General features: G+C 48.9%; 2 protein-coding genes and 1 pseudogene across 3 annotated transcripts; 2 read left to right on the forward strand and 1 right to left on the reverse strand.

Annotated features, from left to right (window-relative positions):
* Positions 1-18552: 18552 nt before the first annotated feature.
* SLC2A1 (solute carrier family 2 member 1) lies at positions 18553-47223 on the forward strand. 2 transcript variants are annotated; one of them, XM_061184373.1, is made up of 10 exons: positions 18560-18836; positions 30315-30410; positions 41805-41965; positions 42120-42360; positions 43020-43182; positions 43269-43456; positions 43716-43820; positions 44250-44351; positions 45554-45757; positions 46124-47223. In XM_061184373.1, exons 1-10 carry the CDS (start codon positions 18819-18821, stop codon positions 46322-46324), a joined length of 1479 nt encoding a protein of 492 aa, XP_061040356.1. In that variant the 5' UTR covers positions 18560-18818; the 3' UTR covers positions 46325-47223. The 2 variants fall into 2 exon arrangements, with proteins under 2 accessions (XP_061040357.1, XP_061040356.1); XM_061184374.1 differs by lacking the exons at positions 45554-45757; positions 46124-47223 and adding an exon at positions 44544-45547 and having other exon boundaries at positions 18553-18836.
* Positions 47224-52210: 4987 nt separating this feature from the next.
* Positions 52211-52642, forward strand: LOC133088666 (protein BEX3-like; annotated as a pseudogene).
* A 915-nt stretch (positions 52643-53557) lies between these two features.
* LOC133088667 (transcription initiation factor IIA subunit 2-like) lies at positions 53558-54335 on the reverse strand. Its single transcript, XM_061186690.1, has 3 exons — positions 54095-54335; positions 53924-54029; positions 53558-53598 (listed from the first exon to the last, which is right to left on the reverse strand). The coding sequence occupies exons 1-3, from the start codon at positions 54278-54280 to the stop codon at positions 53558-53560; spliced, it is 333 nt and encodes a 110-aa protein (XP_061042673.1). The 5' UTR covers positions 54281-54335.
* Positions 54336-70578: the final 16243 nt, after the last annotated feature.

Below are 70578 nucleotides of genomic sequence, written 5' to 3' on the forward strand. Positions count from 1 at the left end.
GCGGAGCAGCTGGGCCCGTGAGCCACAGTTGCTGAGCCTGCGCGTCTGGAGCCTGTGCTCCACAACGGGAGAGGCCGCGACAGTGAGAGGCCCGCGCACCGCGATGAAGAGTGGCCCCCGCTTGCCGCAACTAGAGAAAGCCCTCGCACAGAAACTAAGACCCAACACAGCCAAAAATATAAATAAATAAATAAATAAATAAATAAATAAATAAATAAATAAATAAATAAATAAATAAATAATTCCTATTTAAAAAAAAAAAAAAAAGTAAATGGATATGCTTCCCTGGTGGCACAGTGGTTAAGAATCCGCCTGCCAATGCAGGGGACACAGGTTCGAGCCCTGATCCGGGAAGATCCCACATGCCGCAGAGCAACTAAGCCCATGCGCCACAACTACTGAGCCTGTGCACTAGAGCCCGCGAGCCACAACTACTGAAGCCTGTGCACCTAGAGCCTGTGCTCCGCAACGAGAGGCCACAGCAATGAGAAGCCCGCGCACCGCAACGAAGAGTAGCCCCCGCTCGCCACAACTAGAGAAAGCCCGTGTGCAGCAACGAAAACCCAATGCAGCCAAAAATAAAAAATAAATAAATTTTTTTAAAAAGGTAAATGGATAGAGGAAGATATTCCATGCTCACCCTAATCAAAAGTAAGCTCGAGCAGCTATATTGATTTCAGACAGAGCTAACTTTAGAGCAAGGAAAGTTATCAGGGATAAAGAGGGGCATTACATTGTGATAAAGGAGTCAACTCTCCAAGAAAACATAATAATCTTTAATGTGTATGCACCTAACAACAGAGCATCAAAATACATGAGGCAAAAACTGATAGCACTGCGAAGAGGAATAGATGAATCCACTATTACAGCTGGAGATTTAACATCCCTCCATCAGAAATGGATGGATCCAGCAGGCAGAGAACCAGTAAGGGCACAGTTGAACTCAATAGCACCATCAATCAGCCGGATATAATTGACATCTATCAACTACTTCATCCAACAAGAGAAGAATACACAGAATACACATTCTTCCCAAACTCACGTGGAAAATTCACCAAGATAGACCACATCCTACCCCATAAAACATACCTTCACAAATTTAAAACGATAGAAGTCATACAAGATCTGCTCTCAGACCACAATGGGATTAAACTAGCAATCAGTAACAGAAAGCTGGGAGGGAAGTCCCAAATTACTTGGGGATTAAACAACACACTTCTAAATAACACATGGGTCAAACAAGAAATCTTAAGAGAAATTTAAAAATAGTTTGAAATAAATGAAAATACAACTTATCAATACATGTGCGCCATCACCATTATCCTCATTCTCTGGCTGCAGCCCTGCCCCAGTCGTAGCTGAGCTCACCGTGATTATCACGCATTGGATCACTCAGGTCCCAGCTCTCGGCTCTAGCTAGTTTACTGCATCTTGGTCTTCCCAATTGTCGTTGCTCTAAAAACTCGGCACACCTTGAGCTGGAGTCCACCTGTGTTATCACAGGTATAGAAGAAAGTTAATTAGGGACCTCCTTATTGCAAGCATTTCTACAGGCAGCTGATGTCGTAATCTAACAATGGAATGGGCCACCTGGTCAGAGAGTACGAGCTGTGTTTCAGTAGAGCTGGCCGGGCAGTCAGAACAGCTGCCAGCCACGCTGTTATAGAGGAGATGCCTGCACCGAATAAGGTGTGGACTCCAGGACCCTCTATGGTTCCTTCCAACTGCAAGATGTGGCAGATTCTAAAATTCTCCATGAGTCTCAGAATTTACAATCCTTAGGCTAGATTATTCCAAGATTCTTCTTCTAAGATTATTTGATTTTAAAGTTCTCTGAGTCTTGGGTTTCATAAGCGGTACTAAATGTGATGAGGTATACAAAAATTATTACCTAACACATGGCTCAGAAGTCCTTTTGGGAAGAGAAGGAACTATCTTTGTGGGGGAAATGATTTGATAAGGGTAGAGACCCCATAGAGAGCCTGGACTCCTGAGGAATGAACTGGAAGGGAGAGAGGGAGTGGGGTGGGGGGGAGAGGTAAGGTGGGGAAAGGGAGCACATGACCCATCGTACTCTCTAGATGCCAGTAGGCTGTGCTCCATAAGATGTGCTCCTTCTCTGGAGCATTCCAAAACCTCTGTAAAGTCTACTCTCAGGGATGCTTGGGAGGAGTGATTTTGTTTTTTATATGAAATCCAAATAAAAGTGTGAGTTTTATCACATTCAAGTCAGTGTGGTTCAGGACAAAGCCAGCATGGTTTGCTGGGGGAAGAGAGTACGGGGATTAGTGTGAACCCCCTGACATTTAGCAGGCTTCTCTGGAGAAAGTGGGGCCTCCCTGTGTGGTGGGGCAGGCATCTAGGGGTCAAACAGCATCTGGGGGACTCCATTCCTATCAAAGTCTATATGGATGGCTCTCTCTAGAGGCATATAGTGCGCGACCTGAGCAACTGAATGTGACAGTCTGGCCTGAGGCATTAGAGGAAATTTCACCTCCATCTGAAGGAACAGGGAGACCCACCCAGCTAATATTCAGGCTCTATGTTTTCTTTAGGTTCTATTCTTAAGGTTGTAAGATCCTAGGGTTCTATGACTCCAAGAATCTAAGAGTATAACACAGTTTTATAATTCTAAGGCAACAACCACTACCACCACAGCCAATGCTACTGTGTTACCACATGCCAGGCACTGTGCCAGGCACTTTACCTGTATTATCTCAGTTAATCCTCAAAATCTATGAGATACACATTATTCTCTCCATTTTGCAGATGTGGAAACTGAGGCACGGAGAGTTAAGTCATCAGTCCCAGATCACAAAGGCAGGACTGAAGCCAGGTATTCTGACCGTGGAGGCTCCTTACCTGTGCCCTCTACTGCTGGCATTCCTTCAAGCATCTTTGTCCCTCACAACCCTTTTGCCTATGAGCTGAGCGTTTTTCCAGCTCAGGCCCCAGAGATCTGGAAAACAGACCTGAGATCTGAGATGTGTTGAGTTGAGCTGGGTCCTGTTGAGTTGTGTTGTTATGTTACAATAGGTTGTGTTGTGTTTAGTGTGTTTGTCTGCCTCCATTATACTTTGCCAGGACAAAGACTGGATCTGATTCAGTCCAGGGACTGGTACACTGTGGGTGCTTAAATAAATGCCTAAAATACAAGTGACTAATTGGCCAAGCGGGCTCTAGGTAGTGAGCTCTTCCGGCCGTACACCCTGAGATCATCATCCTGTGATTGTATCCTGATGGGAGGCTGGCGAGGTGGGCACACTCCCAAAGGCACCTGAGCAGGTGAAGCCAAGCCAGAATTCATCCTCAAAGAACCTTGGAACCAGGGGTAGGCCAGATCCGTGAAGACTTCGGGTCCCTAGGCCAGGAGTAGATGGTAACTGGTATCAAGATGAGGAGTCTGAGGGGAGCCTTATGTGAGGGGGCCAGGCATGGGCAGGAAGACAGCCCCAGGTGCCCCCATAGTCCATCTTCACAGGTAGCCAGAGAAGGGAGGTGGTCCAGGAAATAAAGGTGCTGGAGCCAGGCATCCTCTGCTGCTTTGACTTGTAGCTTCTTCTCCCTTCAGGACCAGGGCACCATCTGACACCCAGCCTGGCTCATGGGAACCCTTCTCTAGGGCTGGACCTGGCCCTGACTCCTATGTGTGGACTGGGGTCCTGCTGTGGACCTCTTAAGTCTCTAGACACAACCCAGCTGCATCTGCTGACCTTGAGCCTGCTCAAGCCCAAAGCCCAGGAGCTCTTGGAGTTCCTGCCTGCCTCAGCCTCTCTTTGACCTCGAGCCCTGGCAATGCCCAGCTGCCCTGAGTGGGGCCAGCTCTGCAGCCCATCTGCCCCGTGCCCACCTCAGTTCTTCCACCCAGAGGTGCTCACGCCTGCTGAGCCACCTGCCCTTGCCTGGGCTGCTCCTCCCTGGACTATGTCCGGTCCTCTTCACTGGCTGCCCTGCCCGGCCTCTCCTTCTCCAGCCCATTCACCCAAATCAGCTTCCACACCACGTTCTGAGATGCACATCTGACCGTGTCCCTCCCCCGCTCACAATCTTCCAATGGCTCCCCATTGCCTATGGCAGAAAGTTCTAGTTCCTTAGTCCAGCATTCAAGGCCCTTCATGGATGGCCCCTCTGAGCTCTCCAGCCTCCATTTCCTCTGTCCCTTGACCCTTCCCGGTGCCGGAGTCATTGCAAACATCACTCCTCCTTTACACGTGCCGTTCTCACTGCTTGGCATGCTCTCCTCAAGTTCCTGCTCATTCGTCAAGGATCAGTCTTGCCTTCGTTCCTCCCGGGGTTTATAGCAGCCTGCGCACAGCTCCACAGTGGCCATAATCACCTTGTATCAGTATTAGAGCTCTTTGACTGTGTTTGTTTCCCTACCCGGTGGGAGTTCCACGTGAGGCCCGATTGTGCCTGCAGCTTCATCCTCACTGTCTGGCACGTGGTACCTATGTGCTGAACGAATGAGGGAAGAAATGAACGGATGGCAGTGAGTGACAGTGACATCTGCAGCACCCACACTGGTGACGGTGAGGGTGGGACTGGGGTGGGCAAGGGATGATGATGAAACAGAAGAACAGAACAAAAGCATGAAGCCACAAGGAGACGGCTCCAAGACGGAGGCAAGGAAGTTGCTGCAACACGGTTCTAACTCCATCTCTCTGCATGGGTCCATCCTGTACCGGAGCTGCGTGCTCTGAAATCCTGGGAATCCCTGTCATTTCCTCCTGTTTGTTATTTCTGCTGCCCCTGTGAGGAAATGCTCCGTGAGTTGCTCAGGCCTTACCCAAGGCTGTTGCCTTCTCTGTGGGCGGGGGGTGAGGTGAGGACTGCACAGATCACCCCCTCTCCCAACCACCAGGACCCTCCTGGCAGGGGGTATCCCAGGGATGGCCTGGGAGTTGGGTAGGCAAGGCCTGAGCCACCTGGGAGAGGAGACTGGGCCTGTGAGACGAGGGGAACCAGGAAGCCAAGGGGCCTGGAGGATGGACCACTGCTGCTGCTGTCTGAGCCCCCGGGTGGGTTTCCTGTCCCAGCTCTCTTGTGCTCAGCCACATTCCCAGTGCACTCCAGGCTAGCCAGCTGAGGGAGTCAGGACTGATGGAAGGTTCTCTAGGGGGGCACGGAGTGTCCACTTCATTCACCCTGTACCTCCATGACCCAGCACCATGCCTGGCAAATGGCAGGGTGGGGAACTCAAAAACAGTATTGAATGGATGGACAGATGGATGGACGGACAGATGGACAGATGGGCAGAGAGAAAGAAGGTTGTCCTTCCTGGAGCTAGAGGGCTATAGGGCAGTAGCATCTCTAGGGTCCATCCCTGGTGGCAAATGTGACCATCAGAGTGTGGACTTCCTTGGGGAGGGGTGGGAGGCTGGGGGTCAGAGTCAGGGGTATCTCACACCCCCTCCGCATCTTCTCAAGCTCTCTGCTCAAATCTGGTATTCCAATTGGGCCCCTCCCTGCATAAAGACACCCTGTCCCCATACGTGGGTGGGCATCAGAATCTCCTGGGGAGCTTTAAACAGTATAGAGTCCTGGGTCCCAGCTGAGGCCTGCTACTTAGAATATTGCCAGGTGGGACCATGGATTCTGTGTTTGTTTTTTGTTTCGTTTTGTTTGGCCACGCCACCTGGCTTGCGGGATCTTAGTTCCCCGACCAGGAATAGAACCCCGGGGCCCTCAGCAGTGAAAGCGCGGAGTCCTAACCACTGGACCGCCAGGGAATTCCCGGATTCTGTGCTTTTTAAATGTCTCAGGTGATTCTGCCATGTAGACAGTCATAGGAACTCCCCACCTACTGGACTGAGTTTAAACCCCCAGGCAAGGCGTTCTGCACCCAGCACCTACCCCCTCCCCCGGGCAGCCTCATGCCTTGCCCCTCACCCCAGACACGAAGCCTAATGAAAAGGCTCCACGTTCCCAGACATGCTCAGGCTCTCTCACCACCAAGCTTTCACTCAAGTTCATCTCTCTGCCTTTCCCCTCCTCCAGCTGAGAACTTCTACACGTCCTTTCTTCGAGTCCCAGAAAATGCCACTTCTCCCAGGAAGCCTTCCACACCTATCTTCCAGCCAGGCAGAACTTTCTTCTTCTTCCTGAGTCTCACAGCACCTCCTACCATCTACATCGTAGCACCTGTCACTCTGCCCCATAATTACAGTCGGCCCTCCAATCCACGGGCTCCACATCCATGGCTCAACCAATAGCAGATCAAAAATATTCCGGAAAAAAAATGGCAGAAAGTTCCAAAGAGCAAAATTTGAATTTGCCACATGCTAGCAACTATTTACATAGCATTTATATTGTGTTAGGTATTATAAGTAATCTAGAGATGATTTACAACATGTGGTAAGATGTGTGTAAGTCATATGCAAATACTATGCCATTTTATATAAGGGACTTGAGCATCCTCCGATTTTGGTATCCACAGGGGTCCAGGAACAAATCCCCTGTGGATACCAAGGGGCGATGTATCTAATAATGCCTCTGCCAGACAGTTTGCATCAGCAGCCTCGTTTAAGCCTCCCAGGAATCCTTTGAGGTAGATGATGATGATGATGATGATAGCAAAGATTGATTAGGTGAAAAGCTTGGAAGCCTACAAATGCTGCTAGACCCATAAACCTTCACAATAACTGGGTGAGGTAGGTACCATTATTATTAGGCCCATCTTACACATGAGGAAACTGAGGCCCAGAGAGGTGAATTCATTTGCTCTGGGTCACACTGATAAGTGGTAGAGCCAGGATCTAACTCAGGGAATGTTACAGCCCTTTTACAGATAAGGACACTGATACTCAGGGAAATATTTGCCCAAACACACCATTCTCATAAGCAGCACAATCATAATTTGCACCCAGGAGCCTTTGACCCAGAGCTCCACATTCCCACATGGCCCCAGTTTAAACCTTCTGCTAAGCAATCCCCAGACCATTCCCCATTCCTGGCCTGTTCCAGGCTCCCTTCCTCTTCCCACAACCCCCCAGAGATCTGTCCTCTCCTCTTCCCAGACTGGCCTGCCCTCTGATCTCACTTCTACCCAGCCTGCCCCACCTTGAGTTCCCTGGAAGGAACACCCAGCCCTTGCGGAGGTCACAACTCAGCTGGCAGGCAAAGGTCCAGCCCTGCTGGCAAGCTTTTCCCTGAAACTTCCCCATCCGCGTTCCAGACGGAGCAGGCTGAGGCGGTAGGGGGAGCAAGGCCCCTCCTCTCCCTGGGCCTCAGTTTCTCCATCTGTTGGGCAGACAATAGGAGGGCTGGAAGGAGGCTCTGGTGATCTTGGGGTAAAAGGCTTGGTAAACACTGGTGGTCCAGCCCTGACTGCCTCACTCCTGAGTCCTGGATAGGAGGGTGGCATCCCCTGTCAGCTTGGAATCCACCTCTGCCGCCCTGGCGGTTACCTGCCCTCCTAACGTCCCCGCGCCCCTGCTAAAGAACAGGATCACAACCAAAGCATATAAAGGGTACTTCACAGAGTAATAGCTCCATAAGTAAATAGCAGCAGTCATTAAATGAAGGGCCTTGCCTCTCTCTGTGGAGAGAGCAGACTAAAGCCGAAGTACAGCTGTGCAGTCAGGCACCTTTCTGGAGAACTCGATGGGAAACTTGGCTCTCCAAGGTCGGTCCCCAGCGCAGCCATCCCACCCACTAAGCATGACTCTAACCATCCAGAGGGTGACGGCAGGTTGTAACTGCAGCTGTTTTGGACACACGTTGCCGAACTCTTTCACATGCCCTTTTCTCCTCCAATCCTTTACAAAGCCTGTAAAAGGAGCTGGCGTGGGCTTTGGTTCCAGGCTGACCTGAGCTCATTTCCAGCTCTGCCACTTATTTGCTGCATGATCTTGGGAAAGTTATTTCTCTTCTCTGAGCCTCACTCTGCCTCGTCTGCAAAGTGGGCACGATACTCCCAACCTTTGAGGGTGCTGTGAGAGTTACAAGGATCAGGCACAGAGGAAATATGTAATAATCCTTATAGCTCTATTACCCCCATGTTCTAGATGAAGAAACTGAGGCTCAGAAAAGCTCTATTGTTTGTTCCACAGCTAGTAAGAAGCAGGGCTGACTCTGAGTCCAGGACCCCTGCTTCCACACAGGAAGGTGTCCCCCAGTTCATGAATTTGTGAGGCCAGGAGGTATGACTCTGGATGCTCAAGGCCAAGGACCGACCTCAGGGTCCTGCTTTATACGCCTCACCTTACAACCGTCATTAGTCATAGCTGGCCAGGTTCCAGACCTCAGCATCAGGCCCTCCAGAGTGGGTCAGAGTAGACAGGGTCAGAGTCAAGATGGACTTGGCGGGCATGGCAGGTGGGGCCGTGTGCCCTGTGCACACTGGAAGACCTGCAGACACAGGAAATGAAAGCAGCGGGCTTGTCCCAATCGATCCACACTGTGAGGACACAGTGACCTCATCTCCACAGCCAGGAGCTCGCTGTCAGCCCTGTGTTCCTTTTAACAGCCTGAGTCAGCAGGCAGAGACACACCGCAGAGCACTGCCTTCTCCCTGCTGATTTATTAGGGCGCTTTCCCAGAGAAAGATAAAAACTCTTCTTAAGCATCTGGCTCTGGGCAACTAACTTTTAATTTTCACCCTTTGAAGACAAAGATGAGATACCATTTCTCACCCATCCAACTGACAAAAACTAAAAAGATAAACCACACCCAGGATTGGCCAGAGGATTGTGAAAAGGGCAGGTCCCTTTACAGCCGGTAGAAATGCAACAAGTAAATACTATGTTTTTGAAGGGCGATTTGGCAAAGTTTTTAAAATTCCCGTCTCCTTTGACCCTGTAATCCCTCTCTTACAAGGATTTGTACCTAGTTTTTGGTACAAAGTTGATCTTCACGGTGTTGTATATAACTGCTCCCAAATGAAAGCCACCTAAATATTCGTCAGTAGGGGATTGGTTAAATCAATGATGGGCTATCAGTCAGCCATTAAAAATCAGGCTGGGAAGAATATTTACTCAAAGAGAAAATGCTCATTATAGATTAAGAGACAAAGCAAGTCATATCCAGAATGATTTGCATTGATATGAGCAGGTTTGATAAGTTTTTCCACACCTGGGCTTGTTCTTGAGAAATTCTCCCTCTTGGCCCCAGCCGCCACGCTGTAAGGAAAGACCAGGCTATCCTGCTGGAGACAGAGGAGGATGCAACACCATGTGTGGAGAATGGCCCCAGCCAAGTACCCCATCGAATGCAACTGCATAAATAACCTCAGCTGCATCACGGGGAACAGAACTGCCCAATCCCCCAAATCAAGAGAAATACATCATTGCTGTTTAAAGCCACTAAGTTTTGGAGTGGTTATTCGGCAGCACTAGATAGCTGAAACACCCCGTTTTTCAGTTCCTAGATTTTCAGAACGGATACAGACCATTAGAGCACATGTGTCTGAGCACCCAGCCCGCTGTGCAAACCTTGGAGGGAGAGCCTTGGGTGACCCCAATGGCTGAACCTCTACTGCTGGCCAGTCACTGTGCAGCTTTCACAAGCACCATCACGTACTAGATGCTTAATAAATATTTATTGAATAAGTGAATAAATGTCTTAGTTAACACACACTGCAGCCCTGTGTGGTAAAAGTCATCATTTTATTATTACTCAACTGACACTCATTCATTAGAGAAAAATCAGAAAAATGCAGGCATTACAAAGGAAGAAATGAAAAATTACCCCTAATTCTACTACCCGTAATTTCAATTAACATTTAGCATCTATGTATGGAAATTCAGTTACATTACATATGCATATTTACTTTTTAAAATGTGATAAACATACTGTTTTGTAACCCATTTTTTCAATTCAAAAATATCTTGACTCTCTTTCCATGTCAATGAACATATATCTCTGTCCCACATTTTTAACGCCTGCGTGTGTTTGCCTGTGTGCCTCCGTCGGGGAGTCACACACCCCTCCTCCACCCCACCCTCACAGCAGATATAAGCCCTGCCAGCCTTGTTCGTTTTCTATGACCCCACCACCTAACCACAGCCAATAGGACCCAGGACAAACATCTCACCCAAACTGGGCCAATCCGCTTCTCTCGTCTAGAAACTTGGAATCCAGACCAGGAGAGAGTCAAGTCAGCCTTGAAGTGGTCCCAGGTAAATTCTGGCATTGTGTGGTGGTTATAGTCTACCACGTGGAGTAGAACATGCCTGTCTGTGACGAGAAAGAGAAATAAAGCAAGAATGAGGGATGTAGACCATCCTGGTGGCACTCTACTAAGTCCCAAGCTTACTCAGCATCTGACTGCACCCCTGCCACTGTTTGCCGGACACCTCTGTTGCATTTAATGAAGTCTTCTTTATTGGCTGAAGTTGGCTTAAATATATTGACACTGGCAACCAAAAAATTCCTAGCAATGATTACTCTAAGGAAATAAGACAGATGGGACTCTCAGCCACAAGGCCAGGCCTCTGGGAACCAATCAAAAGAACACCCAAGATAGAAGACTAGTGCCCCAGCACCTTCTATAAGCCACTTTCCAATACTGGGTACACAGGCTGGAATGCCAGCTGCTTGAGGGGAGGGCTCTAGAGCCAAGCAGTCAGGGCCCTCCCTCGATGACACGGCCCCCGCCTTCCAGCCTCAGCAGCAAACGTCTGTTGGGCACCTGCCACATGCAGGGCACTGTGCGAGAGGCATAGATGCACACGATGTATAAAGTTCCATGTGTGACTTTAGGCAAGTCATACCCGCCTCTCCAGGCCTCAGTCTTCTCATCTGTAAATGTGTTGAAAAGCACAATTCTAACGTCTTTCCAGCTCTCACACCTACAAGTCTAAGCCAGGGTCCCAGCCCCAGCATGCCAGGAAGAGGGCATATATAACAAGCTCTAGAAGGGGCATTGGACTTTCCAAACACCTCCCTATCCACTGTCTCCTGTGAGCCTGCCAACAGCTCTGCAAGGCCGGACTCATTAGGCCAATCTTAGGGATGTGGAAATGGGAGAGGCAGAGAGGTTAAGCAACCTGCCTGAGGGTACACAGCTGTTGAATGGAAGAACTGAAACTTAAATCCAAGTCTGAGCCAACTGCCCACTGGGAGAAGGATCAAATTACCCTTGACATTGGTTATCACAGTTTTGTTGTTGTTGTTGTTATCACAGTTTAAAGACAAGGACAGTTTAAATGAGGCACCTAGAGTAGTCAAATTCAAAGAGACAGAAAGTAGAGTGGTGGCTGCCAGGGGCTGGGGACAGGGGGAGTGGAGAGTTATTGCTTAATGGGTAAGGACTTTCGGTTTGGAAAGATGAAAAAGTTCCAGAAATGGATGGTGGTGATGGTTGCACAACAGTGTGAATATATGTAATGCCACTGAACTACTATACACTTAAAAATGGTTAAAATGGTAAATTTCATGTTATGTGTATTTTATCCCAATTTTTTAAAATGAGGACGCTGAGGTCTAGCAGGATAAAGGTCTAGCACTTATTATGACAAGGCTTCTCAACCCAGAGCTAGAAAGGTCTTAGAAGTCACCTGTTGCAACCCCTTCATTACGAAACTGAAGAGACTGAGGCTTAGAAAGGGACAGTGACCTGCCTGAAGTCACCCAGCAAACCGGTAACCGCCCAGAGTGGAGTAGTCGGGGTCCAGGGATGTCCGCCTCCAGTGCTTTCCCTTTCTTAAGAGCTAAACTGCCGAGGGATTGGGGCACTAATTTCAAGCCTCAGTGAGGAAAGGAGGGCTTCTCCAGGCTTTCAGTGTCTCACTTTCCATCTTCTAAAGCGTGAGTCAGCTCCGGTATAATGCGGTGAGTCAGCCGGCTCCTCTGTGATGAATGTACATGTGACTGCCAGGTGGCATCCAGGTGGGGCTGGGAGTGGGGGAAGTGAGCACAGCCGGATGCTGGCTGGGCCATGGCCGCTCACTCAGGAGGTGAGGTTTGTGCTTTCTTTTGGCTCCAAATTGCTGCATGGTGGTATCTGGAGGTTAAGAGGTCCAGGTCTCACACCTTCCATTTGCTACCCAATTCCTCCTTTGGTGTGACCTCAAGCAAATGGCTTTAACCTTGGTGTGCCTCGGTCTCCTCACCTGTCCAATGGGCACATGAATAAATCTGGTCTTGACCTCCGCACAAGGTGTGGGGAGGACCCAAGGAATGCCACTGAGAAGGTGTTTTGCACAGTTAAAAAGTTGCACCAGCATAAATGGCATTGTTATTTCACTTCTTGGGAGAAATAAAGTTCTAAGAACAAAACAGAGCCCAGCCAGGCTATTTATTTGCTTTTCCCATCAGTCCTTGGACTTCTTAGGGTCTGAGAGCCTCTGGTCTCCTTGCTCTTCCCCAGGGCGCCAACCTTAATGGAGGGCGTACTGTGGACTAGGCCCAGGGACAAGCCACTGAACCCTCCCCAGAGCCCCACAAGGTCAAGATTATTCTGAGCCCCATTTTACAGAGAGAAAAGTGAGGCTCACAAAGAAGAAGCAACTCATCAAAGATGGCACCACCGGAAGGGTAGAGCTGGGCCCTAAAGCCAGACTTGCGGACTATTCCGGCACTGGTCCTCTCTGTGGGTTCAAGGAGGAAAGCTCCTGGCGTCTGCATCAGGTCCCCTGGGGTCTGCATCAGGTCCCCTCCTTCCAACAATACACGGAAATCAAAAGAGGTAGATCGCTGCCACCCTAAAGTAAATCAGGCTTTGAGAATGTGAAACACTGGAAAGAATAACAATAGTTACCATTTTTCAAGAATTTATTATATGACAGTCACCTGACAGTCATCTTCTCACTTCATATTCTCACTAAATCTTTGAGGTAAGTACTGATATTATTCCCATTTTACAGTTGGGGAAATTGAGACTCAGAAAGGCTGAGCAATAAGCCTAAAGACACACAGCTAGCAGATCTGCCTCCCCAGCCTGTGTTCCACCCACCGTATATCACTGCCGGCCTCCTCACTCGTTTGTTCTTTGCTTCATTCATTTATTAAACATTTAGAGCCTCTTCTCTGTGCTATAAGTAACTAGCTGGACAGAGGGAAGACAGGGATGCCTGAGCCCCTACCCCAAGGAGGTCATTATCGGGAGAAAGATACGGCTCAAATAACTGTAATCTCAGCAGTAAAGAGCCAGGCCCTGGTGCACTGCTGGTGCTGGTGCTGGGCCAGGTGCCTGAGCAGGTGCTGCAGGTCAGAATTTTTGTTTATTTTTTTAAATCAAGGTGCTAGAACTCGTACCTACTACCTGTGTGATCTTGGGCAAATCACTTCACTTCCCTAAATCTCAGTTTTCTCTTTTAGAAAATGGAGAGAAAAAGACTCATCTCACTGAGGTCTTGTGGGATTAAATTAACTGGAAGAAGCCAGGTACCATTTTGGGTGCTGGGGATGCTGGAAGAAGCAGACAGCAGTCATTCCCTTGGAACCACAGAAAGAATTTTTTAAGTAAAAAAAAATTTTTTTAATTGAAGCATAACATGCACACAGGGAAGTGTAAAAACAGGAATTGTCCAGCCCAATGAGTTTTCACAAACTGAACACACACATGTAACAGGCACTCTGATTACAAAACATCACCAGCAGGGTCAGGACTAGGACATGGCAAGTGAGACACTCACCTCCTGAGTAAAATTTAAGGGGGTACCGAAAAGCCCAGCCATCAAGATAAATAACGTTTTAATGCAGTATTTTTTTAAAAATCAAAACTAATGCAAGAAAATCCATGATGACAAAATATTAAACTTTTAGATAAAGACAGGATTAGGAACAATGCTGTGTTGAGTCACATTAAAGCTCAGGGCAAAAGGGAAATATCAGTAATATTGATCCTGCCTCATCTGCCTCACCCTAGTCCCAGCCCTGATTACCAGACCTCCTGAGGGTCATTCATCCCTCCAAGGGTAACTAATACCCAGACTTCTAATCCTATAAATAAGTTTTGCCTGTTTTTGAACTTTGCATACATGAAATCACACTCCTTTGCATATGGCTTCTTTCACGCAACATTGTGTCTGTGAGCTGTAGCCACGTTGTTGTGTGCCAGGGAAAGATGCTTAAACAAGGAAATGACAATGTGCTGGCTGGATGTTTGAGAGAGACCATGGAGGTGGCAGGTGGGAGGAAGAATGAGCAGAGCTAGCGCAGGACCAGTGGAACAGAGAGAAGGGGATGGAGTCCAGTGCTATTTTGGAAGGGCAGAGTCCACAGAATTGACTGGATATTGGGGATGAGGGAGAGAGAAGAGTCAAGGAAGATGCCAGATCTCTGGCTTGGGCTATTTGGTGGATAGAGGAACCGTCTCTGCAGTGGGGACCAGGAGGGATGGGAGAGGATAATGAGTTTAGACTTAAACATGGTGAAGGCCAGGTACCTGTGGGGCATTCAGAGGGCTGTCCTGGAGGCAGCTGGACAGACAAGCCTGGTGCGGGAGAGAATGGGGGGAAGGAAGTGTTCCCTCAATATCCCCCAGCATCGGGCGAGCAGGTGGTGGCCCTGATGAGAGCGTGTGCAGAGGGCCGGGAGGGGCTTGTGAAAGGATAAAGGAGGGAAGCTGAAAAGTTCTCTGAGAGCAGGTGGTGTGATCTGGTGCGCAAATCAGAATGAAAATATTAAACATACAAAACTGTCCTCCCTGGCCCATCAGGACTTCCAGGAGTCCAACACAGTGTGTACCTGCAGCCTGTGAGCGTTGCAGAATATCCTGCGGATCAGGGGCTCTCCCGTCCCAGTCCCTGCCAGCCCCACTTTCATCAGCGGCAGCTGACTCAGCAAAGCCTTTTCTCCTGGCTGCCAGAGACGCTTGCCTTTAAGGACAAAAAAAAAAAAAAAAAAAAAAAAAAAAAGCGCCTTTCCCCGGGCAGCCCTTACTCACTCCAGACTCGGGAGCTGCTGCTACCACCCCACCCCGCCCCCAGCGCGCACAGCGAGCCCAGCGCGGCTGGGGACCCGGAGCGTGCGAGCGTGCGTGCAGGCACGCACCAGGCCGCCGGCATCCGCCTGGCCACCTGGCACCGCCCCGCCAGTCCCAGGGAGCTCCTTTCCTCCGACTGGCTAGGGCTAGAACTGCTTGGAATCCAAAAGTCCGAGTTCCTTCCTGGGCTAAAGGCAGCCTCCAGGGAACAAAGCTGCCAGTGTGAGAGCAGCTTGGCGAGGTGGGCACTTGGTCCTTCCAAGCGAAGCCCGAGGGCTCCACCCCAGTCTCCTCACACTCCCCTTTAAAGCCTCAGGGTAGGGAAGGCTTGAGAGGAGGCTGAGACTTCCTCAGGTCCTTCCCTGCTCAAAAACCCTCCATGGCTCCCCACTGCCCACTGAATAAAGCCCTAACTCCTATACCTGGCATTTGACCACTCCTCAGCTTCTTCTCCCTTCAAATTCCCCCTAACTTCATCTCTTCTTGCTCCCAATCCCCTGCACTCCCACCGCAGGGGCTACTTAGCCTGGCTCTCTGGCTTAAGCTGCACCTCCATGAGCCCGCTCTGGGCATTTGCTCTCTCTTCCCAGGCATCCCAAACTTCCAGGCTCACTTCCTTAGGCTTTCTCTGGTGTTCCCTCTCTGGTTGCAGTTAAATCCGGTTGCCCAGGATTCAGCCATCCAAAAACTAAACTAGCCCACCTGTGAATCTAATATCTGATCAATGTCAATAACTTCTGATGAATTTACCTCTATACTGTACCTTCTAGGGATCATAAAGCTTTTACACAAAGAACATCTAGAAATGCAATTTCAAGCAGATAGTGGGAGTCTATTGGGGCAGGTATGATGGGGTAGGGTGAAGGTAAAGCTGTTTTTCTAGCCACTCTGCTCTGTCTTCAAGTCCCACCCTGACCATAGGAAGGGGGTTTGATTGAATTTCTGACATCATGAATTAGTACTGTTTATTTGGATAAACTTTTATACACAATCCGTTTTTCCTCTGGCCAAGTCAGGAGGGGATTGTTACACCCATTTTACAGATGTGAGTCTTGAGGCTCAGAAAAGAGAAAGGATTTGCTTGGTGATGTTTGACAAGTAAAGAGCAGAGCTGGGACTCAGGAGTCCAAATCCAGGGCTCCACCATCAGTCTCTGAGTGTGGTCTAGAGATTCTTTCTCCCCTTCAGCAGTCACTCTCTGCCCGTCTACTGTCTTTGCACATGTTCTTCCCCTTCCCAAGGATGGCCTTCCCTCTGACCCACCTGGTGAACTCATATTCAGCCTTCTAAACCCTGCTCAGCCTGCCCTCTCCCTTTCCTGAAGCTCTCTCCACTCTCTCTCCTTCCTTTGTAGTACAAGTTCTCTCCCATACACATTCTTAACCATGCACAACCCACTTGGTACTGTTGCTGTGCATCTCGCCGCTTCATCCTCTCCAGTTTGGGGACTCCATAAGGCTAGCAATAGGCTTGCCTGCCTCTGTCCCTGGGGAAGTGGCCAGCACAGGGCTGGCCTGGAGAAGGAAAGGGAGCCTGATGGTAAGTGTGTCCCATGAGCTGGGTGGGGTGTACCCACAGCTGGGAGGAGGCATACGCAGTAGACTGGATGTGCTCGGAAACAGGGAGCGATGGACAGACTTTGAGCAGGGACGTGGCAAAACCCAAAAGGTACTTAAGGGAACACTGGTCTTGGCAGGAAACAGGCAGACTAGCTGCTCATGTGTTCATTCATTCCTGCCTTCTTCCTTCACTCCTTCACCCCTGTGTCTCAGCTACAGAAGCCATCCTCAAGATGCTCAGTCTGGAGGGAGACAGAAAGGACTGCAGCACACTAAGAAGCATCAAAGGGTAAAGGAGAGAACAAGCTCTTGGAGGACTCAGGGACACTTCCCGGAAGGGGCCCCATTCTCGGGGTGCTTTGTGCCATCAGAAGCATTTTGGCTTGGTGAGGTGGAGGTGGAGGGAGTCAGGCAGAAGAAACAATCTGAGCAAAGGTACAGATGTGGAAAGTGCTGGTGTGAGGGGTGAGGCTGAGCCTGTAAACTGCTGCCCTGAGGGCCTTGCTAGCCAGGCTGGACCTTGCTGCCTCTATGGCAACGTGGGACATACGAACAGGAGAGTGAGGGTCAGCACTAGAGGACACGAGGCCAGAGGCGCTGGAAGCCCTGCAGACAGAAGGAAGGGAAGGAGGATGAGGTGGTACAGAAGGTGAAATCAACAGGACTTAGGGGCCCTTGGCACCAGATGAGGAGAGAGGTGGCCCTAAGCTTTCCAGGCTGAGCAGCTGGGAGACCACAGAAATAGGAGCCATGGGCAGGGGTGTGCCCAGAAGGGGCAGGCCTTCCCTTCCAGGGCTTCTTGGTCAGCCAGGGTGCCCCCTCCCAAGGCCAGCACTGGACCCACAGCCCAGACAGAGGACTCCAGGGGTCATGGGGTCAGCTCAGGCTCCTCCTTCCCAACAGAAAGTAGCCCCTCCCTGGGCCCCTCCATACGGAAAGGGACCCTCAAACCAACCTCAGGATTTTGTCCAGACCTTTGGACTGGGGGGGGGTCTTTCCTTTCACTGTGTCTCAAGTAAGACACGGGTCTCGAAGAAGAAACGAGGTGAAATCAGATGAAATAAGGTAAAATAATACCACTACCACTAAAGGGGTCTAGAAGAAGAAAAGAGGTGAAATCAGATGAAATAAGGTAAAATAATACCACTACCACTAAAGGGGTCTAGAAGAAGAAAAGAGGTGAAATCAGATGAAATAAGATGAAATAATACGACTACCACTAAAGGGGGACTTACCGCGAGTAAGCATGTGCTAAGTATTTCATGAGCTTATCTGGACATTGTATCTCTCATGATAGCACATGAAGTTGGTGGTCATGTTCATTCCGTTTAACCCAGAAGAAAGCTGAGCCTCATAGGCCAGCACCTTGCCTAGGATCACTTGAGGGGTGGTCTACAGTGGAGCTGGTTCAAACCCAAGTTCTCCTATGTTCCTACCATTCATATTTTTCACACGTACCTGTCACCATAGAGTCACATGTACTGTCAGGAGTGGAGAAAGGCTTCACAAAAGGGGTGATATTAAAGTGCAAAGAAGAGGTGGGCATAGATTTCCAGGCAGAGGGCCCAGCCTGTGCTAAAGCAAGGCTTGGCTTACAAACAGGAATGTGGGGATGGAGAGGGGAAGGGAGAAAATCGCGGAGCGAGACCTCCCGTAGTCTAACAAATACTTAAATACCACTTACCACGTAACAGAAGCTGTTCTAAACACTTTACAAATATTAACTCACTTAATCTTCATAACAAACCTATGAGGTGGTTCTATCATTACAGCTAGTTTCCCGAAGTTATCCGGTGGCGGAGTGAGGACTCCAGTCCTTGCTCTTAAGCGCTACCCTATGCCGCTCCTATTTTGTCTCACAGCCGGTACGAGCTCCTCCATTTTGCTACAGGCCGCCGAGGCTCAGAGAGGTGCGCACACTTGCTGAGGGTCACACAGCGAGGGAACTCCCGGGACCCAGAGAGCAGGGGAGACGCTCAGCCACAGACAGGTCCCCGCGGGACGCCCTCCTGCCCGCCCTCCCGCCCTCCTACCCCGGCCCTGGCCCCCTCCCCGCGGAGCCCCGCCCCGGACGTGCCCCAGTCCCCGCCCCCAAGGCTCTGCCCACCCCTCCTCCCCCGCGCACCCCAGCCGCGCCAGCCAATGGCTGGGGTCCTATAAACGCGAACGTCCCAGCGCTCAGAGGTAACCCCAGCGAGCGTTCAGATCGTGGGCCGCAGGTCCCAGGAGCTAGCTCGCTAGGGAGCGGGAGGCCAAGCGACCAGAGTCGGAGTCAGAGTCGGAGTCGGAGTCTCGGGACCGGAGCCGGAGCCTGATCCGCAGAGTGCAGCCCGCCCGCCCGTCGCCGCCCGCGCACCCGGCGCTGCCAGAGCCTCCGGCGCAGCGCGACCATGGAGCCCAGCAGCAAGGTGAGTCGCGCGCCCGCGGGCCCTCCCCGCCTGGAACAAAGGCGCGGACCCCCGGTCACCCCTCCGCCGGCCTAGGCCTCCCCGGGCCTCCCCGGCGGCCCGGACGCTCTGTGCGCCCGGAGCCGGCGGCGCGCCTCTCAGAGCCATGCTTGGCGCGGGCCTGGAGCGCAGCGCCCTGCCGCTGCCGGGGACGCGGGCGGGGATGGGGTCGGGATCTGGCCGGCGCGTGGGCGCCGCGTGCGTTGTTGGCGCCCGCACTGAGTAGCTGGCTTCCTTCCGGGGGCGCCGCGCCGTCCACGCGGCCCCGCAGGGTCGGGGGACCCAGGGCCCGGGCGCGGCACGTCGCTCACGATCTCCTCCGCAGCGGCCCAGCTCCGACTTCTCCCGGGGCGGGGGAGGGGGCCCGAGCGCGGCGCCCATTGGCTGAGCCGGCCGAGCCCCCGGCCGGGCCCCGGCCAGGGCGCTCTGAGGAGGAGGGACCCGCCCCCGCTCGGCCGGCTCGGAACAGATGCTCCCTTTTCCTGGGCGCCACAGTGGGCGCGCGGCCTGGTGTTGGGCGTTTTCCGCGGCCTCGCGCAGTCCCCGCGCCGGTCCTCCGGGGTTCCAAGGCGGAGGGCACTCTCTTAAGGCCCGGGCTCCAACCCCAGGGTGCCTGGCTACAGGGTTGAGGCGAAAAGCCTGACTTCCGAGGCCCTTCTTTCCGCGTAATGCAGGCCCCAGAGCTTTTGCCAAGACCCGGGGAGATGTGCTCTGAGGTGGCACGTTTCCCTGCTCGGGCGGAGCTGGTGAGGGCCTGACGGAGAGAGGACCCCAGGGGCCGCCGCCGCGATCCCGGGGGGGCGGAGGGTCGGGAAGGGGCCCCTGGCTGGAGTGGAGTGGGAGTAGCGCGGGCCAGGGAGCTGAGGGACGCGGGACTGAATAGATGAGGACTCTTCCTTCCCCCGGGAGCAAACAACTGCCTAGATACGATCTCTTTTTTTCATCTGTAAACGGGCTTGTCCTACAGGGGATCTTTGTGAGTTTCCCAGAACGGTTCCTTTCCAACAAATATTTATTGGGCCCCACCTTGTGTGTTGTAGGGTATTGTTTCTTTCCTCCCTCCCTTCCTCCCCTTTCTATAGAATATTTTCAAGTGACTTTTTTCTTTGAAATTCGGCAGGGAAGGCACGAGGATGTCCGTTTTTCCACCTGGCATGGGGGGTTAGCACTGAACTCTGCACTGCCCTTTCTATGGGCTGTGGAGGTGTCCGGTGGAACTGAGCAAGGTCTTGGCTGGGCGGAGAGGTGCGTGACAGTGACGCCAGGCTGTACCCTCAGCGGGAAAAGACTCCTTTATGCCTGATGAATCCAAACAACTTGCTTCACCACCCCGCCCTGGCCTGAAGGGAGACCCTGAGCCCAGAACACATTTCCTGACAGTCATAGGTGAGCCATTATGCTGGGATATAAGAAAATAAAAATAAAATGAGAAGCTATTTTAGCTAGTGGTAAGAACGTTGCCACTGCAAAGCTTAAATATTTGCTGTGTTACCTCAGGGCTCTGGCAGGTCACTTAACCTCTCTGGGCCTCAGTTTCACTGTAAGAGAGGGAAAACTTTTTTCACTCCTTCAAGGGTAAGAAATGTCTGTTCAGCATGTGATGCAGGACCTGGGTGTTCATCTGTTGAGTGGATAAGTGAATATTCTGAGAGGAGACAGAAAAGTGGAGGAGAAAGTCAACAGTCACTTGTAGTTCACTAGGCTCTGGGCTCAAATGCTTTTCAGTGTCACTGACCCTCCATATATAGCTCTGCTGGTTCAGGGGCCTAGAGCTCGGAGAAGGGAAGTAACTTACCTGAAGTCACACAGCTAGTAAGTGGCTGAACTGGATTTGAACCCAGGCCAATCAAAGGGCTTTCAGTCTACACTATCCCTTTTCACCACAGACTTTCTTGAATTTTGAGCTGAGGGGAGAGAGTTTGCCTAACTTCCAGGGTGCCCATGTGCCAGCCAGTTCTGTAGCAGGTAGGTGTTTTTCATGCAGTACCCTCCAAACTTTTGATTGCCGGCTCCATCAATAAATAATTTTGGAGCACCTCCTTCCCAGTGGTTTATCTGTATTTATAAATTCATGTATGTGCACTGTTATAATAATAGATTATATGCCTACATAAAGTAGAAATTTCAAAAGACAAATACAGATAACAGTTATAGTAAAAAATTTTTGTTTTTTATTTTATTTTATTTTTTTGCTAAACTTTCTATGGATCATCCTGTATACATTCTAGAAAAAAGCCCCTCCCTTTGGAGCTGCTGATTCGATCAGCAAGCCCAGCCCTTTTGTGCAAGAGGTTAAACTGAGGCCTGGAGAAGTTTATATCACTTGCCCAAGGTCTTAAAACCAGGTGTGTCTAGTTCTGAAGTTCCTTCGGCTATGTTCCTCCTCATCTTCTCAGTTGACTCAGCTGACTTTCCTGCGTTCTGTCGTGCTCCTCTGCGGCTCACTGTGCTGAGTTTAACTGAGTAGGAAGTAGGGAGGAGACAGGTTGAAGACCCTCCTGTCCCAGCCAGCGCTTTGCTCATGCTCCGTCCTGGGCAGCAGATGAGGGTGAGCCCTGCCCCCAGATATCTCACCCAGCCCTTTGTGAAGAACTCCCAACTAGTCCCTCCTGGCGCCCCAGTGGTGCCCCAGGACTCTGCCGCTCCGCCCTCCAGACAAAGGAGAAATGAGAAATCCGTGGGGTTCCTCAGCCCCTCAGTGGTACGGAAGAGCATAGGCTTTTGAAGTCCTGCATTTGTGGTTTTGAATTCCAGCTTAGCTCAGTTGCCACGTCTGCAGAATGATGTCATTTTCGTCATTAGAGTGTCTGTAAGAATTCAGAAATAAATGTGTCTGTCTGTCCCCATGGATGCTCCATAGATATCCCTTGTTTCTCTGGATTCCCAGGATGCATTGCACCTACCTGGGCCCCAGGTGACCTGCTACCTGGGTTGCAGCCTCTGTCCAGAAGTCTGGCATTCGGGCAACATGAGCTTTTGGGGAGTCCCAGGATGCCCGGGCTGTATCGCTTGGTCAGGTAAATCATTAAAGTTCCCGCTGGCTAGTTCTCCAGTAGGGGTTTTGTCAGGAAGCTGGTTTGCAGAGTAGCCCATGGGTGAGAGTGCCAGGCCCAGAGATGGGTCAACCGATGTGGCTGCCCTGCCTCCCCTGTGAGGGTGATAACAAGTCATGATGACGTCACAGTCCAATGGAAAATGACTTTTCCAAGGTCACATACTAGCCTCCCACCACAAAACACCTGCCAGCCTTTCTAGGATGGCATAAGAGGATAAAGGAAAGTCCCCAGCAGGAAGAGACCTTCCAGTGCATGGCCCAGCCCTCTGTTTGACAAATAGGAAACTGAGGCCAGAGAAGGAAAAAGGCTTAGCCAAGATAAGGCTGTCACAAAAAATTTGAGATGTTCTTCAGTATTTTTTTTTAAAAACATGTTTTTTTCTGCACACCCCTGTCCTATGTGCCACCTTCCACTCACCCCAAATGAGCAGGAGTTCCCAGACTCCCAGACTTTCCAACCTCTTTCTGGGTGCAGTCTAATAGTTGGATTAGATATAATTTGACAACTGAAAGCCTTCTGTGAATGGAAACAAAACACATCTTCATAAAACTATGACCTTGGGGAAGTGGCCTTTCTCAGAGCCTCGGTTTTCTTCCCTGTAAAATGGAGGTTCACTCCGCATGGTGGTTGTGGCGAGACTGCCCAGTGCCCTCAAGCAAGGTGGCAGCTATTTTCAGTGGAAGGACCCTTTGCACGTCCAGTTTGGGTGTACGGACATCGTAAACATCTCCATGATGATCCCTGTCCCATGCTGAGCCATTCCGGGACCAACCCTACCTGGCCTGGAGCTGGGTCAACCCCCAATCCCGCTGTAATCAGCTTGTGACTTCAAGGAGCTCAGCTTTACCCAGTGTCTCCTGGTCACAGGATGTCAGGGCCTAGAGCTCTGCTCCAGCTCCAAGGGTACAGGCATCCAGTTCTCTCCCCCTCCCACCCTAGCTGGCAGAGCTGGGGAGGCCTGGGACAAAGGGGAAGTGTGCAGCATTGGCTTGGGACCTGCAACCTCACCCCTCCCCCACCTCACTCCTGGGCAGAGAGATGACAAAGCCACTCAGTTTGGTAACCTGCGTCCCAGAATGGTAGAGGTTGAGAAGGCTCCTGGTTGGAACTATGGGCTCAGAGAGGCTGTGTCTAGGCCTGGTCACCAAAACAAACCTCCAGTTGTTACCGGCCTCCTCTGTGGGAGGCATGGAGTGGAGCCTAAGGCTCTGCCATCCAGCCTCCAGGCCAGGGAGGGAGTAGCTCAATAGCTAATGCATAAACATTGGGGTTTTGCAGTAACGGGGAGCAGGGCTCCCAGACCTTGAACTCGTGCAGAATGAGGGCAGTGTTCACCCTTTCTAAGACTTCAGCACCACCACCTTGCTGGCTTTAGCCTCCCCAGGGCCTTGGTACCCTGGAAGGGGAGAGAGCTGTCACCAGACCCCAGCTTATCGAGCCTTTGGCTACTGAGGCCTCTGCTGGACAGGTCATCTGCCCAGAGCGCCTAGCCCAGAGTTCACCCCCACTATTTTGGCACTGGGGAGTGAGGAGGAAAGGGCTCCACCAGAAACAGCTCTACCATTTGACCTCAGACCAGCCACAGCTCCTGTTGGAGCTAATTTCCTCAACCGTAACAGGGATAATACCTACCTCTCTAGGTCAGGTTGCAGGGTTTTTTTTTTTTTAATTACAGAAGTACTGTAATGGAGCCAACTATAGAGAAGCATGCAAAGTAAGAGAGTAAACATCTTCTCCCAGTTGCAATGGTTTGATGTTTACCCTCACAGACCTCTTTTTGTGCATGTGTATATGTGTGCTTGTAAATGGAATTTAGTGTAATTGGATCACACTTTCTACATAGTTCTGTGCAGCCCAGTGCAGCCCATCCTGGTCACCTACCAATACTTGCAGTGTTTCTCTCTGCACATATAAGGAAGTGCCATTATACAAGTTCATTATCTCCTCCTTCCTTACACAAAATGTACATTCTATACGTTGTTTAGTACTTTGCTTTTTTACCTGGCACTCTTTTCATATCAAGTACATACAGATGTGTTGCATTCTTTCCAATAGCTGCATATATTCCATTACAAGATGTCCCACCGTGATTAAGAATTAAGTGATTGTCCTCATCACTTTCTTTCTTCATACCACTCACCACCTGATGTATTTTAGGTATTTATTTTCTACCCTTCCACCCTACCCCCCGCTGCCAGCCCCCAACTAAAATATCAAGTTCCATGAAGCAGGGATTCGGTTGAGTTTATTGCTGAATCCCCATTGACTAGAATAGTGTTGGGAACATGCACTCAGGTATTGTCTTTCCTTAGTAATATAATTTCTTATTCTTAGGAAACCTCTCTTATGGAGAACAGGAGGTTTTAGGGGAAGAGGATTTTTCAAGGTCACACAAGTGGGGTACTTAAACTTGTCTGCTGAGAGTGTTGGGGACCTTTACATATTCCCATGGTCTTATCAAATTACTCTTATCATAGTCAAATTGGTGCCCACCTCTCCACTGAATGGGTACCTCTTTGGGGTGTCAGCTTCTCCAGATGCCCGGGTGTCATTTGTTTGCATTTAACACCTTTTGGAAGATGATTTGGTTTTGCCTGGAAGGCTTTGAAAAGTCCTGTGCAGCTCGTGTGTTGGGTTTGCACTTGGCAATTCAGAGCACCTGGGAGTGCAGAGATGGGCAAATTTTTTCTGTAATGGGCTAAATTGTAAGTAAATATCATCGGCTCTGTGGGCCATATGGTCTGCTGTTGTAGCACAAAGGCAGCCATAAACAATATAGTCTTCACAAACAAGTATGGCTGTGTTCCAATCAAATGTTATTAATGGTAACTGAAATTTGAATTTTTTTTTTTTTTTTTTTGGCCGAGCCACACAGCTTGTGGGGTCTTAGTTCCCCAACCAGGGATTGAACCTCAAGCCCACGGCAGTGAAAGCACTGAGTCCTAACCACTGGACTGCCAGGGAACTCCCCTGAAATTTGAATTTAATACAATTTTCATGTATCACAATATATTAGTCTTCCTTTTTTTTTTTTCCCAGCCACTTAAAAATGTAAAACCCATTCTTAGCTGGCAGGCTGGATTTGGCCACGGACCATAGTTGACCAACCTGGGCTTAGAGCAAAATCTACCCAAGCGACCGAGAGGTTTCTGAGCTTGGGCCTGGGCTGTCCTGGCTCAAACCGGGCAAGGCCCAGCGAGTTGCTGGAATGGAATTTGACCTACATAGGAAGGAAGGAGCAGATAGAAACCTTGCTTCCTTTGGGGACCAGTACCCGGAAGCAGGGGGAGGACGTGAGCAGGAAGGGTTTGGCAGCAGAGACCCCTCAGTTTGAAGCTTCCAGCAGCTGAAGGCCTCCTGATCATCCGCCTTTTCCTCGCTGAGTCTCCCATTTTCTCATCCGTGAAGTGGGAGCCATCTCTCCCCCAGAGCCTGGTGATGGTGGTTAAATCAGGATGTGGATGCAGCCCCTGGCACGTTGCCTAGGGCCTGCTCAGTGCTGCTGGTGCTGATAAAAGCGGCAGCTCCCTCTCCTCTCTGCTTTTAAAGACTGATGAGCACCTTCTGCCTCCAGGGCCACTGCGGGGTGCAGGGGAGGCTCAGCCATGCAGAAGTCCTGACATCACTGGAGGACTTGAAGAAGATGGCTGAGAGGAGTAAATGCCTGAGGTCACCTGAAGGTCAGGCTTCACATGGTTATTACTCTTCTTCTTGAAAAGACCTGACAGGCTGGAAGAGTTCAGAGGGTAAAATGCCTTGTCCAGGAATCCAAAGAACTCAAGTCCCAGAATTGGCTTTTGTTTGCCAAGTATCCTGGGCCCCTACCCTCTGACCTTAGGCTCCCCATCAATCGCATGAGGGTATTACAGCAATTCTGCAGTTTCTTGGGCTTCTTTCTTCATCTCCCAGCATTTTGTTCAAATGAAATCTTAGAAAATTAAAGTAAAAAATAAATAAATAAATAAAAAGGGAGCTGTCACGGATCCCATAAACCCCTGCTCCACCCTGCTTAGAACTGGGGACCACGCAGTTACAAGGTCCTTGTCCCATGCTCCAGTGCATCCAGGGCTACTCAGGAGCTGTGGGAGGAGGAAAGGATGTGAGTGACATCTGGCTCATCCCGGCTCCAGGACCCTCCTCCCGGACCCTCCCATTGGGAGTGACCTACCTCTGAGTGGCGTGGCCACATGCCCTCCCTCCGCCAGTACTGACTGGGAGAGCCCGGAGCCGGAGTGCGTGCCAGGGAAAGGCCCGGCCCACGGACGCAGGTCGAAAGGCCACGCACGGTGCTTGGCAAGTTACATGACCTGACTAGGCCACCCGGCATCCCCGTGTGTGGGAGGAGAGGTTCTGAAGCCAACACTTCATCAGTGGCTTCCTGGGAGAAGGAGAGCTCTAAGTGGGCCTCAGGACCCCCAGAGTTGGGATGGGGTGGTGAGGGGTGAGGGCGTGAGAGCCTCCTCGTGCAGGACCCTGAGCCCAAGCACTTGCTGAATTGTGAGGCCTGGGGCACCCCTAGGAGAATCAGGATTTGAACTCGGGTCAGAGGTCTTTCCTCCACAGCCCTGTGGGTTGGGGTGGGGGCCTGGAGAGTGACTTTTAGGCTGTCTCCAGCTCTCAGAGCTGATGTTCCAGTACTCCTCGTGGCTTTGCTACATGGCCGAGTTTGAATCTGTTAGGATGGACACTGTTCTCAGAGAACAGATACACGCAGAGCCAGTTCTGCCCAAAAAGCTAATTTCAGAAGTGACACGTTTGCTTTGTACAAATATTCAGCGCTGCACCCTACTCTGGGCACCCTAGGTGCCATTCTTAAGGAGTTCCCAGTGTGGTGGGTAGACAGCAGATGGGTATTCCCAACTGCTTGGAGCAGAAGCTGGAGACTGTAGAGCACACAGCAAGGGCAAAGGCCTGGAACAGCACGGGGTGTTCTAGGAGCTAGCCCCATCCCCAGGGGTGGTGATGGGCGGCCGTGGTCCCAGATTCTGGACTCTCCCTTGCTCCTCCACCCCTATAAAAGGCTTCCACAAGAAAGCCGTGAGCTGTGGGGCTTGTACCCCTTCTTTAAGGCATCACCAACTAGTCCATCAGCTTGGCACCTAAATATATACATGTTGAATGAATGGACTTCATCACCGCCTTTCAGTTCCAGCCACGGGACTGGTGGGGGGAGATGGTGCCATGGGGACTTCCCATCCCTCCTTGATTCAGCGAACACCTCTCGAGTGAACCCTGCCGGCTCCATGACGCAGAGCTTGACAGCAAGCCTTAAGGGAAGGCACTCTTATCCCCATTTCTTATGTGAAGAAACTGAGACCCAGAGTCAGGGCTACCACATATCCCAACTCCAAGGTGAGGGAAGCAGCTCGATGCCTTTCAGCCTGGGCCTCCTGATTCCAAGTCCTGTCGTGAGCATGCTGGGTGCGGTGGGGGCGGTGGGGGCGAGAGGTGGTGGGTGCCGCTTGCCTACCCAGGAGCGGGGGCCATGCTCCTCCCCTGGATCTAGCATCCAGCCACACTGAGCACCCCGTTAGATCCGGCCTTGCAGGGCCCCCCCTTCTTCCCCCTGCACGTACTATTCTGTCTACCTGGAATGCAGTCTTGCCACCGCTTCTCCACTTGGCAGACTCCCTGCATGTCCTTCACGGCCCAACTCCAGTATCACCTCCCAGGAACCCACCTTTGATTGACTCTCCCAGGCAAAATTACAAGTCTGTCCCTGCAGGGCTCCCGCAGTGCCCCGGTTGAAGCTCAGACCACACTAGCCTCCCCTTCCCAATGGACCTGATGCCTCTTCCTTGATGTCAGGACCGGGGCCCGGGGCACGAGTCACTGAGCCTTTTAGTAGGTCCTGATGCAGCAGCCTGCCTGGGTGGATGTGGATATAACCCAGCGGGTGGGTAGGCAGGTTTTCTAAAGCAGAGTTTGACCTTGACCTGCCAAGTGGCAAAGTCCAGCAGAGGGCTTTGTCCTTGGCTCCCAGCAGCCCCCGCTCTCAGAGGCACAGCTGCTCAGCAGGGCCCCAAGACTGACTTCAGAGGCCCAGAGGCCCCTGGCACACCAGAGCCAGACTGGAGACAGGGCTGTAGTAATAGTACTGCCCCCCAGCAGAGCCCCTTCTGCGAGGGCATTCATGCAAGGGCACGATTTTTACCAGATCCGCATATCATCTGTATCATTTTTCACTTCTATTTTTATTTAAATTGCTGTGTTCTAAATAATATGAAACCACAGAGCTTGTAAAAAATATTTTGAATAGGTGATACATTCATGTGGTTCAAAATTCAAAAATGTACAAAGGGATATAAAATGAAAATTCTCCCTTCTACCCTGCCTCTGCCACCCAGATCCCCAAGGTACACTGTTAACCTTTCTTGTGCATTCTTTTAAGGAAGTAGATGTGTATATTCTCCCCCATCCTAGCCTTTTTTTTTTTTCCCCCACACAAAAGGTAGCATACAACACACTGTTCTGAAGCTTTGCTTTTTACTTAATATAACTTGGGGAGTATGCCAAATCAGTACCTAAAGAGCTTTCTTTGTTAAGTACTCCATTATATAGTTATGCCACATTTTTTCAAATCATAGGTTTGCATTGCTAGTTTTATATTTATTCAAGTGTGTACTAGAAAAATATATACCTTGTATACCATTAGTATCAGACGATGGCCAACCTCAAAGCCAACCCTGAGCCGTGACGCCTGTGACTCACCAGGCAGAAAGCCCCCACATGGGGGTTCAACAGCCACTGTCGTGCCGTCCTTGTGACATCCTCTTACTTAATCCCAGTGGTCACCCGAGGAGTTGGGCTTGGCCGGGGCCCACCAGAGGAGGTCTGTCAGGTGCTCACCACCCGCTCGGAACCAACAGCGTTGGGTCTGAAGGCTCCCTAAGGAGTTGAGAGGGAGGCTCTGAGGGGTGCTGGGCAGGGTGGGCCGTGACAGACAGGATTTACAGGGAGTGCAGCCCGCTGGGAGGAAAGCCGCAGCGTCTAGGATGAATGTCCAGAGTTTGGCCAGGAAGGAGCCCGTGGGAAGGGAGGATCCAGCTCTCCCTTGACAAGGAATGGGCTCTGAACTCCTGCTGGCTGAAACCTTCCTCTTAGCCTCTGACGTGAGAACCTTAGCTTTCGCAATCGTTGGCCTGAGGCTTCTAGAGAATGAAAAGACCATACTAGGAATGTGTCTGATTAACAGCTAAGCCCAGCGCTATCTGTGAGGATCTTGAAGTCAGGGCTGCTTCTGGGTTCCGGGGGTGGGTGGGGGGGGCGGGGGGCGGAGACCAAGGCCATCGCCAAGCTGAGGCTCTCCCCTCCACAGGTAGGTGCAGCTCAGGATCTGTGCCTCCACCCCTCCCCTCCAGTGCCCAGCCCGGTGTGGTGCACCTGGTGAATGCCCGCCCGTCATTTCTCTGGCATCCCTCCCCCCCAGGCCCCGTTCTTTCGGTCAGTTAAGGGCCTGCCTTAACTGTCATACATCTTGGCTTCTTCATTTTAAAAGAAAACAAAAGTCCTCTCCCTAGCAAGGCACCTTGCTCTCCCCGGGCCCTCCTGCCTGCTGGCCTCCTCCCTTCCTGCTGCCTCCGGCCCTTGGCTTCCAGGAGACAGAATCCCACTGCCCTTTTTCTCCCCCAGCCCTTTGCCCATTGGAAACACCTTGACCCAGCACTCTTACTCGCCTTGTGTCGTGTACTTTTCCAAAGCACATTCCTGGCTGGTATGTCATCTGTGTCCTGACAACCCTGGAAAGCTCGTGGTCTGGGGATGGTTGCCCCGAGCTTCAGCCTGGCTCTCTGCAGACCCTTGAGTGAGCTGGAACTTGTCTCTGCCTCAGTATCTGCCCTGTGAATGGAGGCGAGGGTTTGCAGACAAGCAAACAGACGGTCCGGGAGGAGTGGGGAAGGGGACTCACCTGCTGGAATTCACAGAGCAAGGAGGCAGGTGGGCTGGAATTAGAAGCCAGCATCCTGGGCTCCAAATCCAGGGCACTTCGCCCATCTACGCCGCTCCTCCCACATAATTTGGCCCCCCTTGCATTGGTTCCTGGGCCTCCCAGTCAGAGAGTCTGGAGCCACCTCAACCCCAGGCATGGCTTCAACAGGGGAATGAGACCCCAGAGAATGCCAAGCCCTGGCTACAGAGAGGGGGAAGACCCTAATTACCCTCTCTCCCCAGGAATGAGTCTGGCCAGCCCAGTGTCTAGAAGTTGGCAGGGCTGGTTTGGGCACCTGAGGTCGGGAAGTGGCCAGGTTTCTTCAGAGAAGGGCTGGTGTGGTGCCAGGAGTCAGGCAAGCTATCTGAACAAGGGAACCTGCCAGCCCAGGCCCTGCCCTCTAGTAACCTGGGCCTGACGTGCCTCTAACAGTGTGGGGTTTTCTCTCTGCAGAAGCTGACGGGCCGCCTCATGCTGGCTGTGGGAGGGGCAGTGCTCGGCTCCCTGCAGTTTGGCTACAACACTGGAGTCATCAATGCCCCCCAGAAGGTGAGTGCTGTGCCGTCCTAGGCTTCTCGAGACCAGAGGGCTCTGCTGTGCACCCCTGCCCCCATCACACACACACACACACACACACACACACACGCTCACCCTGCCTCTTGGATGTTGCAGTCATTTACATCAACTCACCATCTGCCTTACCAGCCAATATTCTGGCCCTAAACGGGTTAGAGACTCTTAGCTTTGGCCTTGGAATCTTGGGGCCCACAGAACCATGGGATCTTTATAGGTCATCTCGACCAACCTCCCACCCGACACAGACATTTGTAAAAATTGAAGCCGTGTTCGGTGTAGTGATGCTGCGTTCGTGCGGCCCTCTGGGGCTACAGAGGGCTTCTGTGGTGCTTTTCTCACCTGCTGCTCACACCGAGCCCTAAGGCAGGCAGGCAGCCGTGCCCACTCCTACCCTGCAGGTGCGGGGAATGGCCAGAACCTGCCCAGCATGACCAGCTAGTCAGGGATGGAGCTGGTATGCGACAGCAGTCTGCCTTGGCGCCCTCCCTGCCAGGTGGTCCCCGAGCCCGTGCTCTCACCCATCCACACGCAGCACACTCCCTTGTAAGGGAGCCCATTCTAGGCTGAAACTGCCTGTCTCCCTGGAGGCCCCAGGCCAGGCAAAGCAAAAACGGTGTCTTGCCCTAGGGAACTGGAGGGGTGCAAGTGTGCGCTTATTCCCTTCCCCCCACAGCACAACCCAGATCTGTCCTCACGTGTTCACCTGAGTGTCGGGACTGGGAGGGGTCCCGGTGAGTGCCTCCAGCGTAGCCAGCCCACAGCTCTGGGGAGGAGAGAAGAGGACGGGGGCAGGAAAGGAGACTGTAACGAGTCCCTCCTCCACGCCAGGCCTGTTGTGTACATTCATAAGGTCGGGCGGTGATTTCCATTTTATGCACCCGAAAACCGAGGCCCAGGGCAGGTGAAATGACCAATGGGCTCAAGGTCACATAGCTAGGGGATGGTGGAGTCAGAAGCCAAACTCTGTTGTTTACACAACCTCAGGCTGTCTTCCGGACCAGCCACCTGGTCATTTTAAAAGCCTGTACCTTCCCGGGCAGGACAAAATGAGAGTGGACCGTCCTGTCAAGGCCACATTCATGGTCCAGACAGGTGAGGCCAGGAAGTGAGTGTGGCTGCTTTCCGAGGATTGGGGCCTGTCTGGGGGAGCTGGGCCTCCTCCAAATAGGCGGAGGGTGGCCGTGGGGGCCACGCCCAATGCTGGGGAGCAGGTCACCAGAGCGGCCAGGCCTGCTGAGTCATGCTCAGCTGCAGCGGACGTGACGGGGCTTTTCCAAGCTTGTGGGAAATGGCGACCGTGGGCCCATGCTTGAAACAGTTCCAAGCCCTGCTTTCGCTAAGTGCTCTGAGCAGATCTTGCCAAGGTGTGTGCCTTGGAGCTGGCTCCCTTTGGGAATCCTTACAGACGCAAAGTGTGTACAGTCTTAGAGAGAGGTTGAGTTCTCCACTTGATTGCAGGTCAGTAAGTGTCCCCTGACACTTACAGAATCTGACCTCATTGGTCTGGGATGCTGTCTGGGCATCAAATTTTTAAAGCTCCCCTATTGATTCTAATGTGCAGTCAAAAGATGAGAAGCACTGGATTAAGTGATCACAGTCAGGGGTGATCACTTGACTGTGATCACATAGTGAGTTATGCACGGTGACAGAACTAGGACTCTAAGAACAGGATAGAGGTGTTTTCCAGAAACAGAAGAGGGTTGTGGTAAGCAGGGGCCCACAGGTGGGGATAAAATGCCCAGAGGAAAGAAAGTCTGTGTGTCACTAGAGTAAATGGGAGGAGGGAGAAGGAAGGGCGACGAGGTAAGCCAGAAGCTGCCCACAAAGGGCTCTTGTGGTCGGTAGTTTCATCTGCAGAATCTCCAGCCACTGGCAGGGCATGGCACAGCGAGAATGGGCACGTGGGCACCAATGCGTAGGCCGAGCTGGGGAGTGTGGACTTCAGAATGAGGACAGTAGGGCCCCGTCGAAGAGGATAGATAGGATCAGATTTGCATTTTGAGGAAATGATTCAGGCGTCTGGTGCAGTGGGATGGGTCTGAGAATGTGAAACTAGAGACAGGGAAATAGTGAGAAGGCTGCTGTTGTAATAGGGGTAGAAAAACCAACACTGAGTAGGAAGAATGGGCAGGAGCTGGTCATCAGTTCAACCTGAGGATGAGAGAGCAGGGTTTAAAACTGGCTTCTAGGTTTCTGGCTTGGGCGACGTGGGGTCTGGAGGAGGAGCAGGGAGGTGCCGTGGGATATGCAGGAACTGAGGTTTGGTGACACAGCGGACAAGCACTTGGACACGGGGGTCTGTTTCTTTGGAGGGTAGTCAGCGGGAGAAGACCGATAGGTTGGTCACCGGTATCCATAGTGATAGAGAAGGATCTCCCAGAGGGACTGCAGAGTAGTAAAAAGAGAAGTAAGGGTCAAGCCCTGGAGAGCACACCCACTGACAGAAGATCCTGGGAAGGAGGAGGAGAGCTGGCATCTCTACGCCAGGAGACAAGACCCTTCTGAGCCAGAGGAAGAATGGAAGCGCCTGAGGATGAGCGTCCATGGCCATGTCCTTCGTCCCTAGAGCAGTGCCCGTCCATAGGAACAGGCACTCAGATGTGGACGGAGTGAAGCGATGCTATCCGGTGCTCCGGAGGCTGACCTGGGCAGATCAGCTCCATACTGCCGAAGGCAAAAGACCCTCCGGTGACCCTGCCGTGGCAAAGGCTTTCCAAGTGGAGTCCTGTGGGTAGATACCTCCCTGCAGTGGGTTGAACAGGGAGAAGGGAGATGGGGGAGAGCAAAGACAGCCCTTCCAAGGGACTCGGTAGAAAAGGAAGAAAGAAGGGTGGTCGCCAGAGGGGTTGTCTGGCTAAGGTTTTTTTTAATACGAAGACTTCATTTTTTTTTTTTTTTTTTTGAAGACTTCATTTTTAAATGGGTTGTAAGGAATCAGCAGAGGAGGAGAGGGTGAAGATAAGGAGGGGGGGTGGTCCTTCAGGAGGCCGGTGGTGGTGGAGCAGAGGCAAAGGGGTTGCATTTGGCCGGAAGGGACTAAGACTTCCAAGGGTGCAGATGTGGACAAACCCAGAGTGTTCTCTAATTCTTGGGACCTCCCATCTAATCAGAAACAGGCGAAAGGTGAGAATTACAGCGGAAGATGGGTGGGGCAGCGGGCAGCGGGTCCAGGCAGCACAGAGGGCCCAGTGGTAAACATTTATAGGAGCATTTGCGGGCACCTGTCCAAAGGTCACCTGGGCAGCCGGCCTCTGAGGACTGAGGCGAGAGACCTGCGTGGCATTTCCGGGGGCGCGCGCTCAGGCGCTCCGCCTGTTTACTCTTGTACTTTACAGACACTTCTCATAAGCCTGGCCGTAGTTTTTCCAACCGGGAAAAAACGTGATAAACTTAACATGTGAAGAGGGGAGAGGACAACACTAGAGGAAGAGATAAAAGCGGGGCTCAGAGCCGACGGCTGTGCCTCAGGAGGCACCAAAGCCATTGTCCTGGGACGGCCCAGTGATTGTGCCAACATCTTCACTCATCGTGGACTGTGCCAGGCACTGCCCTAGATGGTGGGGAGGGATAGAGCCGGGAACGCAGCAGGCTCACCCTGGCCCTCAGGGAGCTGCCTGACACATGGTCAGGGCTGGGCCCTGTCCCTGCCCTCCAAAGACTCAACCATCCAGAGTGCAAGGGCGGGGTGGGGAGGGGAGACCCCTTGGGAAAAGCCACAGTATTATTAACGGAGGGCTTCTCGGTGCTATGGGAACGAAGAGAAAGGAATGACTAATGCTGGAGGTAGGGCTGATGGGAGAGACAGAAAGGGCTTCGCGAAGGAGTTAGCAGCTGTGCTGGACCTTGGAGGGCAAATCAGTCCCAGAGGGAAGGAGGGGCAGGTATCCCAGGCAATAGGAAAGGCTTGTGCAGAGATGCGGTGGCATGAAGTGTTCCACTGATGGGGAATTGCTAACGGCCCGCACCGACCAGGCCGACCCCCCTTGTCTGTCTAGAGGCACTTCCCTTAGGAAACTGCACTGCGCTGGCCACGTTGGCCTGCTTGCCAATGGAGACTTCGCCCCACTAGAGGTGAGGGTGCCAGTACTGCTGTTAATTACTGGAAGCTTGGTCTCCTCCATAAAACAGGCCCCAAAGGGCTTCCTCTTGGAAGTGGTTAATCATAACATTATCTTAAATGTTTACAAAGCACCTCCTAATAAGTTACCTCCTCACAGCAGCCCCACAAGGTGTGTGGGGCCGGGGTTATCTTCCCCCTCATAAAGGAGGCACCGAGGCTGGGAAAGGTCACCTGGAGAGAGAGGCTGAGTTACAGATGGACGCCAGGCCTGATGGACGTCACGCCTGATGACGACATCCCTGCCAGGCCTCTGGCCTCTCCAGGGGAGGAAGGGAGCCCAGCCACACAGAGAGCAGATAAATGAGCAAGGGCATCCTGACCATCATACTGAGTGGAGAGAACTACCTCTCCCCTCCCCAAATGGCTGAGCTGCCAACAGCGGTGACTAAAGGCCATTGAGGAACCATGAGTTCCTGGCCAAGGGACAGTGTCAGGCATGTCTGAGGGATCCTCAGAAACCAGACCGCTTGGGCTGGAAGGGGCCTGACAGTCCGCTGGCTCAACGTTCCTTGTTTGCCAAAGGAAGAACTTGGTCTAGAGAGCAGGCGAGGTCTGCCCAGGACGACCTGCTTGGTGAGTGAAAGTACTGGAGGCAAGACTGGCTTCCCAGCCCAGGCTCCAGGCAGCCTCTCCTTATCTCTGCCTAGATCCAAAGAGCTCTGGGCCCCCTCTCCCCTTTGCCCATCTCCGCTTATACGGACTCTCACAGCTTACAGCTCACTTGTCACGCGCCAGGCATTGTTCCAAATGCATTAGAAACAATAATTCAATTGTTCCATATAATATATCCCCATTAGGGAGACACTATAATCCCTGTTTTATAAGAAACTAGGGCACAGAGATGTTAAGCAATTAAACCAAGGACACACAGCTAGTGGCAGAGCTGGGATTTAAATCCAGGGAGTCTGGCTCCAGTCTGCGTCCTTGACCACCACAGAAGAAATGGCAGTTACACTTACAGGCACCAAAACACCCTTTTACATGCCAACAACTGCTACCCTGCTGCTCTCTCCTCTTACTTCAAGCTGAGTCACGCACAGACATCTCAGTTTCCCACACACAGTTGCACAGCCTCTTACACCACAACACCCTGCCACAGCTCTGTCATCTCTTAAGCCTCTCCGGTTCATGGCCTGTTTATCAATTAGTGACAATGCTTTCTGCCTCCAGCCCTGTGCTGGGACCCAGATGAACCAGACTGTCCCCCTGTTGGAGTTTAGTCTAGAGGGAGCACACAGTGCCTCATAGTTAGCTGTCCGGGGCAGTGATGGAAACACAGACAGGCTGGTGTAAGCAGACAAGGGGGAGGGAGAGGGTACCTGGCCCATAGAGGAGGGTTTTTTTCAACACCATAGACATTTGTGGCCAGATAGTTCTTTGGCATTACGGAGGCTGTCCCATGCATTGTAGGATGTTTAGCAGCATCCCTAGCCTCTACCCCTGCCAGTGTAATGACCAAAAATGTCTCCAGACATTGGGGGGGAGCAAATTGCCCCCGTTTGGGAACCACTGCAGTAATGAAGAGGAGGTTATGAAGGCTCGCCAGAGGAGGGATGGCTCTGGAAAGTGACCAACAGCTCCCCAGGCAGGTGGCGAAGCAGCAGCAAAGCGAAGGTGCAGAGGTGTGGGGTGCCCAGGCAGCGTGGGGGCGTCGCCATGTGGGGTGGGAAGAGACACTTCATCCTGAGGGTGGTGGGGAGACAAGAAAAGCTGTGAGCAGGGGAAATGAAGATCCTTCTGTTTGCAGGGGAGACCCCAGAGGCCAGGGACCAGTGAGGAGGTCAGAGCAAAGGCTTGGAGAGAAGCCATATCAGGGTTCTTCCAGAAAAGCAGCCAAAGCAGCCAGAGTGGTCCAATCATCTGCTCTGGGGTTGGGGCCCAGCTTCTAGCTCCATCTGGCTGCCTGGGCCTCTTCACCAGGCCCCAGGGAGAGGCCCTGAGGAACCCAGAAGTTATCTGTCCAGCCCCACCTGTAGCATCTGTCTCCGAACTCCCAGCTGACCCTGGGGCGTGGCTGAGTTGCTGTGGAGATATACCATCTGGGCTGAGGGGCGGGGGCAGCCCCAGCTGTGGGGGAGGGGTAGGTAGGGAACAGGAAATAGGGGTCAAAGCCAGGCTGAGGGGCTGAACTGGACAAGCTGGCCCTTACTTCCTCCCGACTGGACCTCAAAGCTTGGGCGGCTGTTTAACCCCTTCATCCCCACAGTATATCTAAGAGAGAGAAGAAAGGGTTGAGAGAGAGCTGATTCCCTCTCAGGATGATCTAGAACAGGGGGCCCCAACGCCTGGGCCAGGGACCGGTACTGGGCCGCACAGCAGGAGGTGAGCGGCGGGTGGGCGGGCGACGTTTCATCAGCCGCTCCCCACCGCTCGCGTTACCGCCTGAACCACGCCCACCGCCACGCCCGGTCCGTGGAAAAACCGTCTTCCACGAAACCGACCCCTGGTGCCAAAAAGGTTGGGGACAGCTGATCTAGGAGACCAGGCCTCTCCAGGGAAGATGTGGAGAGCAGCGAGAAATTTCAAAACATATACCCCTTCTCTTGGCAGTGGTCTGGAATTCTAGAACACGGGTTGGCAGGGGGACCAAAACTAGCTAGCAGCCTGTTTTTGTATGGCCTATGAGCCAAGAATGGCTTTTACGTGTTTAGAAGGGTGGGTGGGGGGAGGGAAGGGAACAAAAATAAGCAACAGAGGCCATATGTCGTCAGCAAACTCTAATATTTTCTATCTAGCCTTTTACATAAATTGTTTATATCAATCCCTGATCCAAACTTTGACTTGTATGCTCCCTGCTGACAGGGGACTCACTACCTGTAACATGGGTAATCTCATCCTCTGAAGCCTAGAAAGCTCTTCTTTCCCCTGAGCTGAAGTCTGTGCCCTGGGGCTCTGCAGACCTGCTGGGTCCCTCGGCCTGGGACAGCCAGCACGGTCTGAAGATAGATCTTTACTCCCCAAGGCAAGCCTCTAGTTCCTTCAGGTTCTTTCTTGTACTATAAATTCCTAGGTTAATGCTTTGTCTTGCAGTAATTTAAAAATGGAAAACTCTGGGCTTCCCTGGTGGCGCAGTGGTTGAGAGTCTGCCTGCCAATGCAGGGGACACGGGTTCGCGCCCTGGTCTGGGAAGATCCCACATGCCGTGGAGCAACTGGGCCCGTGAGCCACAATTACTGAGCCTGCGCGTCTGCAGCCTATGCTCCGCAATAGGAGAGGCCGCGACAGTGAGGGGCCCGCACACTGCGATGAAGAGTGGCCCCCGCTTGCCACAACTAGAAGAAAGCCCTCACACAGAAACGAAGACCCAACATGGCCATAAATAAATAAATTTAAAAAAAAAAAGAAGAAATCAAGGCACAGTTATATGTTTTAAAAAAAAAAAAAAAAAAAAAAGGAAAACTCTGTCCTTAATGTTCCTCTCAAGGAGATGGCTTCTCTTCTTGAGAGAACAGTGACACAAGGAACAGCTTACTCCATGTGCCAGGCAGTGGGCTCCGCCTCACACCCAGAGCCTCACTACAGACGCTGCCCTGACACAGAGGAAGTCAGAACTTCCGCTCTAGACAGGCAGACGTGTGGTCCTTCAGCCACAGTTACCCAGGCAGGGAAGGGAGGGGGGATGACAGACATGACACAAGCCTCTCCCCACCCTCACCCCCAGGAGAACTGCTGGGATGAGGAATAGCTTTTTACTGGAAACCATTCAGTCCAAGGGATGGCAGCTGCCCAGGGCCATCCTGCTTCTCCATGCTGGCCCCTACAGTGTCGCCAAGTGAGCCTCTGCCCTCTAGGTTCAATGAGGGGATGCTTGGACAGAAAGCTCTAATAGCCCCTCAACTTCCAACAGCCTGATGCCATGGCTGACCAGGACCTGCCCCAGCATGCATGCACTCACACCGACCCTTGGCAGGGAGAGGGGTTGGGAATGGGCTGAGAAGGGAGCAGAGACAAACGGAGGGCTGAGCCTGGTCCACTTGATGTCCAGGGCTCGACTGCCAAGTCAGGGAATAATGGTGGGAACGGGAATCTGGCTTCGGTGGATGGGAGGAGTCCGGAGCAGAAGCCAGGTGAGACCTCGGGCAGGTGCGGCGTGAATAGAGAGGAGGACCGATTAGGAGGTAGAATTTTATGGACAGGACCTGGTGAGTGACTGCATGTGGGGCAGTGGCAGGATCAAGTGTAGCTCCCAGGCTTGTAACCAGAATGTGAGGAAAGAGCATTCAGAAGAAGCATGTGTGAGGCCTCGCCTCAAACATGAGCCGGGGCTGAGGAGGCTGCCAGGAAGCTCACTGTGGAGACTGGGCCTGTGAGATCCTGTTAAGGGAGCAGAGCAGTAAGGAGGCTCTTCTTCCATGACGGGCACCCAGCCGCTGCTGGATGATGCTCAAGGCGGCGGCTGGGCGGAAGAGATGACCCCAGAACTTCTCCCCACGCAGGGTTCTCCTGTTCTCCAGGGACCCACCGCCTTTCCTGGGCCAAGGGCCAGCTTCACCCCCCACATAAGGCATGGACCCGAGGGGAGAGGACAGAGCCCACACACCGCCTGCAGGAAAGGAAAACCACGCTTAGCTTCTTCCCACAAATCTCAAGCACCAGATCGAGAGGCAGGAACCCAGTGGGCAACCTCGGCTTGGCCAGGAAGTGCTGCTGGGGGGTGAAGAGGATGAGCCTGGGGCCAAGGTGGAGGGTGCTGGCCGCTCACCATCCCTCAACCCCATAAAGTGTTCTAAGCAGCAAGGGGCTCAGGAGCCATAAAGGAGCTAGCTGTGGCCAGGGTTTGGCCCCTCTGACTTGTTACCACATGCAGGAGACTTAACTGGGGAGGCTCTGGTAACACCTCACTTACACATGGTTCCTCAACATCTCCAGCCAGATCCCAAGGAGAGGGTTAAAGACCTCAGCCTCACACCCTTAAACCCATTTAGGTAGTAAGCACTTACTACCTAAATACTACACGTATTGGCTCTGCATACAATTCAGACAAGTTCCATTAGCCGACTTGGCATATTTTAAAACGAGATGTGGAGAGTTCTGTGAGACAAGCATCTGAAACACAAGGGGCAGGGGGTGAGCCTGAGAACTACAGCATGCAAAAATTAAGTGTCATCTGGGGCAAACACCTCTCCTTGCCCCTGCAGAGAGCCCCAAGGACATCAGTGCCCCGGAGCCCTGCTTGTAGGTCTGGTTGCTCAGGGCGGCAGAATGTGAGGGAGAGGAGGGAGCAAGATTCCCAGCCAGATGATGGGCCCTCCAAGGGGTGAGGGCCATTTATCTGGGCAGTTCCCTTATCCAGGACAGCTTGCTCTCTGCAGAGCCTGATAAGTGGAGCATTACTGTTCCCAGCCGGTCCTCCTCTGGGGTTGGTTTTGTCCCGTGAAGAACACAAGCACTTTGTGTTTGTTTTGTTGAAATCTGCCTTCTCTGCCCCTGGCAGAAGCAAGGGCGGCTAGGAGGGAAGCCTAAGGCCCTTTCATTGCCTCCTCCGTCCACTTGCTAGGCACCCCTGCAGCAGCTCTGGGACAGGCCCTGGGGTGAATCCACTGGGGTCCCTGCCCTCAGGGAGGACAGACTCTTGGGACCCTCTGAGCTGGATCTCAAAAGGTTTCAGCGTGGTAAGGCAGGTGGGCCCTCCAGGAGGAGTAACCGTGGAAATGGGTGGAAAGGGTGCATAGGGCAAAGGTAGAGATGCTGGGAGGTGGGGAGGTGGGACTGATATCTGGCAGGAGCCTTGACTTTGAATTATGGGACGCAGGCTTTGTTAGCCTTTGTCAGTGGCCTGCACTGCCCTTGGGTCAGTACCGGAACGTGGTGGGGTCCCTCAGCTCAGTGGTGGTACCAAGCACCGTGTGAGCACTGCCAAGGGTATTTCATTAACTCTCCGCAACACTATGAAGTGGATATTGCTAATGTCATTCGAGATGAAATCATTTGTCCTCGGTCACACTGGAGATGAGTGGTAGAGCTGGGTCTGAACTTGGTTGCGTCCAGGTTCCTCACCCCTGAGCTGTCCAGCTTCCCTGGGACAGACAAGTAGATAACTCAGTGGGCATTCCTGGGACTGTGGGCCTTGGTTCCCCCTTTGGCAGTTGTGGCTACCCACAGCCTCCTCTTCTGCTAGACCCCTGGAGCTTGGAAGGGTTTTACGGAGGGCCAAGAGCAGTGCCATTGGAGATCGTACTGTATGAGAGGCTGCATATTGCCCGGTTCACACAAACTTGCAGTGGGGAGGGGTGCCAGATGGGTTGGGCTCGCGTGGAGTTGAGTTCGAGCTGCAAGTGGGGAGGGGAAGAGGGGCACGCAGGTTTGTGACTGGCTGAAGTCGAGAATATTCAGATTACGTGAGCGTGAGTACGTGTGTGTGATGGCATGTGTACACAGGAAGCTGTTTCTGGGTACGTTGGGCCTGTGGCTACGCATGTGGCTGGGTGGGTCTGGCTTGTCCCGAGGCACTGGGCATGTATCTGCATCGCCTGAGAGGAGGGGTTGAGTGTGAGCAGGCAGAACCGGTGCTGCCCGCCTGCCACATTCCTGGGCCTGAGCCAGCCAGGCCCTCCCTTTGGTGGGGGCAGGGCTAGCGGGAGGCCTGTTCTAGGACAGGTGTCTCCAGTTCCTGGAACTGCTTCCTTGTCTGTAGCTTTCCCTGTACCGCCCAACTGGGCACCTGGGAGAGGGGACGAGGCCATGGGTCCTTCTCTGGGGAACTCCCAGGCCAGCCAGGAGGGGCTGGGCCTGGGGGATAGAAAGTGGCAGCGTGGGTCTACAAGCATTTGTGTGCAAGTTGCTCACACCAGGCCTGAGTGCAAAGTGAGCCTGCCCTTCCCTTCCTCGCAGTGCCTCTGTCCAGCTGTATTTCCTCCCCCAGCAAGGGGGATTGGGGAGGGGCATGCGGGAAGAAGCACTCTCTCTCTGAGCCTCTCTCTGCTATGCCTGAACTTCCACCACTGTTCACTTGCCATCATGCCCAGAAAGTCCTGTTGAGCGCCTGAAACTACAGGGCACTGGAAACCACCCCTGGGGGAGGTATGAGAGCCGGCACCACTCTCCCTCAGTGGTGTGGGTGGCTGAGGCCCACAAAAGGGGTGGCACCCGGCGTAAGAAAGCAGCGAGTTTGGGGCTGGGCCTGGTGCTGGGCCCCTGGGCCCCCTCTAGCATCCCGTGATAAAATGGTCCTCTTTGAGGCGGGGAGTGCAAGGGAGAAGGATGACTGGGTCCTGGCCTTGCCCACCAGGCTGCTTCTCCTCCTGCAGGTGATTGAGGAGTTCTACAACCAGACGTGGATCTACCGCTATGGGGAGCGCATCTTGCCCGCCACACTGACCACGCTCTGGTCCCTCTCTGTGGCCATCTTCTCCGTGGGGGGCATGATTGGCTCCTTCTCTGTGGGCCTTTTCGTTAACCGTTTTGGCCGGTGAGCAGAAGGGGTCCTGGCCCTGCCCAGGGAGTGGGAGGTGGGGGGCCTTCCCTGGCTGTCCTAGGGCCTACCTATGACCCAGCCCCTGGGGCCTCCAGTGGGGTCCAGGGACCTGCCTGACCTGTGACCTCCTCCCCGTCCTGCCCCCCAGGCGAAATTCAATGCTGATGATGAACCTGCTGACCTTTGTGTCCGCTGTGCTCATGGGCTTCTCAAAACTGGGCAAGTCCTTTGAGATGCTGATCCTGGGTCGCTTCGTCATTGGTGTGTACTGCGGCCTGACCACTGGCTTTGTGCCCATGTACGTGGGGGAGGTGTCCCCCACGGACCTTCGTGGGGCCCTGGGTACCCTGCACCAGCTGGGCATCGTCATCGGCATCCTCATCGCCCAGGTAAGCCCCCACCCATGGCTCCAGTGCTTCAGGTGTGTGTCCAGATTCAACTCCTCACCTGGCCTTCCACAGCCCTGCAAAGGACAGCCTCGTAGACACATCCTAGGCGCAGGTCCCGAGAACAACACCGCTCGCCATTCTCCCGGGGCCCCCCGGTGGGAGAGCAAGTCCAGATGCCTTGAACCTTCTCATCCCAGCCCACTCAGCCTTGCGTCCTTTCTTCTCACCGTGGGGATCCAACCACAGGGCAGCCCACTGGTTCCTCAACATGCCGACTCTCTCACACCTCCACGCCTTGATGCCTGTATATATATATATGCACTCCCCTCTCTCGAGGCTCTCCCTGCCCCATCCCTAAACCGTCCTGTGGCAAAGTAGCAGCCCCCATCCCCCTGCCAGACACGTCTGTAGCCCTGCCATCTTATCCCCCACTAATGCCGTGAGGTAGGTCTTACTTCCCCCTTGTCATAGATGAGGAAACGGAGATTCAGAGAAGTTAAGCCTCACGTTAGTGGCAGAACTAGACTGAGAACTAGAGCCCTCTCTCTAAAGCAGCAGCTGCCACAAAGCAGGCGAAGAAGGCCCCTGGGTGGATTGGGGCCGCGAGTGGGCCCAGGGCAAGGTGCTCACTGCCGCTGCTCTGGCCCTGCCTCCCCCAGGTGTTTGGCCTGGACTCCATCATGGGCAACCAGGAGCTGTGGCCCCTGCTGCTGAGCGTCATCTTCATCCCAGCCCTGCTGCAGTGCATCCTGCTGCCCTTCTGCCCTGAGAGCCCCCGCTTCCTGCTCATCAACCGCAACGAGGAGAACCGGGCCAAGAGCGGTACGGCGGGCCCTGCCCCTCCCCGCCCCCGGCCCCGGCCTCCTCCCTGCTCTGAGCCACCCCCGCCTTCCCTCCGGCCCCCCCAGTGCTGAAGAAGCTGCGCGGGACCTCGGATGTGACCCGCGACCTGCAGGAGATGAAGGAGGAGAGCCGGCAGATGATGCGGGAAAAGAAGGTCACCATCCTGGAGCTGTTCCGCTCGGCCGCCTACCGTCAGCCCATCCTCATTGCCGTGGTGCTGCAGCTGTCCCAGCAGCTGTCTGGCATCAATGCTGTGAGTGCCCTCACCCACCCTTTCCTGTGGCCCTAGCCAAACCCTGCGGTCAAGTGTGTGCTGTGGACAGGTCCCACACTTAAAACAACAGATGAGCCCCTGCCAGAGGAGCAGCTCTCCTTTAGAACCAAAACCCATGAGGGCACTGGTGCAGTGTCCCCTTCATTCTTTACTGACCGTGTGTCCTGCCCCCACTGGGACAGAGGCCGGGGAAGAGCCACTGCACCTGGCCGAGCCCCGCGACTTCTGTGTCCCGTAGGTTTTCTATTACTCCACAAGCATCTTCGAGAAGGCGGGGGTGCAGCAGCCTGTGTATGCCACCATTGGCTCCGGCATCGTCAACACAGCCTTCACTGTCGTGTCGGTGAGTCTTGCATCGTTGCTCACAGCCAGTCGGCAGCTGGGGTCCAGCTTGGGGCCTCAGGGCCTCATGACCAAACAGCAGCCTTTACTGCAAGCCAGGCACGCATCACGGGCTCCCTAAGTGCTCTCTCATTTCATCTTCGACAACTTGTCAAGTTCATTACTCTATCAAACAGCTGATGACACTGACGCTCAGAGAAGAGCAATGGCTGGCCCAAGGCCACAGCCAGAATGCTCAGCTGTCTGGCTCTTGGGGGCCAGCTCTCATTCCCTCAGATCCTATGTAGTCCCCGAGCTGAGCCCCAGGGAGGAGGCATCCATCTCTGCAGTGCCACGTGGCTTTCCCAGCACTGGGGGCCACCCTCCTGGAGGAAGGGGTGTGTTCAGAGGGGCACCAGGCGGGCTGCACTGACATCCTCTCTGCCCACAGCTGTTTGTGGTGGAACGAGCTGGCCGGCGGACCCTGCACCTCATAGGCCTGGCTGGTATGGCAGGCTGTGCGGTGCTCATGACCATCGCGCTGGCGCTGCTGGTGAGTTGCCTCACTCTGGGGGCGAGGCAGCAGGTGGGGGGAGCTCATGTGGGCATCAGACCCCAAAGTGCCTGTCTCAGCCCCAGGCTGGCGAGCAGCACTGGAGGCCAGGTGGGGTGGGGGGGGCTGCCCTCACCCTGGTTCTGCACCCCTCACAATCCCGGGCTTGGGCCTGACCTTCTGCCTCTTTAGGCTGGCTCCTTCCATCCCACTCCCGTCCTGTCTTCAGCCGGCTCCTCGCTGCTTGGTGCTTTCTCACCACCGCACCTCCAGCCCCAGACTTCAAGTTCCCTCTCTCCAGGAGCTACTTTGCCCGATACTAAAGTTTTCAAAGTCTTCCTCTGCATCTTCATTTCATCTTCGGAACAGCCCTAGAAAGTAATGCCCTCCTCACCACAGAGGCGTGGAAACAAGCCTCATCTCACTCAGTCCTCACGACGCACAGGTGTAGTTCAGTCAATATTCCCATTTCTCAGGTGAGGAAACCTCCCCCAGTGAGGTTAGTAATGTAGCAGATAAAGGACGAAGCCAGGAATCAACCTCAAGTCTGCTGGCCCCAAGCCCGTGACTGTAATCTCTGTGATAATCCTGTCCCAGGCACTTCACACACAACACTTGATTGTCCAACATCTGGGCAAGGAAAGCACCAGTACACTCATTTTACAGCTGAACCAAGGCTTAGAGAGCGCGGTGATGGCCGAGAGGCCTGGCAATACGTAGGCAATGAGCAGCGGATCTGGGATCTGGAACAAAGCCCATGTAACTTTTCTACTGCAGCCTCCTCGAGAATGATTATACGTAAAACCACATGCCTGCTCTGTGCCAGTCCTGAGTAGGGCACCTTACAAGCCTTCTAACACCCACCCCCAGGAATGTTCTTCCACATCCTCCTACTGTAAGCAGACTGCTCCGCACCCAAAGCCAGGGGACCTCAGGGACCTCTTCTTAGCACCTTCCACATGCAACTACATGACCATTCTGGGAGGGCAGACCATGCAGGACTTAAACTGTTTTGTTCAGATGAGGAATCCGAGACCCGGCACAGGGTACCTAAGTCACACGGCAAATCCAGGATCAACCCTGGCCTCCTGCTTTCCAGCCTAGAGCTCTTAGGCCTGCCCTAGGCTGCCTTTGCAGTTTGTTTCTTCTGAGGATCCAGCACAACCCAATCTAACTTTCCTCCCCTCTCTCGTCCTCAACAGGAGCAGCTGCCCTGGATGTCCTACCTGAGCATCGTGGCCATCTTTGGGTTCGTGGCCTTCTTCGAAGTGGGCCCTGGCCCCATCCCATGGTTCATTGTGGCTGAACTCTTCAGCCAGGGCCCTCGCCCAGCTGCCATTGCTGTCGCTGGCTTTTCCAACTGGACCTCAAATTTCATTGTGGGCATGTGCTTCCAGTATGTGGAGGTGAGAACTCCCAGAGTCCCCACACTCAGCGTTTCTCTCCTGCATGCAGGACCCCATAGTACTGTGCAAAATGCTGTCCCTGCCGTTCTTACGGGAATCATGCTGGGGAGGAAACAGGCTCAGAAGCCCAAGTCACACGGGGTTCTTTCCTTATCTTTGAATTTTCTGTTCTGCTCTGCCGTGGGAACCTGCTCCTATCACATGCCAGGTGCCGCAGAGTCTAATATTAACATCCCAGTGCTCCTGGGTTGTAGGTGGGTGTTCCCTTTTTCAGATCAAAGGCCCAGAGGTAAAGTGACTTATCCAAGGTCCTACGGCCCGATGTAGGGTCAGGTCTCCAACCGAGTGTTTCTGTGTATCTTTCAGCAACTGTGTGGTCCCTATGTCTTCATCATCTTCACCGTGCTCCTGGTTCTGTTCTTCATCTTCACCTACTTCAAAGTTCCCGAGACGAAAGGCAGGACCTTCGATGAGATTGCTTCCGGCTTCCGGCAGGGGGGAGCGAGCCAAAGTGACAAGACACCCGAGGAGCTGTTCCACCCCCTGGGAGCTGATTCACAAGTGTGAGGTGCCCCACACCACCAGCCCGGTCTGCTCCCAGCAGCCCAAGGATCTCTCGGAGCACAGGCAGCTGGAGGAGACTTTCAAACTGACAAGATCTCAGCAGAGCTGGGCCTGGGGCTCCTTCCTTCAGCCAGTAGTGATGTCCAGAAGAATATTCAGGACTTTTAACGGCTCCAGGATTTTAACAAAAGACTGTTGCTCAGATCTATTCAGACAAGCAACAGGTTTTATAATTTTTTTATTACTGATTTTGTTATTATTTTTTTATCAGCCAGAGTCTCCTTTATCCACATCCCTGGCTTCACCCTGAGTGGCTCAGTGCCTGAGGGTGGGGACCAAGCCCTGCCTAGACACTTGCCTTCTTTGCCAAGCTAATCTGTAGGGCCGGACCTATGACCCAAGGACACACTAATCGAACTACGAACCATGAGTCTTCTACCCCAAGAGGTGGCTCTGGCCACTCCTTCTGTGGGCCTGGGTCTCCCCACCTAGGGATCAGGCTCCAGGATCAGGCTCCATTAGGATTCGCCCATTCCTGTCTCTTCCTACCCAACCACTCAAATTAATCTTCCCTTGCCTGAGACCAGTTGGGAGCACTGGAGTACAGGGAGGAGAGGGGAAGGGCCAGACTGGGCTGCCAGGTGCTAGTCTCCTTTGCACTGAGGGCCAGACGATCACCAAGAGAGGAGGGCCATGGGAAACTGAGAACTCACTATTCAAGAAGACGTGAACACTCCTGCCCTGCTGTGTATAGTTGGAAGATATTTATATATATTTTTTGGTTGTCAATATTAAATACAGACACTAAGTTATAGTATATTTGGACAAACCAACTTGTAAATACACCACCTTACTCCCTCTGTAACTTACCTAAGCAGATATAAATGGCTGGTTTTTAGAAACATGGTTCTGAAATGCATATGGGTTGAGGGTAGGCAGATTTGGATGGGAATGGGAAAGAAGCAACTATTAGAGCGGCTTCAGACTTTTTGATGCCAAGATTCAGTCACTTCCAAGCACCTTTGATCAACACCCTCTACTGCTTAAAAATCTGTTGTTTGATCTCTATTACCTAGAGAAAAATCTAAAAATCTTGGTATTCGAGGCATTCCCATTTTCCTTCACGTATGATAGCTGGTATTCAAAAAAATGATAGCTATGTGCTGACCTTGATGCTCAGGCCTTGATATGCATTATCTTGAATGTGAGGTAGGTACTATCTCTGTACATTTGACAGGCTCAAAGAGGTTAATGTGCCTGAAGTCTCACAGCAAATATGCTAAAACCCCTGCTTTTAACAATTATACTGCAGGAATTCCCTGGCGGTCCAGTGGTTAGGACTCGGCGCTTTCACTGTGGTGGCCCAGGTTCAGTCCCTGGTCAGGGAACTAAGATCCCGCAAGCCGTATGGCCAAAAAAAAAAAAAAAAAATTATACTGCACACCCCCCACTCTATATCCGACTCCTCCCCCCAAACCTCCAGCCCCTCCAAAGCAAAATGAACCATGTTCACTGCATGGGCAGAGTGAGCTGTCAAGCTGCCTTCTCCCATCTATTTAATTCAGAATGCCCCCTCTGATCCAGCTTATAGGCTACTGCACACTCTCTAAAGACTTCTAACCCCCTTCTCCCAATCCCTGAATTTCAAGAGCACTTCATTTGTTCCTTTCCTGTGGCACTGTATTTTTATCACGTCTTTTATGACCACCTTTATCACAAGTTCCTATTTCCCCCACTAGTCTCAATTTCATGGAAAGAAGTCAATTTGGTTCATCTGGATCTTCAGTACTAAATACAGTGCTTGGCACAGAGCAGGCACTCAGAAAACAGTTGAAATAAAAGCACCAAGGATATTTGTCCCTAGAGGCTCAGCTGACAAAATCGGGGGGGTGGGGGTGGATATGCCTGTCGAAGCCTTCATAACTGCACACAGGTTAAACTATAAAATCTGCTTGCCATGAAGCGAGGTTGTACGGAGAGGATGAGAAGGGAAAACGGGTACATTGGCTGCGCCTGTGTGTATTATCATTAGGTACAGAGAATCTGAGGAGTTAGCCATCCCCATCTCACAAATCAGGAGTGAGGCTCGGAGAACAGTTGTGCCTCGCCTGAGCCTGGGGGCAGGGTGGTTAACCGATGAAGGGCTGGGACCAGGTGCGAAGGAGGAGGCCTTATCACATGGCCCCAGCAGGCTTCTGTTGAAAGGAGTTAGCTCTTTAAGCTTCGCAGGGGCCCCGGGAGGGGTAATGCAAAGAGGAGTCAGGGGCCCAAGATGCCAGGTGTGCACTCAGGGCTCTTAAAACCCTATGGTGGCACTCTGGCTGCTGTTCCCACCGGAGGGAAGGAAACGGACTAGGGGTGGGGTTGGGGCGGAAGGGGCACGCTAGAGGCCAGAGCTTAAGGATGCAAAGCAGATGGCGCCCGAGGCCCCAAAGCGGGGCGGAGACCGGAAGCATCCCGGCCCCACCCCAGCCCTGGGCTCCACACCCTGCTCTGAAAATGCCCGAGAACCCACTCCCGGGTTCCCGCCCCTCACAGGGCTTGCACCAACGTGCCGGGGGCCACCATTTCCCAAACTGCTAGGTGCACGCAGGCGCCGGAAGACCCGGCCCACCCCAGCCTGGGCCCACAATGCTCCGGGAAGCACAGCTTCCGGTCCCTTGACGCCTTTTCTCTAGGGACTGCAGTCCATCGCGGGTGTAGAAGATTTGGGGCCGCGGCGATCTTCCATCTCCCCCAGACCGTAACAGCGGTACTCCAGGGCCCCCTCAACAGTCGCGCACCCACCTGGTTAGCCTCCTTTGCTGACTGGCGGGAGGGGCGGGGCCACGCGGTGTCTCCACCAATCAGAACCGCAGTGTTGGGCTGGTGAGGGGCGGGCCCCAGGCTCCCACCAATCACAGCCTGTCTGCCCTGGGCGGCGGTCCAGGAGCCTCTGAGGCACACTAAGCATGTCTGTTTTCTGGGAAGTGCGTTTGTTTGCTCCAGGAGCTGGCGACCGTGGCTGGGTTAGCGCTTTCATCCTGGGGAATGTAGGTCACCTGGGACACCTTATCGCGCATTAGGTGACGTCTACGGTTTGTGACGAAAAGGGGTAAATAGGTAACGGGGCTGCTCCCAGACTCCCTTCTTTTCCAGTGCTTAGCTCACTGACAGTTCTGTGAGATCCTTTGCATATCTTGGGCTCAAAAGTCTCCTCTCCCTGGAAACCTGCATCAGGTTCCCCCTCTGGACCCCACACTGTCCTGTATTTCCTCCATCAAAGCCCTCTCCACACTGTGCAGTTGACTGTTATTCCACCAGAGTGGGGAGGCAACTGCTAAGTCATTCCTTTGTCGCCAGTTCCCACCACAGACTGATAGGATTGTTGAGTGAATTTAGACCTAAAGAAGTTCCAGGATCTGAGCTCTTCCACTGCAGTTTTAGGGAGAAAATCCAACAATTCAGCAAGTGTTCTTAATAATGGGGAGAGAATATTCATTCTCTTCTGTGAAAACTACATTTTAATGCCCTCTTTCTCATTCTATGATTTTTATTTCTTAAGTCTCCTACAGATCTGACCCCTTCTGTCCACTGCAATCGCTGACCCTAGTTCAGACCACTCATCATCTCTCTGGGGATCACTGCAGCACCTCCTCAGTGTTCTCTCTGCTTCCTGTCTCTTTCCCCTCATTCTCCACACTGCAATCTTGGTGATCTTTCTAAAAGGCAAGTCTAGTCATGTTTCTCTTCTACTTAAACATGGGTTTCCTGGGTCCCCATTTCCCTCAGGATAATGTCCAGCTTTCTTAGCCTGGAAATTCAAGGCCATTTGCAATCAGTCTCTAGCTCTCAGATGCAGCCTCCCCTCTCACTCCTGCTCCCCACCCCACCGCAACCATCCTCCAGGCATTGATCACCCTGTCCTCTGACCTCCACATACTCCTTCCCCTGTGGGTCTTTGGGGTTCCCTCCACACAGGCTGTTCTCCCAACTACTCTTGTGTTCCACCAGGTGACCATACCCCATCACAGCCCAAGGAGTTGGCTGAGGAAGCTCCTACTTGGGGGCTGGCTCACCTGTTTCTTGGGACATTGCTGCCAACTAGTGGCTGTTGTGTGAATGTTTGGGTCAGGGCTGGTTTTAACCTCAACCTTTCATGGGTTCAGAGAGAATTGACTGCTCTGGCGATAACCCTTCACTGGGACTATTACAATAAATCCATTTGGTAATCCCATCCCCAGCACCCCAGAATGACTTCCTAAAGCAGTGTCTGAGCACATTACTCTACAGCTTAATGCTCCCCACTGTCTCATGGTAAAGTCCAAATTCCATAACCAAGCAGTCAAGATCTTTCACATTTGGGTCCTTGGAGACCTTATCTCCCAAAATGCTCCTTTAACACCCTAAGATCCAGCTAAGCTGATGTACTCAGCGGTCCCTGGACAGCTCCTCACCTAACTATCTAATCTTAAAACTTTTTGTTCCATCTCCTTCTTTCTCCAGGTCTGCCTTTGGTCTCTCCATAAGGCTGTTTGATCTCAAAAAAGACCAAATTAACAGTCACTTTCTCTATGAAGCATTTGTTCATTCCTTCAACTGTTACTTAACGGAACACACACTCTTTGCCAAACTTTCTCCTCAGCTGTGTGGTGTCTTGAAAAGAACATGGTTTCTAGAGTCAGAGAGAGTTGATTTCAGATCGAGGCTCTGCTACTTAGCTGAATAACCATGGGTAAGTCACTTCACCTTTCTGATCTTCAATTTCCTCATCTGTTGTGATATTAAGATGAAATAAGATAATGTGTGTGTGATGCAGGTGTCAGTTAGAGTTACTCCATATTCCCCCTTCCACCCCCTTCATAAAGTCTGGTACTCACCCCCCAGGTTTCTGTGAATTCCCAGGGATCTCTTCCCTTCTCAAGGTCATCTCTGGCTCTGATGGTCGGCATCTCCTAAACTGCCTGGTGCAGGGTTCCCAGTGCAAGCTCTTTCCTGTCATGGAACCCATATCTTTTCATTAGTTTCACTTCATTCATTTATTGAGCACCTGCTGGGCGCCAGGCATTGTTCTAGGGCTGGGGATACAGCAGCAAACAAAACAAAGATTTGCCTTCATGGAGCTTACATTCTGGTGGGGAAAACCCAGCAATCAACAATCAACAAATGTATAATAAAGTATCAGATGGTGATTTGTGTTATGGGGAAGAAAAGGCAAACCAAAGAATAGAAGATGATGGATGTGAGGGTGGGGTGGGTGGCTTGATTTTAGATGAGATAATTTGAAGGTCTCCCTGAGGGAGTGATATTTGAACAAATGTGAATGAAGTAAGGGAGCAAATCGTACACATAATCTGGGGGAAAGGCTTTTCTAAGCCAAGAGAACAGCAAGTCCAAAGGTACAAAGGCAGGACCATGTCTGGTGTGTTGAAGGACAAGTAAGGAGGCCAGGATGGCTGGACCAGGGCGACAGGGAGATGAGAGCAGAGAGGTGGCAGGATGCTAGATCATGTAGGGCCTCATATATCACATGAGGACTTTGGGTTTTGTTTTGGGTTTTTTTTTTTAATGTAAGAAGAAACTTCCCAGTTTTGATATTTTGTTTGTGTTCATTATAATATGCAGTTCTGCTCAGCAGGTTAGTTATCATAGAGTTAGTGAGCAAATCCACCCTCCTATGACATACTTTACAACTTGGAGGGGACCTATATTGCAAAACATATAGTTTTCTATAATGAAAATATAGTTGTAAGGTGAAAACCACCCATGGAAGATAATTATGAAAACTAACCTCTGACTCTTACAGAAATTTCATTGCCTTTCCCAGTAACGAGTCTTGGAAATTTCTACTGCTCTGCAAGATAGAAATAAGTATAAAGAATAAGTACCAAGTTTTACGGAGGTGCACTTGTGGCGGGAATCGGAAGGAGCAGGAGACAGCAAGGATAGGCCCACGAAAACGAAGAAATGGAGCAGCCTGTGCAAAAAGGAAAGGAAAACCGCCCTTTGGGAGGGGGCGAAGGCCACCAGCCAGCAGGAAGTAATAGATGGGGACAGGCTCGCCAACTTGCCCCTAATTTCTGATGGGCCATACCCAATAGGCAGGTCAAAGATGGGATGGGTGGAGATGGAGATTATATGGAAATGTTCATGAAGAGATGAGCGAAATCAGGAGAAAACTTAGGGAGCTGCAGTTGAGGAATTGTCTACATATCCTTAGGGGGGAGCTCTCTAATCACCATGACCATCATGATGAATTTTGCCTTATGCATTGACTCCTGCCATTTCCCATGAGATTAATACTGTGATTCCCACTGTTGTTCTCTTTTTTCTTGCATCTTCCTGATACGCCTTTTCTGATCCATTTGCTGTGAACCTTACGTAATTTCCACGTCAGGTGGGTTCTGTGTTACCAGCTTCTAATTGGAGATTGCCTTGGCACCCAGTCTAAGTTTCTGTCAACAGTAGAGTTTCACCCATTTGCATGGAAAATGTGAAGTTAATAAAGCAATTAAAAAGCAAAAAAAAAACCCCCAAAAAACAAGAATAAGTATAAATTTAACCTAAACTTTATAAAAACTGGGAAGTAGATATTCTCTGTCCTCCCTCCTTTCTTTCTAAGCAGAGGGTACAAAATCTATTGGTGTTTTGAACTTTCAAAAGCACTTGTGTCAACAGGCTTCACTCAGAGTTTCTCAGAAAGTACCATTGATACTCGTGCCCTAGGGTTTAAAATCTAATTTTAAACGAGGAAACTCCAAGTACTCAGGGCCTATAATTTATTTCCTTAAACACTACTGCAGACTGTGGTGTAATTATGGCGTGTCTTAGTTCCCCCACCTCCACCCCAGCCTGTTGACCCCCCACCTTGACAACTGGTTCCCAGTGGTAAACCCTCAAAGAAGCTGAGGGTAGAGGTTAGAAGTGTGGGCTCTGGGGTCATATTGCCCAGGCAAGAATCCCCATCACTTTTTGTTTGTTTGTTTTAAAATGAATTTATTAAAGATTAGTCTTAGGAAGTCAACAGTGTTTGGTTTGTCATTAAAAAGAAAGTTCTGTTTCTTAATGATGTATAATAAATGTAATGTAAGAGGGTACAGAGTTATAAGCTTCTTTCTACTGGAATTCTCTGATAGTATGGCACAGTGTAGTCATTTCTGCAATGCTAGAATAAATTTTTTAAAAAGTCTCCTATGCTTCTCTTCGAAAAGAGATGAACAATAACAGGATGGCATTAAAAAGCCAATTTTTTTCTATTCATTTTGTAGTATTGGAGCCAGTATTTTTACCATCACAGCCTACACTTTTTAAATTTATTTATTTGGCTGCGCCGGGTCTTAGTTGCAGCACATGGGATCTTCATTGCCACGTGCAGGATCTTCGTTGCAGCATGCAGGATCCTTAGTTGCAGCCTGCGGGATCTATTTTGGTTGCCGCGTGTGGAAACTTTAGTTGCCGCGTGTGGAAACTTTAGTTGCGGCGTGAGGAAACTTTAGTTGCGGCATGCGCAACTCTTAGTTGCGGCATGTGGGATCTAGTTCCCTGACCAGGGATCAAACCCGGACCCCCTGCATTGGGAGCACAGAGTCTTAGCCACTTGTCCACCAGAGAGGTCCCACTCACAGGCTACAATTTTCACTTTATCAAGTTCTGTCACCTCTCTGAATTCAACATCATTCAATACAAAAGTCCACACATTATTGCAGAATCTGTACGTATTTAGAGAGCCCTTCAATCCTGCAGATGTTTCAGACGTTTGAAATCTCAGTAACTCTTTAGGGAAGGTAGCCAAACATACATAGGCCTGGAATTGACTCTGTTCCTGACCTTCTGTACCAACATCGAATATATAGCCTTATCAAACTGAAGTAAAACTTGAAGGGCAAGTTGGGGGGTAATCTGTTGAGATTGTATGAGCTCATCGAGGCTCTCCTGAAGACTGTTTCCCAAAGTGGTATTTCTGTACAACTGATGTGCCATGGCTTAGGAGGGAGAAATTCTTTTTCTTATTCAGGCTTACACTGATGTCCTGTGGAAGAGGCGCTTCCTGCCTCGGAGAGAGCCAAGAGAAGCTGCACGGCCAGGAGCCCAGCAGGACCACCCTCCCCCCACCTCTCCCATCACATTCTATTGTCTTTTTACAGAGGTGGGAGTGGAGGCTGACAGAGGACACAGTTAATAACACCTACCCCACAGAACTGTGAGGAGTAGGCAAGACCAAGTTGGTATACTCTTAATGTGGTGCTTGATTATAGAAATGGTAAAAATTAGGAGCTATTTTTATTTTCTGATAACGTTATTTCTCCATCCCTGTCATATTCTTTGAGCTGTGCTTACTATTGGCCAAGATTATAGCTAGCTAATCTTCCTAACTAAATGCCTACTAGGAAAAAGCCAGGGTGAGTGAGGCTTCTCCCCTATCTCTGCTTGGAGGCTACATATATTTATGGCCACAGTGATCCCTGGTAGCCAAGTTTCTATCTTTAATACCAGTAATGGCTAGTATTTAGATAGCGAGTGCTATTTGTCAAGCACTGTCCTAAATCTGTGACATGTATGAATACATTGGATCCTTACAAACACCCTAGGAGGTGGACACTATTATTATTATACCCATTGTATAGATGAGGCAACTGCACTTGGGCCACCAACACAAACCACACTCTGTAAGTGGCCTCTTATTTCCATTCACACCTATGGGTGGACATGGCCTCTTTTGCAATCAAACCAAGAGAGAAAAACAGTCTTATCTCCCGTTACTCTGCCTGATAAAAAGGCAGTTATTATTTCCACTTATTGCTGAACAAATCAAGACACAGAGAAGTCAAGCAGTTCTTTTCTTGTCACATCATCATCCCCAGGGGCAATGCTATATGCTGTCTGCCAAGCACAACTGCTTAATTAAGCACATGAAGTGCAATGGGTAAAGACATGATTTTGAAATAGAAAGCATAGCATTTTAATCTAAGTAATGCTGCATATTGACTCTGACCTCTCTTAGACTCAGTTTCTTTATCTATGAAATGATGATAATAAGTGAATCTACATCACAGGTTTGTGAGTATTGAATGAGGAAAGACTTATAGTACCTGGCTCATAGCAAGTGCTCATTCAATGGTTACTATAATCATTTTGTTTGTTTATTTGTTTTTAATTCTTTTTTTTTTTAATTTTTTAAATTTAATTTAATTAAATTAATTAATTTATTTATTTTTGGCTTTGTTGGGTCTTCGTTTCTGTGCGAGGGCTCTCTCTAGTTGCGGCAAGTGGGGGCCACTCTTCATCGCGGTGCGCGGGCCTCTCACCATCGCGGCCTCTCTTGTTGCGGAGCACAGGCTCCAGACGCGCAGGCTCAGTAGTTGTGGCTCACGGGCCTAGTTGCTCCGCGGCATGTGGGAATCTTCCCAGCCCAGAGCTCGAACCCGTGTCCCCTGCATTGGCAGGCAGATTCTCAACCACTGTGCCACCAGGGAAGCCCTGTTTTTAATTCTTTTTTTAATTGAAGTATAACTGATTTACAATGTTGTGTTATTTTTATTATTATTGTATTATTATACAGCCAACCTATGCTGGCTCTCTTAAAAAGCAATTAGAACAAAAGCAACTTGGTCAAAATCTGTACATTTGTTTGTTCTTTTATTTTGGGGCAATAGGTGCTGGAGCTTGGGCAAGCTTTAGCCTTTCATTTTATACTTTCAAAAATCATGTCTAGGGCTTCCCTGGTGGCGCAGTGGTTGAGAATCTGCCTGCCAATGCAGGGGACACAGGTTCGAGCCCTGGTCTGGGAAGATCCCACATGCCGCGGAGCAACTGGGCCCGTGAGCCACAACTACTGAGCCTGCGCGTCTGGAGCCTGTGCTCTGCAACAAGAGAGGCCGCGATAGTGAGAGGCCCGCACACCGCGATGAAGAGTGGCCCCCACTCGCCGCAACTAGAGAAAGCCCTCGCACAGAAACGAAGACCCAACACAGCTGAAAATAAATTAATTAATTTAAAAAAAGAAAAAAATCATGTCTAACTCTTTGAGACATATTTTCAGAGGCAGGCCCTATTAGGGGTATTTTATATCAGGACATTTATGGAAAAAGGTATATTGTTCTCTGAGTAAACTGAAATAACTCCTCAACCAAGTTGACTTCCTCCACACTCTTCTCATTTCATCCTTCACACTCAGGTCTGGGATTACGGCTCCTCCCTGCTGGATGGCCTTGATGACTGCACACTGCAGAAAGAATACCTAGCCTGCCATTTAAAACTCTGTACTCTCTGGCCTGCTTTTTCTTACACCCTTACCTCTGCTAATACCCCTAGTAATCTGTAACCTTTTTTGGTTTAAAGTCTATTTCGTCTTTTTGCTCTCTTTTGCTTACTATTTCCATGGAATATCTTTTTCCATCCTTTCACTTTCAATCTACTGTATTTGTGTCCTTGGATCTAAAGTGAGTCTTTTCAGAGGAATGGATAAAGAAGATGTGGTACATATGTACAACGGAATATTACTCAGCCATTAAAAAGAATGAAATAATGCCATTTGCAACAACATGGATGGACCTAGAGATTGTCATACTGAGTGAAGTAAGTCAAACAGAGAAAGAGAAATATTGTATGACATCCCTTATATGCAGAATCTAAAAAGAAATGATACAAATGAACTTACTTACAAAATAGAAACAGACTCACAGACATAGAAAACAAACTTATGGTTACCAAAGGGGAAAGGGGGGGGAGGGATAGTTAGGGAGTTTGGGATCAACATGTACACACTGCTATATTTAAAATGGATAACCAACAAGGACCTTACTGTATAGCACAGGGAACTCTGCTCAATGTTATGTGGCAGCCTGGATGGGAGGGGAGTTTGGGGGAGAATGGATACATGTATATGTATACTCCAATATAAAATAAAAAGTTTAAAAAAATAAAAAATAAATAAAGTGAGTCTTTTGTAGACAGCATATCGTTGGATTATGTGTTTTCTATCCATTCTGCCAGTCTCTGTCTTTTGATTAGAGAACTTAATCCATTTACATTTAAAGTAATTCCTGATAAGGAAGGACTTACTTCTGTCATTTTGCTACTTGTTTTCTATATGCCCCATAGCTTTTTGTCCCTCATTTCCTGTGTTACTGTCTTCTTTTGTGTTTAGTTGATTTATTTGTAGCAAAACATTTGCATTCCTTTCTCATTTTCTTTTGTTTATATTCTATAGTTCTTTTCTTTGTGATTATCATGGGAACTACATTTAACATCCTTAACTTATATAACATTCTAATTTTAATTTATAACAACTTAACTTCAATAAGATACAAAAACTCTGCTCCTTTACATCTCCATCCCCACCCCTTTTGATGGTTGATGCCACAGAATTACATCTTTATACACTGTGTGCCCCAAAATATAAACTAATAATTCTTTTAAATTCATTAGTCTCTTAAATTATGTCAAAAACGAAATTTGGAGTTTCAAACCAAAGTTACAGGAATACTAGCTTTTAGACTAATTGGATTTTTTTCTTTAAATGTATTAGTCTCTTAAATCATGTTGAAAGCAAAATATGCAGTTACAAACCATTGTTACAATAATACTAGCTTTTGTAATTGCCCATGTATTTACTTCTGTTGAGATTTCTATTTCTCTATATGGCTCCAAGTTACTGTTTAATGTCCTTGCATTTCACATTGCAGGACTCCCTTGAGCATCTCTTGCAGATCAAGTATAGAGATTGATTTCTTCAGCTTTTGTTTATTGGGGAATGTCTTAATTTCTCCCTCACTTTTGAAGGCCAGTTTTGCCAGATATAGGATTCTGGTTCACAGTTTTTTCCCTTGAACACTTCAAATATGTTGGCCCACTGCCTTCTAGCCTCCAAAGTTTCTCATGAGAAATCTGCCAAAAATCTTATTGAGGCTCACTTTTGTGTGATGATTTGCTTCTGTCCCGCTGCTTTTATATCTCAGTGTGAGTCTCTGAGTTCATCTTACCTGGAGTTCATTGAGCTTGTTAGATGTTTATATTCATATTTTTCATCAAATTTGGGAAGTTTTCAAACATTGTTTCTTCAAATATTCTTTCTGTCCCTTTCTCTCTCTCGTCATGCTGGGTCTCCTGCAATGCATATAATCAGTCTGCTTGATGTTGTCCCACAGTTCCCTTAAGCTCTGTTCACTTTTCTTTAATCTTTTTTCTTTCTGTTCCTCAGACTCAACAATTTCTATTGTCCTATCTTCAAGTTCACTGATTCTTTCTTCTGCCTGCTCAAATGTGCCTTTGAATCTCTCTAGTGAATTTTTCATTTCAGTTATTATACCTTCTGGCTCCAGAATTTCTTTTTGGCTTCTTTTTAGGTTTTCTATCTCTTTATTGATATTTCCATTTTGTTCATAGATTACTTTCTTGACTTTCTCTACATCTCCCTTTAGTTCTTTAAGCATCTTTAAGACAAGTGTTTTAAGTCTTTTCTAGTAGATTTGCCATCAGGCTTTTTTCAGGGACAGTTTTTGTTGGTTTTTTAAATTTTTTTATTTTTATTTTTATTTTTTGAATGGGCCATGATTTCTTGTTTCTTTGTATGCCTTGTGATTTTTTATTGTTGTTGAAAACTGGACATTTGAATCTAATAATGTGGTAACTTTGGAAATCATATTCTCTCCCATCCCCAGGACTTGATGGATTTGTTTGTTTTTTTTGTTTTATTGTTGTAGGCTGTCTCTGTGCCAGTGATCAGCCTGAGATGTAAACTTAAGGTCTCCTCAGGTCTTTTCTGGACCTGCATCTTTCCCTGGGTATGTATAGTCACATTGTAATTTTCCCCATATATACAGTTGTTTTTGAATCTCCTAGTCTTTAATGTCTGGGGTCCAAAAGGAGAAAAAGAAAAATGAAGGGCAGGAAAAGGGTGCTGATCCTTTAAGTCACCTGGAAGTCACTTGAACCAGAGGGGGAGTGGCTTGTGACAGTGGGGGAAGATACAACAACAATAGCTGCCCTTTGTTTGCACCTCTGTGATCAGAAGCAGCAATCAAATGCCATTTACAGCAACATGGATGGACCTAGAGGCTGTCATACTGAGTGAAGTAAGTCAGACAGAGAAAGACAAATATCTTATGATATTGCTTATATGTGGAATCTAAAAAAAATGGTACAAATAAACTTATTTACAAAACAGAAATAGAGTCACAGACATAGAAAATAAATGTATGGTTACCAGGGGGAAAAGGGGAGAAGGGATAAACTGGGAGATTGGGATTGACATATACACAGTATTTTTTTTAAGATTTTTTAAATATTTATTTTATTTATTATTATTTATTTTTGGCTGCGTTGGGTCTTCGTTGCTGTGCACAGGCTTTCTCTAGTTGCAGCAAGCGGAGGCTACTCTTCGTCCTGGTGCGCAGCCTTCTCATTGCAGTGGTTCTCTTATTGCAGAGCATGGGCTCTAGGCACGTGGGCTTCACTAGTCGTGGCACGCGGGCTCAGTAGTTGTGGCTCGCGGGCTCTAGAGCACAGGCTCAGTAGTTGCTCTGCGGCATGTGGGATCTTCCTGGACCAGGGCTCGAACCCGTGTCCCCTGCATTGGCAGGCGGATTCTTAACCACTGCGCCAGCAGGGAAGCCCCTATACACATTATTATATATAAAATAGATAACTAATAAGGACCAACTGTATAGCACAGGGAACTCTACTCAATGCTCTGTAATGACCTATATGGGAAAAGAATCTAAAAAAGAGTGGATATATGTATATGTATAACTGATTCACTTTGCTGTTCACCTGAAACTAATACAACATTATAAATCAACTATACTCCAATAAAAATTATTTTAAAAAAAGAAAGAAGCAGCAGCAATCAGAGCACAGATCCCCAATATTTGGAGGACAGTGTCCTTTTTATTCACCATGGCTCCCACTAGCTCTGTGTAGGTTACTCCAAGAAATGTGTGTGTTGCCTGCCATGAGGCTGGAGTGGAGGATGAGTACCTGCTACTGTGCTAAGAGCTGAAATTGACCAAAATTAACTGCTATTTATCATCCAAGCCTTCCCCTGGAAGTTGCAGGCCTTCAGTAGACTCCAGCCAGATCTCCAAAATAGTTACATCAGACAGATTCTGCCAGTTCAATTGTTGTCTTGGTGGGGAAACAGATTCCAGGTGCTTCCTACTCTGCCATCTTCCCAGAATCCTCCCTCTGTAATTCTTTTTATATTGAATACATCGTTGGATTCCATTTACTAATATTTTGTTGAGAATTTTTGCATCTATGTTCATGAGAGATATTTTTCTGTAGTTTTCTGTATTTGTAAGGTCTTTGTCTAGTTTTGGTATTAGCATAATGCTGATATCATAGAATGAGTTAGGAAGTAGTCCTTCTTGATTCTGTCTTCTGGAGGAATTGTAGAAAATAGATATAATTTCTTCCTTAAATATTTGGTAGAATTCACCAATGAAGCCATCTGGGCCTGGTGCTTTCTGTTTGGGGAAGTTATTAAATATTGATCAATTTCTTTAATAAATATAAGCCTACTCAGATTGCCTGTTTCTTCTTATGTGAGTTTTGATAGTTTTTACCTTGCAGGGAATTGGCCCATTTCATCTAGATTATTAAATTTGTGGGCATAGAGTTGCTCATATTCCTTTATTATCCTTTTAATGTCCATGGGATCAGATGCCCCCTTTTTCACTTGTGATATTAGTAATTTGTATCCTCTTTTTTCTCAGTTAGCCTAGCTACAGGCTTATCAATTTTATTCATCTTTTCAAAGAACCAGCTTTCGGTTTTGATCATTTTCTCTATTGATATCCTGTTTTCAATTTCATTGATTTCTGCTCTAATTTTTATTATTTCTTTTCTTCTGCTTACTTTTGATTTAGTTTTCTCTTCTTTTTCTAAACTTCCAAAGGTAGAGCTTAGATTATTGAGTTTACAGCTTTCCTCTTTTCTAATATATGCTATTCAGTGCCATCAAAGCACTTCTTTTGCTACATCCCACAAATTTTGATAAGTTGTGTTTTTCACTTAGTTCAAAACATTTAAAAATTTCTCTTGATATTTCTTCTTTGGCCTGTGTGTTGTTTAGAAGTTTTGTGTTATTTAAAGTTTATTTAATACTTTAAATTCCATGTATTTTGGGATTGTCTAGCCATTTTTCTGTTGTTGATTTCTAGTTTAATTCCACTGTGGTCTGAGAGCACTCACTCTATGATTTCTATTCTACTCCTGAGTGCTCCAAGCCGTGCCAGCTTGGGAGAAGGGCTATTGTGAGTGAAATGAAATGGTTCCTCTTATCTGTTTCAATGTAGCTGTTCTTGGCTTTTAGTTTGCCTGGGTACTGTGAGTTTCTTAACTGGTTTCTGGAATTCTCATAAAGGCTTTTTGGACTGTATATTATTGTTAAGTCAATGTCTCTGTTGGGGAAGGGAGCCTGGGCTTCTTATTTTACCATCTTGCTGTCATCACTCCTCTTAGTCAGATTAATTTTTGTAAAGACTACACCTGGAAGCTGAGGATCTTTACATTGATTCCCTTTAAGCTAAATATGCTCACATACCTCTTGGAAAGTTTTTGTGAACCCCCAGGGGTATGCATACCCAGTTTGAAGACAACTTTTCTGGAGGGTCCAGATTAGTATTCCTCTGGCTTCCCTTGGGGTTGTGTTTTCTAACTCTGCCCCTGTTGTGCTGACAGGGTGCCAGCTCCCTATTCAGGTTCTCTTCCATCCCCTACCTGGGGCATCTGGGTCAAGGGAACTGTCTGGCAGGCCTTGAGTGATGAGTGATGGGCAGCCGTCCTGGGCCCATATGTAACAGCAGCAGGGTTACCATTTGACCAGGAGGGCAGGCTATTCCCTCTTCACCCTCAGGAAGCTTTCCATGTTTACCTCAGACCCACATACACTGAGAAACGAGTATCATGGTGGGCTGCCTTCTATCACTAGCCTCTCCCTCCAGGAAGGTAGGAGGGAAAAGGAATGAGCTGTTCTCTCATAGAGCCTGAATGGCTCCTTCTCCAGCTCTACTCCTGTTTTCCCACACTTCCTATGCAAGCCTTGGCTTCTGAATGACCACAGTCAGGTTTTCAGAATGGGTGAAGTTTGATAAAGATGTCCTTCCTCTGAACAGCCAAAGTAAAAAGTATGATCAACTCTATTTCACAAAGTCTCAAGCTCAGGCACCCTGCACACCCTCCCTCTGGAACTAAGCAGTACCCTTTCCATGTCTGTAGACATGCTGTTTCTGGGACAATGCTCCATTCCTTTGGGTGTCTGGAAGCATGGTCTCTGCTTTGTCCCAATTTGCCCCATATGTCTGTGGTTTTGTGGGTATCTGGGTCTATTTGTGACTAGGTTCTTCACACTCTGAAGTGGTGGTGTTAACCCTGAGCCAGGACCTGGGCCTACTCTGGGAGCCTTTTGACCTGCCTACTCCCCAAGCCCCAGGCCTTGGGTATAAGTAACTTGATGGGGGTGCTCAATAAATGGAAACTAAAAACCTTAAACCCAATCAACATTACACTTGATAACCCCAACCCTCTCCAGGACTCAACCCATTACCAAGGGCCCTATGGTGGCCCATTCTAACATGGATTTGGGCCGAAACCAAATCACAGTAACCAACAGCTTCCATCTGTCTCTTCCTCTAGGCTGGTTGCTCCTTGAAGGCCACTGGAACACTGTCCCCAACAGGAATCAGCCTAACACAAAGAAGTTATCAATAAGTGTCTGGTGAATTTGACTTACCCTCCTTATACTACATAGCTACCACCCACAATACCATAAAAACATAAAAACACTTGCCCATCTTCCTTATTTCTCTTCTGAGGTAACCCAGGCTCCTGTAATCTGGGTTTCATTCATTTAGATGAATGCCTGAACAGCTTTTATTTTGGTCACTGATGAAAGGAAAGACAGATATCCCTGCTCTCAAAATGCAATAATGGGAAGAATAAAGGATACACAGTTAAGTTATAGTGTTGTATCGTGATTCCTGGCCAAAAGGAAGAAACTATGTCAGCAGTACATGTGAATGATACAGTGAGGTACTTAAGTAAGAAGTTTGCCCACTGTAGTGGACATCTGTTTTTGCTGCCTGTCATCCAATCACCCTTCTCTAGGACTGCTCCCTCCCTACTCTCAGCCCACATGTTTGTGGTGGATTTGACTCCACCTCCAAGTGTAGGGGTCAACCTGAGACCCCAGGCATGGCCATTTAAAACATCACATTTCCTCGGTCACAGTAATTAGTTCCAGAATAGACCCATGAGCTAATCAGAGTCAGTGAGATGCAATGATTCCTTTGTGGGAACACCGGGAGAGAGGCAGCCACATTTCCTAGCTGTCCTTGAGCCCAGAGGGATAGCACCAGTCATCTTGCACCACAAGAAAGCCTGTGTCTGAATGGAGTCAGCACAGACAGATGGACAGAGAGAAGCAGGGTTTGAGTCTGTAGCAACCCTGCCTGAAGCCAGAATTTTCTGTCACATGAGCCAGTAAAGTCTCTTTCCTTGAGCTGAAATTGACCACTTAGCTGTGAAGTCAACCTATAATGCATATGAGCAGACATTGCTTAAGTCACTTCAAAATAGTTTACTTAATTATTCCAAAGTCATTTGACTTTTCAGGAGGTTGATCCATCAGGGAAACCACATGCACACTGGTTAAGAGCACAGGCTTTAAAAGCCACACATGCATGGAGTTGATTCCTGTTTTCTTAACCTTTCTGAGCTTCCATTTCTTCATCAGTTAAATGCAGATAATAATAGTGTTAATGTGATTTTTTTTCATGTCTGAGGGCAGATTTTGTGAGCACAAAAGACTACAGCATTTTAAGTTCTAAATTAATATTAAATTTTTTCATCTACAAACTCAAAACCTTGGCTTTATTTAAAACTTAAAAGTTCAACTTACAAATATATTATTCTATTTATAAATTGATTATATTTATATAAAAATAATGATTAGGCTTAAGGGGATCTTTTATTATTGTTCGGGTAACTCAGGCAGAACAATTAAACTCTGTTAAACAATCCCATTTTTAAATTTATAAAATGTAATTTCATTAAACATTGTAAACTGAATATAAATTTCATGTATTCTCTTTTCATTTTACACCCATCATATGCCTGCTCAATCAAGTTTCATCTCTAGTGAGCAAATTCTTCCCAAGTACTTAACAAAAATTTGTTACATATATATAAATAACATATAGATCAGGATTTCTCTGGTGGCGCAATGGTTAAGAATCCTCCTGCCAATGCAGGAAACACAGGTTTAAGCCCTGGTCCGGGAAGATCCCACATGCTACAGAGCAACTAAGCCCATGTGCCACAACTACTGAGACTGCGCTCTAGAGCCCGCGAGCCACAACTACTGAGCCCATGTGCTGCAACTACTGAAGCCCGTGCGCCTAGAGCCCGTGCTCCACAACAAGAGAAGCCACGGCAATGAGAAGCCCGCACATCGCAACGAAGAGTAACCCCCACTCGCTGCAACTAGAGAAAGCCTGCACGCAGGAACAAAGACCCAAAGCAGCCACAAGTAAATAAATAAATAAATAAATTTTAAAATAAATAAATAACATATAGATCTAGTAGATCTAGTTTTCTAATATTATTTACATGGGAATTCCCTGGCGGTCCAGTGGTTAGGACTCTGCGCTCTCATCACCAAGGGCCTGGGTTCAATCCCTGGTCGGGGAGCTAAGATCCCACAAGCTGCACGGCATGGCCAAAAAAAAATTTTTTTAAATAATATTATTATTTACAAACAATTAAATTTCCTTACATTTCATACGTCTAATCTACCAAACTAGGCTAATCTCTTAGATTCTTCAATATGCCATATTATTTCAAAATTACATTTTAAGTACCAAACACATACACACAATTATTTTAAACACAAAAGTATTTATATGATAGGTTTGATTTATTTATCATTTCTATATTTATTTATTTATTTGGCTGCGCTGGGTCTTACTTGTGGCATGTGGGATCTTTAGTTGCGGCATGCGAACTCTTAGTTGCAGCATGTGGGATCTAGTTCCCTGACCAGGAATTAAACCTGGGCCCCCTGCATTGGGAGCACGGAGTCTTAGCCATTGGACCACCAGGGAAGTCCCCATTTCTATATTTAATTCTAAGCCTTTTCAGACTTGAAAAGCCACTTACGCACTGAGAAAGAAGTTCTACCATCTCCAGGGATTTCAGATTACTGGGTCAACAATTCACAATCATGATAGAGTTACCATCTAGGGAGGCCACATTGAGGTAACCAGCTTAACAGTTCCTGGCTGTGATATAGTTACCTTCTTAGGAAGGCTGAGATTGACACCTTAAACAAGTCGAGGCTATTGGGTTGACAGTTTATTAGCACAATAAGTCACTATCAGTCAGAGATTTGACACCTGAGCTTTGCAGGCTTCAGGATGACTCTATCTGAGCCACATGTGGATACACTGAGACCTTTTTACAGTCTCCACCACAATGTGGGACTTCTACTCCCTATCCTTCTCCTGGGTTCAAATTACACCCTTCTGTAATTCATCTGCTCAGAGTGTGCAACCTCACCCAGCTTGCAAGAAAGGAAACTTACACCACAATTTGAATGGATTCTTGAGTTCTCTTAAGACATTTTAGTGCAATTGTTCTTTAAAAACTACTGAGGCCTTTCCACCCTTCTTCCAAGATTCAGATGTAATTGGTCTGGGTGCAGGCTGGGCATCAGGATTTTTCAAAGCTCTCCAAGTGATTCCAGTATGCAGCCAACATTGAGAACCACTGTTACGCCTTCTCCTCTAGCTCTAAAGACATACTAATTTTATTGCATTGGCTCTTGACTACCTCTCATACCTCTCTTTGTCTGTCGCAAGTTGTGTTGATGACAGTAAAGTTATAATATAGAAGAGTGATGAAAACTTAAGGGCCTAGAATTAGACTGCTTTGGTTGATCTTGGGCGAATTTCTTACCTTCTCTGTGCCTTAGTGTCACTATCTGTAAGATGGGGATAATAGTTATACCTATCTCCTAGGGTTGTTTTAAAGTAGGATTAAGTGGCATTTATACATGTAATGCTTACTGAACAGCTCCTGCATATATTAAGTACTCAATACACATTAGCTATTCTTATTATGATTATTTTTATGCAAATGATCATATAATCTGCAAATAAATCTCTTCCTTTCCAATCCTTAGAGTTACTCTTTCATTTTCTGGTCTTATTGTATTGGTCAGGACCTCCAATATCACACTGAACATTAGTGGTGATAGAAGTACCCTGCATCTTATTGGCCTACTTCATTACCACTATTAAAGGAAATGCTTCTAAGGTTCATAAGCATAATTGTACTTTAATGTATGAGGTTTGATGGAGGTTTTGCTACAGATGCTCCTTTTCATATTAAGGAAATTCTTTTCTCACTTTTTAAGAGGCACTGAATTTTATTGTGTGCTTTCCTTGCACTGAGGGCAACAATCATAGAGTTTTCCTCCTTTAAGCTATTAAGGTGAATTTCACTTGTTGAAAGGACAGCATTGATCAATGGGGGGGAATTGAGAAGGGGAGTTTATTATATAGGAGGTGGGAAAAGTATCAAGGTTAACTACCAAGAAATAAATTCACTAAGTAAATTCAGGAGAAGCTATTCAGATGAGTCAGACCTTATGAAGAGAGAGGAGAAAAACAAAAAGTTGGAATGTTTTCATTTTTGTGACCACAAAAGTGAGGGTTTCAAGAACACAGTGGGTGATTAACCAAGTAAGATTAAAGTTTCTGTAATTTTGCACTGCATATCCTTTCTCCCTTGCTGCCCTTGCCTTTTGCCAACTGTAGTAGGTGCATTTTTTTCTAGTTTTTTCTTTTTGCTTTTTCCCCCAACTTTTTATTTTGAAAAATAATCCCCAGAAAAGGTGAACTTATGGTATAATGAATTAATAGCTTATCCATTACCTAGATTCACCAGTTGTTAACGTTTGGCCACATTTTATTTATCTGGGTATCCATCTATGTACTTTTTTCTCTTTTTGCTGAACCATTTGAAAGTTCCAGACATGACGACGCTTTATGCCTGAACACTTGAGCATGTAGCTCTTTAACAAGAACATTCTCCTAAATATCTGCAATACCATTATTACATCCAAGGAATTTAACATTAATATATTTTATATACAATAACATAGTAAAATTTCATCAATTATCGCCAATTTCCTTTATAACTTTTTTCTTATTTGATATAGGATCCAATTTATCTTATTTGATATAGTGCATTTGGTTGTCAAGCCTTTTTAGTACCCTTTCATCTTTATCTTTAATCTAGAACAGTACACATACACATGCATGTATTCAATGCACACACACATAGGTGGTCTTTCATGACTCTACTGTTTTTGAAGAGTCCAGGGAAGTTGTCTCTTAGAATGTCCCACAATCTGGATTTGGTCACCTTCCCCCCAACAATTAGATTTAGGTTAATCATTTTTGGCAAAAATACTATATGTGTGATGTTGTGTACTTCCCATCACATCACATCAAGAGGCACATAATGTCAGTTTGCCTTGTTATTGGTGATGGTAAATTTGATCATTTGTTTCAGGTGGTATCCATCAGAATTCTACTTTAAAGTTACCTTTTCCTCTTTATAGTTAATCAATTAACCTATGGAATGATACTTTGAAACCATGTAAATTTCCTGTTCCGCAACAATCTTTCACCCAATAGTTTTAGTATACATTGATGATCCTTACCTGAATCTATTCATTACGTGATGGTTGTAAAATTGTGATCTTCTAAGACAATAATACCACCTGCAAATGAAATAAGTGGAAGTTAGAGATGTTAACTCTACCTTGGGGGAAGATCTGGGGAGGCACCTACAAGGGATTTATGCAGAAGACAAAGACATGATGTCCTGAAAGAAAAACATTATCTTGAGCCTTTACACCCAGGAGAGCTTCTGGGTTCTGGATCCATAAGACAGGTGTTTTTCCTGTCAACTTCAACCTAGTTAAAGTTAATAAATCATGCAGTTGCACATCTGTTTTATCCATATGTTGACATCATTAGCCTTGCTGTATGAATGAACCCCAGACATTCATTCCCTGGTCCTCCATATAATTTGGCCTGGATCACAGTAACTGTAGAGGCTTACTGCTTGGATTGTTCTCCTTGCCTGTGCTATTTATTGCCCACAAAGAAGTAGTGGGACTAGGTTAGGAAGCCAAAAGCACCGATAGTTTTTAATTTTCAAAAATCCTTACGTTCCTAGAATAAGCTGTACTCTGGTTGTATGTAATACATTATTTTTAAATTTACTACTGGGTTTAAATTTTAATATTTTATTTAGAATTTTCGCTCCATGTTCACAAATGAGGTTGTCCATTCTACTGCCCTTAAGTGGTCTTGGTATCAGTATTATATTAACCTCTTAAAAATGAGTTGGATAATTTCTCCCCTTTGGAATAACATGTATAAGAATTATCTGTTCCTTTGAAAGTTTAGTAAAGATTCACCAGTAAAACAGTCTGGCTTTAGTGCTTTTAATGAAAAGAATAGGTAAATAAGTTGTGGCATTCCCCAAGTACAACAGTATTCATACAATAGAGTGGTGAAAATCAAATGCAGCTTCATGCAATAACATAGATAAATCTCAAAACGATGAAGCCATCATTTTTGTTATATTTGTTCGTTTGTATGTTTTGCTATTATAGGCAATGCAGCTATAAACACTCTTCTACATGTCTCTTACTGCCCATGTGCAAGAGTTTCTCTAGGAAATATACCTCATAGTAGAATTCCTAGCTTGTAGAGCGTATGCATTGTTCAACTTATTAAGGTAACGACATACTATTTTCCTAGGGAACTTTTCCAGTTTATACCAATATCAGCAACATGTGAAAGTTCCCTTTAGTCCATATTCTAGCTAACATTCACTATTATCTAACTTTTGCATTTGGTGGCTGTGTAATTGGATTTTATTATGATTTCAACTTTCATTTCCCTGATTTCAGATGAACTGGAAAATTTTTTCAAATGTTTATGGATTATTTATGCTTTCTCAATCAAAAACAATCAAAATGTCCATCAATGGGTGAATGGATAAATACATAAATGTACAGCTATATGACAGAATACAACTCAACAATCAGTATGGATGAACTATTTATGAACCCTACAGCATGCATGAATCTCAAAATAATTGTGCTGATTGAAAGACAAACAAGAGTACATACTGTATGATTCCATGTATATAAAATTACAGAAAATGCAAGTGATCTACAATGACCACAGCAGATCCAGTGGTCACGTGGAACCAAGCAGAGGGTGAAGATGAGAGGGAGGATCACAAAGGACATGAAGAAATTTGGGGGATATTGGAGGTGTTCATTATCTTGATTGTGGTGATGGCTTTACAGGTGCATATGTGTGCCAAAACTTAACAAATTGTAGACTTTAAATATGTGTAGTTCATTGTGTGCTGATTTTACCTCAATAAAGCCGTCAAAAACAAGCAGCCCATTAAAGATTTATTCCTTACTCATGCTCCATGTGCATCATGAATTGCTAGTAGTATTTTCATTATCCTCACTCTAGGACCCAGGCTGATGGAGAAGGTACCATCTGGACAGTCCTGATTGCCATGGTGGAGGAAAACAAGGGCATGTGGCAAAGCACATACTAATTCTTAGAGCTTCCACCCAGAAGTAACAAGGCCACACCTAACTTTTGAGGCTTTACTAGGTTCTCATAGCATCAGGATCATTATATGTTTCTAATGAATTATAATTCATCATTATGTGGTCCTTTTTAACCCTAATAATACTTTTTCCCTTATAGTCTGTGATTTCTCATATTAATGTAGCTACACACTGGCTTACTTTTGGTAAGTAATTGCCTGGGATATCTTTTTAAATTCCTTTACTTTCGGTCTTTCTGTATCTGTACATCTTATTTATTTATTTTTTATTGTGGTAAGAACATTTAACATGAGATTTACCCTCTTAAATTTTAAGCTTACAAATGGTATTGTTACCATAGGCACTGTGTTGTACAGGTACTATGTTGTACTGTTGTTACTAAGGCACTATATTTGTCTTTAGAACTTGTTCATCTTGCATGATTGAAACTTTATACCCATTGAACAATACCTCCCATTTCCTTTGCACCTAGGAACCACCATTCTACTCTCTGTTTCTATGAGCTTGACTATTTTAGATAAATGGAATCATGCAGTATTTGTCCTACTGTGACTGGCTTATTTCACCTAACATAATGTCCTCAAGGTTCATCCATATT

This window comes from Eubalaena glacialis, chromosome 3, assembly GCF_028564815.1.
Source record: "Eubalaena glacialis isolate mEubGla1 chromosome 3, mEubGla1.1.hap2.+ XY, whole genome shotgun sequence".
In the NCBI taxonomy this organism is placed as follows: domain Eukaryota; kingdom Metazoa; phylum Chordata; class Mammalia; order Artiodactyla; family Balaenidae; genus Eubalaena; species Eubalaena glacialis.

Excerpts from the sequence above, each read along its gene's own strand:
- SLC2A1 (XM_061184373.1), top strand. Across the intron at positions 41,966-42,119 it reads TTCGTTAACCGTTTTGGCCG|GCGAAATTCAATGCTGATGA; the intron begins GTGAGCAGAAGG and ends CCTGCCCCCCAG. Across the intron at positions 42,361-43,019 it reads TCGGCATCCTCATCGCCCAG|GTGTTTGGCCTGGACTCCAT; the intron begins GTAAGCCCCCAC and ends TGCCTCCCCCAG.
- LOC133088667 (XM_061186690.1), bottom strand. The coding sequence starts at position 54,280 with ATGGCACATCAGTTGTACAGAAATACCACTTTGGGAAACAGTCTTCAG. Across the intron at positions 54,030-54,094 it reads TCAATTCCAGGCCTATGTAT|GGCTCTCTAAATACGTACAG; the intron begins GTTTGGCTACCT and ends GCAGGATTGAAG. Across the intron at positions 53,599-53,923 it reads TAAAGTGAAAATTGTAGCCT|GCTGTGATGGTAAAAATACT; the intron begins GTGAGTGGGACC and ends TAAAAAGTGTAG.